At 33.6% G+C, this 69,041-nt stretch overlaps 7 protein-coding genes across 10 annotated transcripts; 4 read left to right on the forward strand and 3 right to left on the reverse strand.

Annotated features, from left to right (window-relative positions):
- Window positions 1–895: 895 nt before the first annotated feature.
- On the forward strand, window positions 896–11,724 carry LOC115971645 (DNA mismatch repair protein PMS1). Of its 2 annotated transcripts, XM_031091641.1 has the most exons (11): window positions 897–1,332; window positions 2,176–2,499; window positions 2,726–3,913; window positions 4,882–5,153; window positions 5,242–5,368; window positions 6,461–6,529; window positions 6,705–6,778; window positions 8,104–8,169; window positions 10,395–10,498; window positions 10,691–10,872; window positions 11,157–11,724. In XM_031091641.1, the coding sequence occupies exons 1-11, from the start codon at window positions 1,099–1,101 to the stop codon at window positions 11,280–11,282; spliced, it is 2,766 nt and encodes a 921-aa protein (XP_030947501.1). In that variant the 5' UTR covers window positions 897–1,098; the 3' UTR covers window positions 11,283–11,724. The 2 variants fall into 2 exon arrangements, with proteins under 2 accessions (XP_030947502.1, XP_030947501.1); XM_031091642.1 differs by lacking the exon at window positions 11,157–11,724 and having other exon boundaries at window positions 896–1,332; window positions 10,678–10,817.
- Window positions 11,725–13,305: 1,581 nt separating this feature from the next.
- Window positions 13,306–16,338, forward strand: LOC115970818 (probable U6 snRNA-associated Sm-like protein LSm4). Its single transcript, XM_031090437.1, has 8 exons — window positions 13,306–13,480; window positions 13,744–13,783; window positions 14,108–14,149; window positions 14,280–14,378; window positions 14,506–14,583; window positions 15,166–15,205; window positions 15,444–15,611; window positions 16,044–16,338. The coding sequence occupies exons 2-8, from the start codon at window positions 13,781–13,783 to the stop codon at window positions 16,064–16,066; spliced, it is 453 nt and encodes a 150-aa protein (XP_030946297.1). The 5' UTR covers window positions 13,306–13,480; window positions 13,744–13,780; the 3' UTR covers window positions 16,067–16,338.
- A 623-nt stretch (window positions 16,339–16,961) lies between these two features.
- LOC115969866 (WD repeat-containing protein GTS1) lies at window positions 16,962–21,489 on the reverse strand. 2 transcript variants are annotated; one of them, XM_031089502.1, is made up of 8 exons: window positions 21,224–21,489; window positions 20,754–20,961; window positions 20,501–20,596; window positions 20,139–20,213; window positions 19,556–19,666; window positions 19,095–19,186; window positions 18,733–18,817; window positions 16,962–17,603 (listed from the first exon to the last, which is right to left on the reverse strand). In XM_031089502.1, exons 1-8 carry the CDS (start codon window positions 21,373–21,375, stop codon window positions 17,235–17,237), a joined length of 1,188 nt encoding a protein of 395 aa, XP_030945362.1. In that variant the 5' UTR covers window positions 21,376–21,489; the 3' UTR covers window positions 16,962–17,234. The 2 variants fall into 2 exon arrangements, with proteins under 2 accessions (XP_030945362.1, XP_030945363.1); XM_031089503.1 differs by lacking the exon at window positions 21,224–21,489 and adding an exon at window positions 21,091–21,197 and having other exon boundaries at window positions 17,091–17,603.
- Window positions 21,490–24,038: 2,549 nt separating this feature from the next.
- LOC115972549 (uncharacterized protein OsI_027940) lies at window positions 24,039–27,044 on the reverse strand. The gene is made up of 6 exons (XM_031092874.1): window positions 26,898–27,044; window positions 25,712–25,898; window positions 25,182–25,335; window positions 25,011–25,051; window positions 24,787–24,928; window positions 24,039–24,410 (listed from the first exon to the last, which is right to left on the reverse strand). The coding sequence occupies exons 1-6, from the start codon at window positions 26,900–26,902 to the stop codon at window positions 24,289–24,291; spliced, it is 651 nt and encodes a 216-aa protein (XP_030948734.1). The 5' UTR covers window positions 26,903–27,044; the 3' UTR covers window positions 24,039–24,288.
- A 10,809-nt stretch (window positions 27,045–37,853) lies between these two features.
- On the reverse strand, window positions 37,854–56,134 carry LOC115970469 (acidic leucine-rich nuclear phosphoprotein 32-related protein 1-like). Its single transcript, XM_031090099.1, has 3 exons — window positions 56,114–56,134; window positions 48,913–49,158; window positions 37,854–38,090 (listed from the first exon to the last, which is right to left on the reverse strand). The coding sequence occupies exons 1-3, from the start codon at window positions 56,132–56,134 to the stop codon at window positions 37,854–37,856; spliced, it is 504 nt and encodes a 167-aa protein (XP_030945959.1).
- LOC115972143 (ABC transporter C family member 14-like) lies at window positions 54,039–64,952 on the forward strand. Of its 2 annotated transcripts, XM_031092316.1 has the most exons (12): window positions 54,039–54,545; window positions 56,305–58,493; window positions 58,791–59,111; window positions 59,547–59,633; window positions 60,496–61,116; window positions 61,310–61,474; window positions 61,945–62,239; window positions 62,685–62,899; window positions 63,273–63,560; window positions 63,820–63,883; window positions 63,980–64,219; window positions 64,537–64,952. In XM_031092316.1, exons 2-9 carry the CDS (start codon window positions 56,385–56,387, stop codon window positions 63,390–63,392), a joined length of 3,933 nt encoding a protein of 1,310 aa, XP_030948176.1. In that variant the 5' UTR covers window positions 54,039–54,545; window positions 56,305–56,384; the 3' UTR covers window positions 63,393–63,560; window positions 63,820–63,883; window positions 63,980–64,219; window positions 64,537–64,952. The 2 variants fall into 2 exon arrangements, with proteins under 2 accessions (XP_030948176.1, XP_030948177.1); XM_031092317.1 differs by lacking the exon at window positions 54,039–54,545 and having other exon boundaries at window positions 56,202–58,493.
- LOC115970470 (ABC transporter C family member 4-like) lies at window positions 63,435–64,637 on the forward strand. Its single transcript, XM_031090100.1, has 4 exons — window positions 63,435–63,560; window positions 63,820–63,883; window positions 63,980–64,219; window positions 64,537–64,637. The coding sequence occupies exons 1-4, from the start codon at window positions 63,435–63,437 to the stop codon at window positions 64,635–64,637; spliced, it is 531 nt and encodes a 176-aa protein (XP_030945960.1).
- Window positions 64,953–69,041: the final 4,089 nt, after the last annotated feature.

The raw sequence follows: 69,041 nt of genomic DNA on the forward strand, positions 1-69,041 counted from the left end.
CATAGTATTTATTTTTGTTATATTCCTGTTAAGCCACATAAATGTATCATTTACTTCAATTAATCTTCGATCTAGTTTGGTCCATTTTAGTGCACTTACTTAAAAATAGGGAAAACAATTTTGAGTTGAAAATAACTATTTTAAATCCAAAGTTATTGAAAAATTAGCTAATAAGAGGGTGTTTGGTTTGAGAAAATAAGTAGGTGTTTTCTATATTAATTTTCAGTCTTTTGTAAGACTTACAACATAAAAAATTGGTTTGGTTTGAAAATCTATATTCAGTTTTCATTTTTAATATTCTAAATTTGAATTTGAATACAAAAAAATAAATATGCATTTCCAATGAAAACAAGTAGAATGACATTTTTGTTAATTTTTTAAAAACTAGTGGGACCCACCAACTATTAAGTCCCCTCAACTCAGACTTAAGTAATTGAAGTGACCTATGCAAGTGAAAAAAAAAAAAAAAAAAAAAAAAAATTCTTCCTAAAATAAGGAACATTAGTCAATCCGGAGAAGTAAGCATTTTATAGGTAAATTATGTAGGGTCATGCTAAGAGTGTCCTCGTTAACAATTTATTTTAGAAAAGTTTTGACATTATTTTTATGAAAAATGAAAAAAGTTGTCAAAACATTAATTTTTTTTTTTTCATAAAAATTTTATTTAATTGGATTATTAACCAGTACTCTAAGAGTACTCATTAGCATTTCATAATTAAATATTCAAAACAAGTTCCCATATAAGTCAAATCTGTAAATAAGTTTTTTTTTTCTACATTCAAAATTAAAGAAAAAAAAAACCAAAAAGTGAAAATGAAGAGTAACCAAACATTAATTAAGCCTTCATAAATTTAAGCCAACGGATTTCTATATAACCGGTTCATTTCAGCATACCCTTTATATACCGACTCACTTTCCCTTCAGTTTTGGCGGCAAAATTCGTACATTACAATCCTGCTAGGGTTTCTCTCTCTCTCTCTCTCTATCACTCTCTGTGTGACAAAAGTACAAATTGAGACCCATGGTTTTGCTGCCCAGTAACTTTGAATTCACAGTCCCCAAACCAATGTGAAAGTTGGTCCGAAACAAGGGGCTTCAATGGAAGCAGCTGATTCTCCATCTCCAACCGCTATCAAACCCATAAACAAAGGTGTGGTTCACAGAATCTGTGCCGGCCAAGTGATCATTGACCTCTCGTCGGCCGTGAAGGAACTCGTCGAGAACAGCCTCGACGCCGGCGCCACCAGCATCGAGATCTCTCTCAAAGACTACGGCCAGGACTACTTCCAGGTCATCGACAATGGCTGCGGCATTTCCCCCAGCAACTTCAAGGTAACGTAACCCTAATTTTCTTCGCTAATAAATGCATGATTTCTCATTATATATGTGAATTGAAATACTGACTGATGCGATTGTGGCTCTGTTGTGTCGTTTTGGATTAGGGTTATGTTCACTGCGTTTTCTGATTTACAGTTCGCGAATTCAGAGTGTTTGGGAGGGAGTTTAGGAGACTACTACGCTATATTAGTGGAAACTATTTTCATTTGATGGAAATGAATATATCTTAACTATAAGAGATTTTGTTTGCAATTTCAAGTGCTAATGAGCTTTAACTAAAATGACATTTCCTTTTTTTTGTAAGAGTAAGATTGAGGGTGAGGTTGTGTTTTGAAAACCCGATTTCAACAAATAAAATCGAGTTTTAAAAACAAAAATTTCAACATGCTTTGAAAACACAATTTAGAAAGGGAAAAAATGCTAGATTCCCAAATAGTTTTAAAACAGTACCAATTTAAATAGTTATTTGTAAAATATTAATATTTTGCAAATCTTACCTTGTAACTTATATTCAATGTAGCTTGCTTTAGTTCAAAATAGCTTACTTTACTTGAGTTTGATATGTACATACTGTGAAGTATAGAGTGTTGGAGTTGGATGTAATTATAGATTTTCATACTTCAATTGTTACTGGGTTCGTTATGTCCTTTATAAAATTGTGTAGTATTAGTTGTTGAACTTTGTGCTTGACTGCTTGTTCTCATTAAATCAATTTGAAGGAAAAGTATTCATTATGTCCTTTTTTAATTTTGATACTGCTTATTGTATCTGTCATTAGTTCATTGCATGAGGTAGCATATAATTATTGATTTATTATAAAAAAAAAATTTGTTGCAGGTTCTTGCACTTAAGCATCATACGTCGAAATTATTGGATTTTCCTGATCTCCAGTCACTGACCACGTTTGGCTTCAGAGGGGAGGCATTGAGTTCACTTTGTGCTTTGGGGAATCTGACTGTTGAGACTAGGACAAAGAATGAGTCAGTTGCTACACATTTAACTTATGACCATTCAGGTTTACTGGTAGCTGAAAAGAAAACAGCACGCCAAATTGGTACCACGGTCACTGTTAAGAAGTTGTTCTCCAATTTACCTGTGAGAAGCAAAGAATTTAGTCGCAACATTCGCAAGGAATATGGAAAGCTTATTTCATTATTGAATGTGAGCTTCTCTTTTCTGTGTCATAACTTCAATTATTTGGGTGTTGTATAATCCTTTGAGTGCAATCTTAATGTTAACCTGCCAGTGAACTAATTAGTTATTTGAATTTGGCTAAAAGATCTATATGCTATATGTGTGTGTGTGTGTATGGAAAGCCGAAAAACTCAGATTTTCTTCAGTTTTTATTTTCATTATCATCATCATTTTTTCTTCTTTAAATTTTCAGGCCTACGCCTTAATTGCAAAAGGAGTTCGGTTAGTCTGCACCAACACAACTGGGAAAAATGCGAAGTCTGTGGTACTTAAAACACAAGGAACTGGTTCTCTTAAAGATAACATCATTACAGTGTTTGGCATGAACATCTTCAACTGCTTAGAGCCTATGAATATATTTATATCAGACAGTTGCAAAGTTGATGGCTTCCTTTCCAGGTTTGGACATGGTAGTGGACGCAACTTGGGAGACAGACAATTCTTTTTTGTTAATGGTCGACCAGTGGATATGCCTAAAGTCGGTAAGCTGGTGAATGAATTATATAAAGGTGCAAACTCCCGGCAGTATCCAATTGCAATCATGAACTTCACTATTCCAACAAGAGAATGCGATGTTAATGTAACTCCTGATAAAAGGAAAATATTTCTTTCTGATGAAAGCTCCATATTGTCTGCCCTAAGGGAGGGTTTACAGAAGATATATTCCCCAAGTTATGCTTTTTATCCTGTTAATAAAGTTGAGGAGTGCACTAAGGAAGCAGATTCCTCTGAATTGTGCTCTCCACATGAGAAATCTCATATGTTGAAACAATTATCTCCAGATGGCAGTGATCTAGAAGTTATTGAGGAGCATGTTACAGAGGATGGAATTCCTCTCAAAACAGTTGAAAATGCTCAGCAGCTAGTGCATGATCAAGAAGGATCAATCCACACCAATAATGGCAAATTCATGGAGAAAGATTTCACTCTTAGAGTACATGGCACTAAAAAGGCCGATAGCAGTAGGAAATTTACTGGTCACCTCAACAGTGTTGCAACTGATCAAATTGCTTCGTCCCCTTCACGAGGGGATGAGAATGGAATTGCTGCTAATACAGATTCATGTGGTCGTTCAAGCTATGTCCAATCATCACTTAAAAAATTTGTAACTGTCAATAAAAGAAAGCATGAAAGCATTAGTACAACATTATCTGAACTGCCTATCCTTAGAAATGAAACCCTTTCTTGTCATTTGAAGAATGATGATTCTGAAAGGCATGCTGCTGTTTCAAGATCCCCAGCGAGTCATGACCTGGTTGATAATTCTGCTGTGGTGAACAAGAATGAGCCTTCCAAGTATCTTAGAGCAGATACGATTTTAAATAAATTTAGAATTCCACTTTCTTCTAGAGGCAATCGTAAAGATGGAGAACCTGGAAAGGTGTGTATGTCTATGCTCTATACATGCTCTTATATTTTTTATTTCAATCTTGCCAATGAGATCTAGCTCAAATGGTAGCTCCTTCCCTTGTAAGAGCAAGATAGAGGATGAAGTTGTGGGTTCAATACCCACTAGGTGTGCTTGTAATTTACCGATTTATATATATATATATATATATATCAATATTGTATCCTTTCAGCAGCCAGTATGAGGATAGAAATATTCTTTATTTCAAAATTAAAAATCTACAGTAATGTAAGTGTACAATTTTTTTGCTATAACTTGTGACATAATGGGCTTTATTTATAATATGTTGATAACTTTTGAGTGATTTTACAACTGTGTATGAGGTATTTGAAAACATTATCCATAAGTTTGAGAAGCTTGTCTGTAGAAATGATGAACAAAGATGTTAAAGAACAAAAAGAAGGAATATAAAAAAAAGAAGTTGAAATGTCTTTAAAGGCTAAAGTTGCTCTCACCATTGAAAACCTTGAATGGTGAAACTCAGTCAGTTTTTTAATAAGCTTGGCTTGTAATGTTTTTGATGGATAGATAATCAGCATAAGACGTTTGATCATAACCTCTTGACCAAGAATCTTGAAATTTTGTTGGGTATTCTTTTGTCAAACAATTAAATGTAACAGAATTGAAGAGGTTATATATTAGCGTTAATTGTAACCACTAAAACATGGATGTCGTGATAACTGTTTACACTTTGCTACCAATGCATGTTAAACGTTTCCCCCAAAATTAAGCTAAGCCCACAGCTTTCATTTTCTCTCTCACTGCTATGAATAAGAATGCATGCTGTTTTTAAAACATTCTTCCTAAGAGCTTGATTATTTACTTCTCAGCTTTTATATAGATCCATTTTACAAATTTAAAGTTGGCAGTATTGTAAGCATCAGATGACCTGACCAACCATTGACAAGATTTTCTGCTTCTGAGTAACTAGTTCATTTCAGGAACCAGAGGGTCAAGAGAAAACAGTGCCTTCTTCTACCATGGCACCAATTGCGTCATCTAGCAAGGATCTCGAAAATAAATTACAAGATCCTTCTGTTGCGTCTCCGTCACGTTCTTCTATATCCATATTAGATGCTCCAAAGTCACCTGCTGATCTAGAGTTGTGTTCCACCTTGCAATTTAGTTTTCAAGGGTTGAAGACAAAGCGGCAGCAGAGGCTGTCTATTTTACAATCTAGTGGTCATAAAGATGGAAGAGCAAAGATGAAAAGGTTTATATCACAGTAAATTCCATTTGAAGAAGGAAAAGATATGACTGTGCTATGTTTTAACTGGATTATTTTGTTATGATCACTATAGGTGCTATGACGCTGCAACTCTGGACCTTGCTCAACCTGATAATGAGGAACGAAAGGCAAAGGCTTTAGCTGCAGCTACTACAGAGTTGGAAAAACTATTCAGAAAGGAGGACTTTGGTAGAATGAAGGTTGCCATATTCGTTATTCACTATGTTAGACTGTGAGCTGTGCCATTTCACCTCAAAACCAATTGGTGATGAGGAAGACACACTCAAATCTTTTATGGGCTTCGATATCACATCACGCAAGCCTGTTGCAGGCTTGTTTTTAGAGTGGTTGTAGGGAGTCAAATTGTGGTCCTCCCAATAATCCCTCCCTTACAATGATACTCCTGTGACTCGAACCCATGACCTTGACTCTGATACCATTTGTCAAACTGTAAGCTGTGTCATTCCATCTCAAAACCAATTGATGATGAGGAAGACACACTCAAATCTTTTATGGGTTTTGACATCATACTACGCGAGCTTGTTTTTAGAGTGATTGTAGGGAGTCAAATTGTGGTCCCCCAACACATTGTTTATAATTAGAATAAAATGTAAAACTGACCCTCTAAGTTTCTTCAAATTTCATTTTAGTTCTCTAGCTTTGTTTTTGTTTATTTCAGTTCTCTAACTTTTAAGTTTATTCAATTAAGGATTTTCCATCAACTTTTGTTATATGTTGTGGTTAAGTTTTCAATTTTATAAATTTTTCTTCAAATTTTTAAAATTAAAAAAATTCAATTAATGATTGAAAAATATTTCCCAGATTTTTTTTTTCAAATTTTTTTAATAAAAGTTAATGAAAAAACCTTAATTGAATAAATTTGAAACTTAGAGGGCTAAAATGAATGAAAGTAAAGTTAGAGGACTGAAATGAAATCTAAAGAAAGTTAGAAGGTCAGTTTTGCATTTTAGCCTTATAATTATTTACACATTCATAAATTAGATTAATTTTACTAATACAAGTGGACCGAAAAAACAAAAACAAAAAATCACTTGAATAGATACATGTTCTGATTCACCTGAAATAGACACATTAGGTTTGGTTTTGGTTTCTTTGCTTATCCAACCTAGTATCAGTGATGAATTATTTTTAAGTTTTTCAAAAATCAATTTTTGTCCCTTATTAGTGGATCCATATCAGGCTGGGCTGTTTTTAACCCATCCCTACCCAACCTTATGTACATTCTGATTATGATTAATTAGTACTGACCAACCTTTGCTTCTATTTTATAGGTGATTGGGCAATTCAACCTTGGTTTTATAATTGGGAAGTTGGATCAAGATTTATTTATCGTGGATCAGGTAATATTATATATTCTTGTGAATCTTTTTCCCTTAATATCTAAAAGGTTTTTTTTTTCCCTTTTTTATTGAACAATAAATTCTTCTAAATGATTCTTTACTTCAATTTCTGTGTTCCAGTTGCAGACATTTTCAATTGATTTTTTTTTTTTAATAAAATTTTCTGAATTTTCAGCATGCTGCTGATGAGAAATACAATTTTGAGCGTCTTTCTCAATCAACCATTTTTAACCAACAGCCTTTGCTCCGGTGAGAAGTTGGATTTCATTATTTTGTTCTTATTTGATTTGCTTCTACTCAGAATGTATAATGATTTATGTAAACAGTGATAACAAATAGAGGATAAGCACTCTGTACATGTTTGCTAAAAGCGTGTTGAGAACTTCTCTTCTAAGATACAGTATTTTTTGTGACATTTGGAGTGCTTTATCTGATTCAATAGATGGGTCTTTTTCTTTAGAGGTTGCTTTTCTATTATTTTTCTTTTCTTATCTATCTGAGTTTAGAATTTTTTATTGCACGTCTACTTTTATTGTGCTACATGCAGAATTCAATATTAATTATAGTACCTATTTTTTAGTTTCAAGTTAAATTTTCATTGTTTGATGCTAAAGCAGAAGTTATGATTGTATTACAAATTGATTTTTGAAGACAATTATCTTAGCCTTCTATGCATGCTTGTGCACACCTGCACACAAAAGATTTTTTTAATTTTTATGACATGGAACCTCACCAAGGTAGGGCCCTTTGGACCCACCCCTAGGGAGTAAACCACGGATATACGACCCCATCTACCAAAATTGTGTATTGGGTAATCCAAGATATCTAGGTCTACAGCTCCTCCCAAGCCTCCAACTACTAGCATACACCCTAATGGGTATGCACACACACTAGCACTTATGCTTTTATGTGTCTAGATTGCTGGGTTTGTCATAAGTAATCAACATAGGGTATGAACATGGTGTGCAAGATTAGGATCATCTATAGGAAAAATTTACCGATTAAATCAGATGTATTGCTAACTAGAGGATTGGATGTTCAGGGTCAAAGTTATCACAATTTGGTAATGCCAACCACCTTGTACTCTTTTCCTCTGGGTGTAGCTTCTCCAGATAGCTGAGCTGTACTTTGACGTGTATGTCAAACCCTTTTATGGAATGCCATTGTCTGAACTGTACTTCGACAAATATGTCAGCTACTGGAGACTTTTCCATCCATTCTCTGAAGTTGTTGGCATAGGATAAGAATCTCTTCTGCTTCTGTAGTTGCGGAATTTAGATATGAATAGATTTTATACATTTGGGAGCTGCTAGAGCCTTAGGAATTCAAATGACATTCAAATATATCTGCCACTCAGCTCTGCATTTAGCTTCTCTGTCATGGGGGCTGGGTTGGGTTATGGTCATTTTAGTATTCTCCAAGTGAGGTTTGAACTTTTGAGTAAGCTTTTTAATTTAAATTGGTTGTGTTTAGTGGTTGTCTAGGCATTTTGTTATTATTGATATGCTTACACTATTTCTGCATCTGCTAGAGATTGAATTATAAACCTTTGCTTCCAAATATTATATGGACAGGCCATTGAGGTTGGAGTTATCTACTGAAGAAGAGGTGGTTGCTTCAATGCACATTGACGTAATTAGGTACTACCTCATCTGCTTCTGTTTTGTTTGTTATATTTGTCTATTCATTATTTATATTTTGGTCATTTCTGAAGCTGTTAATTTACAGGTGAATTACCAAAAGTAAATAACTTTGTTTGACTTCGTTTGAACCTCTGGGCATCACACCACATAACAATTATGTTTACCAAACATGCTATGAGTGCATGTTAGAATTAGAACAAACTTAGCTGTTGGAGTGCGATTGAATTGCCGAGGAAGAATGGTTGCTCATGGGGAAGTGACCATCAAAAATAGGGTTAAATGGGAGGTTGATGTCGTTGACTTTGCAGGACCTTGGGTTCAGTCAAATTCAAGCTCTAAATAAATTTTGGGGTAAAATATCATTTTCGTCCCTAAACTTTCACAAAAGTTTGTTTTCTGTCCCGAAATTTTCAAATTTTCATATTTCTTCCTTAAAACTTTACAAAATGTTCTACTTTACATCCTTCAGTCTGTCCATTAGTTTATATCCTCAGTGGCCTAACGGAATGTTGACATGACATTTGACTTAGACCAAACCATTTTGTTTGAAAAAATTATGGACACATGGCATGCATTTATTGGCACACATGGAAAACAATAATACCCACTCATCTCACTTTTAGTTCTTCGTTGCTAAATATCACCATTGCTCACTTTCTCTTTTTACCCATTAGCTGTTCTATGATGCTTACTCTCTCTCTCTCTCTCTCTCTCTCTCTCTCTTTATAAAGACTAAAGTCTGTTCACTAACCCCAGAAATCCCTTTTATAGAAATCGAAGAAAAAGTCAAAAATAAGGAAAAAAAAAAAATCAAAACAAGTGGGTATTTGGGGTATATCTGTAGAGATTGAAGGCACAAAAGCACACATCTTGAAATCTGGTGGAGAAAACGTTGAAAGCGGTAGAGAGAGAGAGAGAGAGAGAGAGAGTAGGGGTTGGGTTGGTGATGGAGTTTTGTTTGTGTTGTGAGTGAATAAATTCCTCAACCAAATCACACATGACATTTTAAATTACATTGTTTACTTTGAAGATTTTCATTATTAAACTTCAGAATTGAAAGTCCCCAATCCGAACCTGGCTCTCTCTCCTCTCAGTTGGTTATTTTGTTGAAATCTAGCAAATCTGAAAGATTTCTGGCATACAAATTGTTGAAATATGGCCAGATTCTCCACCTTCACTGTTATTCAGATTTTAAGTTTTTGTGAACTTGAAAATTCTTAACATTCTGTTTGGTTGCCTAGAAAAGTTAAAGGAAAATGAAAGGAAATAAAGTAAACTCATGAAACTTAAACGTTTCACAGTGAAGTGCTTTGGATTTCAAACTGTGGAAGAACTCAACTGAACCTGAAATAACTTACTATACATTATTTTCTTTCATTTTCTCATCTGCCAAATGAGAACTGAAAAACACTCATCTCCCTGGCAAACCCAGTTGGCATCAATACGTAGCTGTTTTTCACACGTGCCAATAAATGCATGCCACCTGTCCATAATTTTTATAACAAAATGGTTTGATCTAAGTCAAATACCATGTTAGCATTCCATTAGGCAACACATAAATGTAAAGTAGAACGATTTGCAAAGTTTGGGGACGAAAAAAGAACTCTTGAAAGTTTAGGGACGAAAAATAAACTTTTGTGAAAGTTTAGGGACGAAAATGATATTTTACCCTAATTTAGACGCATTAGTTTTTTAATTTGTAAGCCTTTTTTCATTTGTTTGTTGTTGTTGTTGTTGTGTGTGTGTGTGTGTGTGTGTGTTTTTTTTTTCTTAAATTTTTTTTTTTTTTTTTTTAATGTTGATCTCAACCTCTTTGCATTCTCAGATTTACTTTCTTTTAGAAATATCCTTCTTTAAGCATACCTCATACACGCACACACGTAGTCATACCCAAATTTAGACGTTCCCAGATGAGCAAAGCCTACATAAGCACACATGCTGAACACTTTCACCCTATTCATTGTAACAAAAAAAGTTATGACCCTAAATTATTGCATGATATTATAATTGTTAATGAATCACAAATCAGTGTTCAAGTTTACAATGATGATACATAGAGATTCTGCTGGTGGAATCACTAGAATTTGTTCATTTTTAATCTTTTTTCCCGGAGTCTTGCATTGTCCTCATCCATTTACATATTTGGGTGTGTGTGTGTATATATATATATAATTTCTTAATACTCTTTTTTTTTCTGATGGTAATATGAGTTCCAATTTCAGGAAAAATGGCTTCACTCTGGAAGAGGATCCACATGCTCCACCTGGGCAGCATTTTAAATTGAAAGCTGTCCCATTCAGTAAAAACATTACTTTTGGAGTCGAAGGTAGTTGTTGCTTTCAGATTTTTTCCCCCTGATATTCTACTGTATAGACCGTATTTTGAATGTAATGACCATATAGGAATATGTTGCTATGCCTTGTGCAACACTATCACAAATATGTCTTTGTTAAAAGTTCTTGCATTTTGATGAAACAGAGTGCAAAAGACATTTACCATTTACAGTTTCTTTGAGCAGATGTCAAGGACCTGATTTCTACTCTAGCTGATAGTGAAGGGGAATGCTCAATGATTGGGAGTTACAAAATGGATACTTTTGACTCTGTTTGCCCAAGCAGAGTTCGTGCAATGCTGGCATCACGTGCATGCAGATCATCTATTATGATTGGAGATGCGCTTGACAGAAATGAGATGCAGAAGGTAATAACCCAAGATTACTTTGAATTGCCCTTGACCCTTTCCATGTCCATGCGTGAAGCATGACCCTTTTACTGCTGAATTTCTTACACAACGAGAATCTATGCATTTCGTTGCTTTCAAACTTCATAATTTCCTGAGCTTATGAGTCCTATTTTGCAGTTAGTTCTTGTAATTTTTCTGACATCATTCTCTGCACTTTCAATTATATTGGATAAAGAATATATCATTATACATATTAGAGAGAAGCATAAGTGTTACATTACTGATTTACTTGATGGCTTCAGATACTCAAGCATTTGGCAGACCTGAAATCTCCTTGGAATTGCCCGCATGGTAGGCCAACCATGCGTCATTTGACTGACCTGACATCCATTCACAAAAGATCAGAAGGAAAAAATGTGGACTGTTAACAGATCTTTACATGACTATAAACGGGCCTGTGGTTTATCTAACTTATTTTGTATGAACTAAGAAATCCATGTAAAAAGTCCCCATTCAACTATGTGGCTATGTACAGGTACTTAATGTGTGTGTGTGTGTGTGTATTGGTGTAGGCTTCTGGTTCTGGGTCTTCTCTCTGTCTCTCAAACTACATGGACTTTTGGTCCTTGATTTTGGCATTTGATTTTATGCTGTGTGTAAGGGATAGTTCCTTCCATCATCGAAATGGTGCAGCAGTTACTCGGACAGCTTAATAGCTGTAAAACTTGATAAAAACTTTCTAGTGGGTTTAAGGGCTTGTATATGTACTGATTTTTTATTTTATTTTTTATTTATTTTATTTTTTTGAGAATCATGTACTGATTTAATTCTAATGGATGGAATAGAAAGAGAACTGCAAATGGTAGAGTAGGTTCGGACAGGCTCGGTTTCTGCATGAGGGTTTACATTCTTGATCTCGTGTGTAAGAATTTATTAAGAATATATTGCTCCAGCTTAAATTTTAACCATTTCAAACTGAGTAAGTTAAATGCTTATCCTCTTAATGGTTTCAATTCTTACTAAATAAATTTGTTCTTTTGTTGTATAAAGGATGTAAGAATATGATGTTTTTAAATTCCTACGGTTACATTACTGCCGAGAGCTTTGTAGGCTGTAGTTCAATTAGCACCTTTTGGTGTGCCTTTCTTCCTCCTCTACTGTAATTATTGAATAATAATAATAATAATAATAATAAGGGTTTTACTAACATATATTTTTAGGGCATACATTAGTAAAATTATTTTAGAAAATTTTTTATGAAAAAATTATTGAATTTTTTGATAGCCTTTTTCGATTTTTCATAAAAAAAAGAAAAAAGAAAAAAAAAAGTTTCTTAAAATTGGTGATTTATGTGTATCTTAAAAGCATACATTAACCGAATCTTAATAATAATAAAAAAGTACTATGTAATTCTTATTTACAATTTTTTAAGTAAAAACAATTATCAAGTTTTACACAGTCAAGCACATCATGCTGTTTCTAGTAAAATCAATACCATAATGGATCATGCCAAAAGTCTTGTGGTGTAATAGTGTTGTTCAGTTCTTGTCATGGGAAAAAAAAAAAGAGTAATAAATAAATAAATTCACATCACGACACTAAAAGGAAACGAGACCATTGGACGTCTACTGGTTACCAATTTCTATATCCATTAGCTACTTAAATAATTTTCATATCAATTACCCAATTAGTGTTAGTTATTACATGAGCCATTATTTTCACTAGTCTAAGACTTTATTAAAGACGTCTTTACATTTTTTTTTTAAAAGTATTTATTGTGATACATGATGTAGATTTATTAACTATGTATCATTAAAAAAAAGTTATGTCCAAAACTAAAACGAAAATAAATTTATGATCAAGAAACCTAATTTTCTTTGCCCAATACACTAATTACTCTTTTGTAAGTGCAATGTTACAGTTATAAACTATTTTACAACATTTTTACAAATTATTGATGTGACAAATTCTTATTAGTTTTAATATGGATCAACCACTAACATTATATTTATGTTTATTAGTGATTATTTGAAAATTATTAAAATCACATCAGCAGTTTGTAAAAATGTTATAAAATAATTTCTGTCTATAGCATTACTCATTCTGTAACTCGATTGCAATAATGTGTTTCTTTAAAAAAAAAAATATGACCTCAATTTTCAGGTTATTTATTTTTCTTTATTAAAAAAAAGTATAAACACGCCAGAAATAAAATAAATAAATAAATAAATAAAACAGTGAGAGAGAGAGAACTTATAAAGATTGATATTTTTTCATTAAAAAAAAAAAGATTGATATTTAATTTTATAGTTCAATTTAATCGGACAACCTAAAAAAACAGGGTACCACGTCAGTATTTAAAAACAACCTCGCAATTACTTATCAAAAAAAAAAAAAAAACTCCTAGTCCTAGTAGTCCTAGTCGTAGTTTTGTTTTACAGTTAGATACAGAGAGAGAGAGAGAGAGAGAGAGAGAGAGAGAGAGGTAGCAAACAAAAACCCGGTGGATCACTATATATATATATATTATTATCATTCACATTCACATTCGCAATCAAAATTCATTGATATACGATTTTCTTGTTTCAAGTCGAAATCGAAGCCTCTTCTTAATCTTAAACAACAGGTAATCTCCGTTTCGCTTAGCTTATAGCCTGAATTCAAACCTATATTGTTTTATTTACGATTTCCTTCTTCTTTACCAACTCTCTCTCTCTCTCTCTCTCTCTCTATGCACGTTAAAGATTTTATTATTTTTAATTTAAATCCTATTTCTTTAGCATAGCTTGCTCGATCTAATAAAAATTCTTAAATTTGTTCAGTTACTTTTGGTGTTTTTTCCCCCCCTTGGAGGGTTTTCCTTAGATTTTGACTAAGACTTTGTTGCAGGTTCTTTGTGTTGTCTTGAGTTTCTGTGCCCCAAAATATGGTACGTTACTTTCTGAACCTCAAAAATTTTACTTCCAGTTTGGTTGCCGAGAAAACGAACGAAAACCCCAAATACTAGAAAAGATTTGATTTTTTTTTTTCCATTGTTTTTATGGGGTTTTTATTTTATTTTTATAGCTAGCTTAACCAAAAAAAAAAAAACAATATTTGAAAATTCTGAACTGAAATAAGCTAAATACTTGTACTGATTTCGACTAAGTAATGCAACATATTAGAATTAATGCTCCTAGTTGTATTTTTCCACTATTTTTTTAATTTTAATTTTTGCTAATCACTTTTTTTTTTTTTCTTTTTTGGGTTACAGCTTCCGCTTTCTCTACTTAAGAGTGCCCAAGGGCACCCAATGGTAAGAGTTTCATCTCTATATTGAAAATATTATTCATTGTGAATGGACATGGATTTATACTTTGTAATGCTTTTAGATATTTTGTTATGGTTAGTGATTCGTAACTTGAAGTTATTGTGCGTTTTAACAGTTGGTCGAACTGAAAAATGGTGAGACCTACAACGGGCATTTGGTCAATTGTGATACTTGGATGAACATTCATCTCCGGGAAGTCATCTGCACCTCTAAAGTAATAATTTTTTCCTTTCTTTTGACCCTTTTTTTTTTGTTTAATTCACTTCGCTTTTGTTCTTTGAAGTGTGTTTTTTCTTACTTACTAATTTTTTGATTGAATGTGATTGGGAATTGTGATGTAGGATGGAGATAGGTTTTGGCGAATGCCTGAATGCTACATCCGTGGGAATACAATCAAGTATCTTAGAGTTCCTGATGAGGTATGGTTAGAAGAATTCTTAATAATCTGCTCATATTAAAGTGATGTACTCATCTATGTATTTTTTGTGTCATGCTCTTTTCATATATTCATGCATCTCTAGTCCATCAAGAGACTTAATTTGATCTATTGTCTATGATATTTGTATTGTTAGTTAGTCATGTTGTCTGGTAGCATTAATTAAGGAATAGAGTTTTGCATTATGCTTTTTGGAAGGTGCTATCATTGCTTTGTAGTGTTCTAAAGCCCCCCCTCCCCCCATATTTTTCTTTAAAGCTAATTGCATTTGATAAGTTCTTCTACTTACTGAAAATAAAGATGCATGCCTTTCTAATTTGGCTTCATAGTCACTTTTATTGATGCATTGGTACTTTTGTCTTTAAAAAATCTTTTCTGATTAGATCAAGATCTGCATGCAACACATTGTTTTGAAATTGAACTGATGTAACAGTCAGTTGGATGACATTTTTTAAAATCCGAATGCCATAGTTTCTATCACCATATGCCTTTGTTCTTTTTTTATTTACTTTCATTGTTTTAGTGGCATATTTCATTAATCTATATTGGTTCCTTTGTATTTCAGGTGATCGATAAGGTTCAAGAAGAAACTAAGAGCCGTTCAGGTATTCTTAACTCTTTCATCAAATAAGACTAGGTTATTTATTTTGAAACTCGCTTCTAAGAATGAGGAGATTAGTTTTAGGTCAATATTTTTTTTTCCAAAGAATTCAGCAAAAAAAAATATGTTTTGAAAGAAGCACCTGAATTTCTAAAAACGTGGGTAAAATAAAGCTTTGTTAATTCAGAAAAGTGAAAATTGCTTTTAATATAGGTTCTTATTTGGTCAATTGCGTTTTGCAGATAGGAAGCCACCTGGTGTTGGTCGTGGACGAGGACGAGGTAGGGAGGATGGTCCTGGTGGACGCCAACCGAAAGGAATTGGGCGTGGCTTGGATGATGGAGGTGCTAAGGGTATGGGTGGAGGCCGAGGTAGAGGTGGATCTGGAGGAAAGGCTGGCGGAAGCAGAGGTAAACTTTTCTAAGAAAAATATATATATATATTGCTTGGTGATTTCTATACCTGTTACATGGAAAGAAAATTTGCATATGATGGATTCTATCCTATTAAGTATGGCCAGAAGAATGGTAGATTACAAGTGTTTGTTGTCACCTAGTAAAAGAACTTAGATATTGATTGCACTTGCCCTTTCTGTAGCATTGCAATCTCTGGTTAGAACTATCAAAGTAAAAGAACTTAGATATTAAATGTACGTGCTCTTTCTGAAGCATTTCCATCCCTGGTTAGAACTTTCAATACTATTAAATAAAAATTGCTATGTATTGTTGGAAGCAGCATGTGCTATCATTTTTTTTTGGGTTTGTTCATGGTATATGTTCAACTTAATGCTGGTGAATTTATACACCATAAGAAGTCATTAATGTTTTTCCTTTTGGTGACAGGTGCAGGGCGCGGTCGTGGCTGATTCATTTTATGGTGTGAAACATTCATCTAATGGCGGCTTTGCTACTTTTAAAGGCATCGGTGTCCAAACTTTATATTTGCGTTGTTTGAGTGGTTAGCCACTGTTTCCCTGTTAGGTTTATTCAGTTGGAATAGTAAATGTTGAGTAGCTATTGCATAGTGTCGCAAAACATAATGAGAAGCTTGTACTGTATGTTTTTTCTTTTTCTTTTATTGAAAATCTCAATGATTCAAGTTATAATATTAAATACAGGTGAGATTGTTATATTCCCTTGGACCTATCTTGGTGGTTGTAATTCATGTGTTTTCCTTGTTGTTAGGGTTGAATTCAATCAGAGCATGATTGATTTTGATTACCTAATGAAGGCAGGGATATGGAAATTGATGATGTTGGTTTGCAGGTTCCGTAATCTGGATATTATATATGTATTCTGTCTTCTCTATTTGTCTCGGAGACAACGGATCTGCGTGATGTGATTGGAGAATGAAAGGTTACTTTTGCCTGCTAAATAAGAGGGGATTAATTTCGGTTTTTACCGAGAGAAATATATTGTAAAAACTAAATCAGCAACGTTTAGGATTGACCCTTAGCTTATGCTTCATTCTCCAGTCAAAACAACAACGTATTCTCTTCTTTTTTTTTAAGCTGATTTTTCTGTTTATAAATGAGCTAAAGATTAAATTTTTATTGACCTGTATTGTTAAATATGATATGGTGTATATCAAATGGCCCAACTATAAAGATTGCAAGCTTATTTAGCTTTTACCATTCGTATAAATAATTAACGAGCATACACAGAAGAACAAGATTACAAATGTTTTTAACTTCAAGTACCAAAACGAAAATGGAATCGGACTTAGAAGGTGTGATTTGTATGTCTTAGAAATTATGTTCGTTAACAGGATTTATATAAACATGGCCGATTAATAGTTTAATACAAAGTTACAAACTCCATATGTTTCCCAATGCTCTGTACACCCACATACTGAAAACCCAAAAAAACGAAAAAAAAAAAAGAAAAAAAAGAAAAAGAAAAAAGAGAGAGATTATATTAATGGTACAGTAAGTTCACAGCAAGCAGTACTGAAAACCCAAAATAAAAAAATAAAAAATAAAAAATAAAATGATGAAGAAAAAGATACAAAAGGCCAATAAAAAAAATGGCTTGCTAGTAGGGATTATGCCTATTTTTCTTGCGAGTACTGGGTGACTTCATTATCAATGCGGTTGAAATCCATGATCTATTTATCTGAGGAGATTCATCAGACAACCAGCAGCATAAGCGGCCATCTTCAGCACCTGTCCATCCAAAAATGCCTTGGTTTTGGGCTAGCCCACCCTGCTGCATACTTGCCATAGGCAACACACTCCTCACAATACCTGTATGCCCACCCGCAAGAACTGCTTCTGGAGATCCTATGACTCCCACTCCATTATAATTTACTGGAAAGTAGCCTATAGTGCCAGAGTTACTGCCGCCAATCACCCATAGTCGTTCATCTTCTTTTGAGTAGTGACAATCGACAAAATAATCTACCTGCCAAAAGAGAAGGGTTACTAATTATGTGGCTCAATGCCAGCAGTATTTGGAAGGGAATTGGTTTGCATTCTTTAAACTTTAGTGCAGTACATTAGGTTCTCCAATTAAATTCAAAACACCTGGTTACATTCAATTGTCCTTAGAAATGATAACAATATTTGTACTTTATTGGCGTCAATGCAACTAGATGTTTGAATTTAATTGAAGAACCTAATGTACTACACCTAAAGTGCCCAGAACTATAAATTCCCATTAAAAAATGTTAAAAATTCATAGCTTTCTGCCTAAATGGATATCATGTCATTCTCAAATGTTCAGGGTGACAAAATTGTTGCATAGTTGTATCTAAATAGAGTCCTATGGCAATAATTCCTGCCAATTAGGAAAAATGACCCCTGGTGATTGGCCAAAAAAAGCACTTAAATAAGTTTCCAATTGACTTAAAGTTAAGCACCACATTTTCAGTGATCATGCTGTCTAATGAACCATTAGCTTGGCTACAAGAAAAGGCGTGGTTGATATACAAAAGTTGTGAGTTGGTTAGTAATGCTGCAAAACCATGGTTTATTACATATTTGACAACTCATCAGAGTGGTGTTGCTGGTCATCTTACTTGTATCTTTATTTATTACAAGGAACATAGCTAAATCGGGCATTGCTTATGCTTCCCAAGGTAAAGTTGTTGCTACAACTCAACTATGCTAGTACAGATACTTGATTTGGCCTATTTTTATTTTCTTTTTTATTCTTTTTCTTTTTTTAATAAATGTTAAAGTAACACATGCACCCAGTGATTTGAACCCACAACATCATTCTCCACCCATTATTGTGGGAGGTGAAAGTGCAATCTAAGTTAGAGCCTATTGGCAAGAAGTTCTACAATATTCCGGCCTGCCTCAAGGAGTTCTTGACGACCATGGGATAAACTCCAGGCTTAATCTTAAGAGGGTTTTTTAGCTATTATATTATCTGCCTATGGTGGGGATGCATCTCATTTATTTATTTATAATAATAATAAAATTATAATAAGCAATCAAAAAATTCAACCATGTATGTAAACATAAAACATAGGGCTTCTACTAATTGACAAAAATGAGTAGATTCTATATAAAAATGAAAAACTTACATGATCTAATGTCCAACTATCAGAAGCTAATGAACGGGCATCTTGGAAGCTTGCTTCACTTTTTGCATCTCTCCAGTCCCAAACACTGAAAGAAATCCAAATAAGCTATCAGCATTTAACATATATTGTGGCAGCCAATCAGAGTAAAAATATGAGTGTTAAGTAGAAATCTAAATATCTAACACGGGACATATTAGAAAGGTGGAACAAGAAATCTGGTTTATAGCATAGATTGTAATTTCAGGTATAACAAATATTAAAACTACATTTTAGTCTCATGATTCCCACAGGAAGATGGAGTAAAGATTAAGAATATTTTAACAATAATGTCCTTAACAGCAGTTCATGGGAAAAGACAATACCTTAAGGTCTCAATATGGGTCAAACACCAGAGCTTTTGATACCTCTCTCCAAGAAACCCCACTTTACCAATTGAAGTTCCCACATTAATTACCTACATAATTGTAACCATAAACCTGATCATATTTATAAAGGATCATCTATCCAATACCTCCAAGAAAATAGAAACCTGTAACAAACCATTCATTTGTCAAGCTAAAGCTCAAGCGCTTGAGGTCATATTATGACACTAAGTGCATTGATACTAGGTTTTCATGAGACACCTTGCAGTTGACAAGAATTATCCTTTTTATTTGTTGTTTCACGCCGGGGGGGGGGGGGGGAGAATTATACACACACACACACCTTAGATACTGAAAAGCAATTATTTTGACACAAGTTTCTCTGATCAACCCTACTTTCCATAATATACGTAACTGGCCATTTCATCTGTAAAACAATACTGATACTGGTATGCACTTACTGATTCAAGATTATCGTCATCATTTATATCTCCATCAGTATCAAATATACATATCAACCCATCTACAGATGCAGAAAGAAGTTTGCTTTGATGGCCAGGGACAAAGTGAACCTATCAAAAATCACAAAGTTATCAAAAACTCAGAAAATACACAAGTTCCAAAAGCTAGCTAAAATCAAGTAACAATATACCATCACCACCCTATTATATCAACAGATCACATAAACAAACCAGATGCACTAGTGTTGATGAATCTTTACAAGTAAGTCTGTGAAAAAAACTAGTACTACTTCAGCTTAGCTAAGAAGTATCAAAATATAATTATAATGCAAGCTTGACTGACATAGAGTAACATAGCCTTCCATATAAATGCATAACAAAAGCATTTAGGATTTCAATATGTGACCCCACCCCAGTCAACTGATAACCCCGACCATATGTAAAGTTTTTGCATTCTAGCCACATTTCAAGTACTTGATAAGGACAACTTAAAAACTAAGTTGTGTCGCTATTTTCCTAAATTAGTGAACATGATTCGACCTGAAAGTATTGACATTTTACAGGCATAGGCATCAGAACAAACCTGCGTAACATCTTCCACATGAGCGTCCTCCAAACAAGCAACTTGCTTCTTGTTCCTCCAATCCCAGAAGAGTATCTGAGTAAATTGATTATCACACAAGAAAAGATAATCATAAGTGCATGAACTGGCAAATAGTTATCCTACTTATTTGACTGTCTAATACAGGAACAAAAAAGAAATATTGAACACATTTTATTCTTGAAACACCACCGAACATATACAACCTATATATGTGAACGTGCAGAAATAAATCACCCTTCAAATACTATAATGAACACCAAAACTAGCAAATAACAATTTAAACCGAAAACTAACATTTCACAACACTCAATATGATTTATTTCCTAACATAGACATTGAACCTGAGATTTACATCCTGCAGCAAGAAGATTATCAGTTGATCCTCCAAATGAGAAGCTGAAGACCTCTTGTGAATCGCCAGCACTTATACACAAAACCTGCAGTGTTAATAATCAAATAAAATAAACAAAAATCAGAAACCAACATACTTTAAAGAATTAAACAAGAAAACCACTAAAAATATTTTGCACCACAACATGATGTAAATAAAACTTATGAATGTGTATGCAAACAGATAGAGACTAAAGGAGCTACCTGCTGGAATGTCCTGGTATCCCAAGCTCTAATGGTTCCATCAGAAGAGGAAGAGTGCAACACATGTGGAGTTGATGCACCCGGGAAAGAGATATGATTTATGGTATCAGAGTGACCCCTACACTCTCCATAGTACTGACCAGTCACTGGTGAGTAAAGCTTCACTGCATTTGTTGATAATGACACCGCCATTGCCGTCCAATCCTCCCTGCCATCCAAAACCCACATTACAAATTAACCCCTCAAAATAAAATTTTAAAAAAACAAATACACAAAACCCATTTAACAACTACTTGTTTGATTCCCAAACTAATAAGCATAGCAAAAACCCACTAACCAAGTTAAAAACTTTGACAAAATATCTCACATATTGAGATGTTGTATAAGACCCAGAATCAAATTTTGCTCCTTTTTCCTAAATTTGATCAGAAAACAAAGAAAAATTAGGTTCAAGAGGAAAAGTAGCGTACCTGGGGACAATTTGGAAAACGTAGTCATCACCGAAGTTGGTTTGGATTGAGTTTTTAAGACCGAACCGCTTGTAAGAATTTGGGTTGGAACTGGAATTGGGATTGGGATTGTTTTGAGGTTGTTCTTCAACATCCATGTCCGTAGCCTCCATCTCTATCCTTGTTGCTGTAGACGATTCAGGAAAGACAACCTTGTTATCAGGGTTTTAGGGTTATGATCCTCTCAGGTGAAGATCACTGTAGTGACTTTTGTCAACAAATCAGCTCTTGCCATGTCATATGCTGTCTCTAAGCGACACCCATTTATGGACCACAACATGATATCTACAGTATTAAAATTGTTCAAACAGAATCATCAATTTCAATATAATTTTTAGATTCTCAAAAAAAAAAATTTCAATATAATTTTTCTTCTAAACAAAAATTCACTTAAATTTTTCCATACCTTATTATTATTATTATTATATTTTTTTGAAATTATATTTTACCATCCTAAACCATATCTTATTTTATACTTTGCATTATAAATTTTTCAAATGCACCCTTGTTATACTTTGCACTCCAATAATAAGTTTGCTATTAACCTTTTTTTTTTTTTTTTTGAGAATGAAGTTTGCTATTAACTTAGATGGAAAAATATGACAACATGTGAAAAGACCTAATTGGCCCTCTTCTCAATGCTTTAAAAACAAAAGATAAATTATACTTTACCTATACTCCTTTTCAAATGCACACTTATTATACTTTGCACTCCAATAATAAGTTTGCTGTTAACTTTTTTTTTTTTTTGAGAATGAAGTTTGCTGTTGACTTAGATGGAAAAATATGACAACACGTGAAAAGACCTAATTGGCCATCTTCTCAATACTTTAAAAACAAAAGATAAATTACACTTTACCATTTTAACCTATACTCCTTATTACATTTTGCATCCTAAATTTTGAATTTTCATTCAAGTTAACAACAACCTTAATAGCATGATGCAAAATGTAATATGAGTCATAGTTTAGGGTGCAAAACGTGCATTCAAAAAGTTTAGAGAGTAAAGTGTAAAATGAGGTATAATTTAGAATGATAAAATGTAATTTTCCTTTTTTTTTTTTTTTCCAGGTTGAGTATCATCATACATTTGAGAATTATTGATATAATAATACATTTATGTTTGGAAGGAGAAATTAATATTTGCATTAAAATCTAAAATGATGGGATGGCTGTTATTTAGAATCTTGTCAAATTAATTTTACTAGTTGGATATTATTTAAATTGACAAGGAACCCTCTTAAGGACCTAAGGTACAAAAATTCTAACAACATTATTTAAAATATATAGGTGAATACCAATCTTTATGACGTGATCATCTACCATCAAACCCTATTTTGACATATTAACACAATTATACATTCAATACCTCACATTGTGAAATTAAATAAAAATAAATAAATAAATACATAGTATTATACAAATAAAATTGATGACAGTAAAATGATCAAAAAATTAGTAATCATGAATATATTTACTCAATTTGTTTACAAAGAATTTCTACTCAATTTATATTTCACTGTTTTTTTTTTTAATAATTAGTTTTGAATTTTAACAAAAACACGTATTGGGTTTAGTGCCATATGCACTAGACTCAATACGATACAACCATACATCCAATACTTACCATATGTCTGCACTATATCAAGTTTAATGTATGGAATACACAGGACCTAAGTATTACCTAACAATTATTTGGGTGAACTTTGCTTATTAGCCTGCTTGTCTTTACACTTTCGACCTTACCATTGCCTTTGATTGATTAGATTGATCAATACTCACCTTGGTATTGATATTTTAACACTGGTAGAGTAGTTGACCATGCTAATCAAAGTTCATCTGAGTTCATTTAAAAAGGTGAACACCTACCTCTCGGTTGCTTTGCTTTTTCTAGTTTCATCTTTCATGGTTACAGAGAGTGACACCATAAAACACCGAATCCAAGTTGAGTATCCTATGATGATTGCTCATCTTCACTGAAGATCAATGTAATCAACGAAGAGTGAGTTGAGTAATTTAACACAAATGAGGACTTAATTTGAACCCCTTGCTGTGTTGAAGTTTGCTTGAGTTCAATTCAGAAGATTGATGCCAATGACTTGTAGGCCGATTGAAACTACCCCTTGTACCAGAGTTTTATCCCCATTAATAACCAAAAATATTTAAGATGACTGATAAGCCATAAAAGTTCTAGAGATTTGGTCGGTTGAGCACATAGACAGAGGTGAGGTTTGGATAAGGGGAACAAAAATATGTATTTGACAAAAACTAGTATGTTATGGTGACCTAGACTCAACCTGTAAATTCCATATCCAAGCACACTTTTATTGCACACTCACATGACCACTTACTAATCTCATGGGACATGGTACAATCACAGCTGGAAAAATCATAATCATGTTTTGGGTGTAAAATTTTTTTTGAGTCTCACGGCAAAAGAACATCCCATTTAAAATGATTCATGCCAGAAATTTGGTCATTGCATGGATTGGTTATTACATAAAAATAAGTCTTTAAAATGATTGTAATAATTATTCCTTTATGCATATAATAAATTTTAAAATAAGTATATTTTCAAAAATATAAATTTTACTCGGATATCTTTTACAAACTTTCCATTAAGTAACAATCAAACTTATGGGTTGTAGTACTTATTCCATTACAACATATTATATTCCTAATAATAATGATTATTATTCCTAATGAATATCCATTCATTGTACCAATCGTACACTTAATTAAAGAACTCCAATGTTAGGCCTGCGCTGTCTAACCATGAAGTCCACCATGAATTTAGCCATGATGCCACTAAGGATTATCATTTGTGAAACATAGTAGTAAACATCCTAGTTCAAGTAAAAATATAGTATTTTGCCCGTCTATAAGATAGAAATCAAATTCGAACATCACCACCATCAACTCTGTTAGAATAAATGACACGCATTGATACAGTCATAAAGACCGAAAATTTCACCCCACGAATTTAAATCAAAGCCATAGTTAAGAATTTTTAAACCATCATAAGACTATGTGCTTGGAGCAGCTTCTTTTTTCTCTTCTGGAGCATCACCCTCACTCTTAGCAGCATCATGTCCTGCTTTTGCCCCTTCTTCTAATTTGTCGAAGTCTGGCTTGGAAACTTCTTGGTCTAACATAACAGAAAAGCATATTTCGTTGTTAATAAACAGGAGACAAAATACAACTACACCATAGAGTGAGCTTGAAAAACTCAATTTTTTCTTTAACACAAACAAGGCAATGCCTTTTGAAACAACTAGAAATCTTCAAACAAATAGATTTCTTTCCTTCTTCATACATTAATTATTTTCTGCACTCTCTCTCTCTTTCTAAGTGATCTAAGCATACAACAGCAAAATTAACAATATTTTACCAATTTCAAAATCTTTAAGACAAAAGTGATCCCTCATATTTTATAGCATAACAAGTACAAATGTACAATTCATATACAATTTTTTGCACTACACCATGTATAAACTAGAAGCACTTCTGGCTTAGTTTGTTACCTTCATCATCACTGTCAGCAAAGTCATCACCCATAGCATCATCACCCATGCCCATGCCTCCCATGCCCATACCTCCCATGTCCATGCCTCCCATGCCACCCATGCCACCCATGCCACCCATGCCTCCCATGTCACCAAATTTCTGCAAAATACAGCAATGATTTAGTCAACAAGCCCATAACCAAAACTTAAGGTTCAAATCTCATAAGCTAATATTCCCCTACCGAGAAGTCCATTCCTCCCAAATCCAAGTCAGCACCAGGACCTAATCAAAATGAAAAGTAAATTAATTCCCAACTAAGAGCATATCAGCATTTGTCAATTTAAACAAAATCAATTTAAATAAACAAAACAAAATTACACACACAAAAAAATAAAAATTTAAAAAACAGTACCGGTCTCTTCATCTTCATCCACCCATTTGTCCCAATCTACTTTGATATTATGTGGGGCCTTGCCATCTCCACGCAATAGTTTTTTCCACCATCCGTTCTCTGCCTTCTCCAAGATGCAGAATATGGTCCTTACTCCTATGTTTATTTTGCTTTCCTAAATCAAGGAGGAAACAGATAACAAACACGTCAAAACAAAATTTAATTAAAAGAAAAGTGATAAAATATGACTTTCCTAACCAACTAGCATATTAAAAATGCATACTTTAGCACCAATAGGTCTAACAAAGTGCAAATTGACCCTAGTAAGTGTCCTACAGAACATTAGCATAACACTCTTAACTTTTCTACATGGAAATGTTGTTAAATGACCATAAACATAATGGAACTCATATTCAATTGCTGATTTGGACAACTAAGGAAACAAGAAACTTATCATAATTCCCAGCCAAAATGGTAGCATAGGCTACACAGATGTTAATTCCTGGTGAAAAAATAAAAGCTATCAATAATTTGGAAGACTAGCTTCTTACCTCTACATTAACCTTATCAAAAAGATCCAACTTCAGCTCATAAAGGTGGTCTTCCGCTCCCGCACTGGCAGAGAAGGTAAAAACACCTTCTGGCTCTAGATTAACCTTAGCATTTTTGGCATCTGGCAATTGCACTGTAATAAAAACCTTGTCTGCCCTCTGGGCCCACTTCACCTCAGGATGACGACTACAACAGGAAATGCATTCGTTTATAAACAGGACATAACAATAACAAATGTAGAAACATGGAAATCTCATTCACCAATGTACATAGCAAATGTCATTTACAAGCATTCAAAGTATTACACTAGTTATAATGAAAACACCAGCTTTGCCCGTCCTCAGCTAACAAATAGAAAGACTAGTATGATTAAAGCAATGCAAAAATCAATTATAGTCATAACAGACCCAGCACACAACCTAAAACAGTGTTAGTTCCACCACGTAATTTAACAGTTTACAGTAACAAGTATCACAGGCCAACATCTATATCATGAAACCATTACTTCCTACGGTTCCGTGTCTATAAGGTACCAGCCTAACAATTGGTTTGTAATCCCATGTCCAACACACAGACAGACAGACTAAAACAACAACTAAGCCCTAATCCCAAAACCTTTGGATCGGCTATAGATCCTCAACAGACCAATCAGGGTCCGTTGGTTGCACGCTCTTAACCCTTAACACGCTTAGCCACTCATCCTAAACCCTTTGTCTTAATTTTGTTTGATAGCATACAATCACTAGTTACATCAACTTCTCAGCAAAAAAATATTTCTTCAACAAATTATTTACTAATTCCCAGATAACAAATACAAATATAAATACCATTCCAATCAACCACATTTCACACAAAGATGCCATTTTTCCTCTACAAATTAGTTAAAAATGAACAAAAAAAAAAAATTAAAACCCAAAAAAAGAAAACAATCGAAAACACCACATCGTTAGAGAAAAACGAAAAAAGATTCCAACTTTACTCCCCCCAAAAAGACATATTATCAAAACAAAAACAAATAACATTCAAAACCCTATTTTTTTTTTCTCAGAAACTAAACAAAGTCTAAGAAACGAACACTACAAATAACAGATCAAAGAACAGGTAAAGTAAACGAAAGCGGCAATAGCATAAAATAAGCAAATCAACGTGTGAAAAAACAAAGAAAACAGAGCAGAGTGGTCTTACCTCATGTTTGTTAAGGAAGAGGAGATGAGAGAAAGAGAGAGAGAGAGTATAAAACCCTAGAATTGAAGCAAAACCAAAGTGTGTGACTTTGTTATATTCTTTCTTTCTAGGACTTTCTCTTTTCTTTTATAGGGAGAAGATATTTCAAGTGATAGAGAGAGAAAAAGCCTCGTCATTTCTAGCACTTTCTTTATTAAAGAAAAAGATTTGTATTCTTGCCGTTTGATTGCTCGGGCCCTTAAGCCACAAGCTTTGCCATTGGGTACTCACTTTATCAAATATTAGTGTGATTAGATCCAACGGTTTTTAATTTGTGATGAGATGAGAATCATTGGCTCTTGTGTGCGAGAAGTGAGACTCAATAGGAATGATAATCTTCTTCTTTTTTTAATCCAATAATTGTGAAGGATAATTTCCAAACCTATATCTCTTTATTTGAAATACTAGAGAGTGTCTTTTCTTTCTAGAATAAATTAAGTGTCAATTGAGTTACACATCTCTTGATATAAGTATTTTTCTCTCATGTGAAAGTATTTTATATATTAAATAAAATATATACATTTTCTCTATCACACACATGTGAATTTCACGTAAATATGATTATGAAGTTTACATTCTTTTAAAATAATGATGATGTATTCATCGTATCATTTCCATTTCCATGTAAAATAGGTCAATTCATCTTTTCATCTAATTTTTTTTTTTCCCTTACCACATTATTTCTTATTTAATGGAATGAAGTTTTAAATAGCATAAAGTATCTTTTTTTTAGGAACTAAATAGAATAAAGTATCTAATGCAACAAATATGCACTATTTCCATTTATACTCGACTAAGCATGTGTATGAGTTGGTTGGTTCATTTTGGGGTATATTTCAACTCAACTTAATATACTTGTACTTTATAATACAAGTTTAAATTATAAAGTACCAAATTAAATCCATGTAGGATCCACCATGAGTCTAAATTATATAAATCTTATAATTCAATAATTCACTAAAATTGTGCACTCATATATTGTGAGTGCACCCAATAATTATTCTTTAACTTTTAAGGATCAAGTTGGGACCATTTTGTTAGGAATAAATAACATAATTAGACCTTAGAATGAGATAAGGGCAAGAAAAAAATGAATGGTTATATTGTAGGGTGTGGTTTGTGAGATACAATAAAAATAAATAAACAAATATATATATGTATAACTATTAATAACCTGGATTCCTGGGTTTGAACCCTACCTACATTTTTAAGTCATAGGTTGAAATTCTAACTTATCTAAATCCAAAAAAAGAATATCGTTACATCATATGATTCATGTTAGTGTAGAAAGAGAAACTAAACATAAACGTGTTGCATAAGATTTAAACTCTTTAAAAATATGGGATAGCTCAATCTATTGTACATAAGTAGGCTAGGCCTTATAGAAAAGTCCACCCTCCTGCTGATGATGACTACTTGGGCTTTAAGCCCATCTCAGCCTCACTCAAGGACAATTATCTCTTCCGTTAAATTTTTTTTAAGGACTTTTCAGCCAATAAAGGAAGCTAAAATCAAACCCAACTGAGCTAATTTTGCAGAAAAAAGGCCCACTGGGTTAGATTTACTATTAGGCTGTGATGGTTTTTATACTGGTTTTCAGGCCCGCAAGTTCGAAAACCCAAGCCCACACTAAGAAAACGCTTGGACGCACACACAAATGTTAATGCCAGACCTTTCAAGTAAACCAATATTCTAAACTTGGGTTTGGGCCTAAGATGGCCATTACAATGGCCTATGCTTTTCAGCATGATAATATAACTACAACTATGACAATGTCCTTGCTACCTGTGCTAGTTTTTGTGAGTACACAAGCCATGAAAATATTCTGAGATTCAAAGATGATAGAGTAATCATTCACCCAGGTCCAGGCCAGCTGTCCCGCTTACACGTCACATGGAAGATCAGGATTTACAGGTTCAATTCAATCAATAGTATTAGTATGCTTGGCAATGTTTCATATCTGTGCTTCAAACTGTGACTACCTAAAACAAAGCCTCTATTATTTGATGAAAATGGATCATTCATTCATTTGCGTTGGACCTACAAATGACTTCCTTGTCTCTAATAATAGAGTGCATCAAATGATCAAACAAAAAAACAAATAATGTGGTTGATGATATTGGCTGAAGTATCTGCAAGAAATTTTTTTTTTTTTTTTTTTTTTTAAATGTCCTTTCTCTAAGAGACAATGGAAGAATTTTCAACTCAGAAATGTGACTGTAATATAATGAAAGGCAAATGTTCACGTGGAATACTTTTCTTTTGGTAGGTTTGGTTGGTGGAAAAGTGAGAAGAATAAAAATGGAAGAAAGAAAATGAGAGTTTTCAACTTATTTGGTTTGGTGGGAAGGATGGAAAAAGGAGCCAGTGAAGTTTCCACTTGAATCACCAAAAGGCAAAAGCCATCCTCCCAAATTGGAAGGAAAAGTATGTGAGAAAATGTTTATTACAGAAAATTTACTATTTTGTCCATTTTGGCTACAACATTTCCTCTTCTCAAAAAAAGAAAAAAAAGAAAAAGAAAAAAAAGTTACAACATTTCTATTGTCATTAATTATTGTAATAAGAATATACCACTTTTTTGGAAGGAAGATTTTCACCTGGGCATTGAAACTTTCTCTCATAACCATATTAACACCACTATCAATAAAAATAAGGACAACGAATGGATGTTCACCAGCTTCTATGGTGAACTCGATACACAGAAACGGCATGAAGCTTAAGCTAAACTTAGAACTTTGAAGAACCGAAGTGTTTCTCCTTGGCTGTGCGCGGGGGACTTCAATGAAATAACGCGACAATCAAAAAAAGAAAGAGGCAGAGATAGGCCACACACTCAAATGCAATTCTTTAGAGACATGTTGGATGAGTGTGGCTTCATGGACTTGGGTTTTGTGGGCTTCCCTTTCACTTGGCACAAGCACTATACATGGTACACGGTGGAGAAGAGGTTGGATAGGGCTGTGGCGACCAATGAATGGTTGTTGAGAGCCATTTGTGGAAACTCAGGCAGACAGAAAGGAAGCCCAATAATGAGGGCAACAAAGAATTGACAAAATAGATAGCAAAAACCCATTAGGCCCAAGTGGCAAGAATAATGGATCACAGGCCCAACAAATAAATAAATGGGTCTTGAAGAGGCAAGCGGGCCCAAAGAAGCCAGGAAAGAAAGAAATAGCATCCCATGGGCAGTGTATGAGGTAGAAAAGTGAGAAAAGGTTACCGTAGGCCCAAGGTAATGCAAACTAAGAGAGTAAGGGGTTTATGGCAGGCCCATGAACCCCAAAGATAAGAATAAGGTTATTGGGCCGGGGAAGCCCAATGAAGTTAGTAAAAAGCCCATGGGAGTGTGGAATTAGCAAACGGGCCGAGGAAGCCTAAAGAAAGCAATCGAGCCGTGGATGCCCAAAGGAAAGCCCAAAGGGACATAGGAGCCCATGAGTAAAAGCAAAACAGTGCCCATGACAGGCCACTGAGAAAAGGGATAAACGGCTGGCCCAAAAAGAGGTATAGCAAAATTAAGTTATTACGGCAGGAATAACAGTTCGATGTTGCAGGAAATAAAGAAAATCAAGAGTGAGCCAAAGAAACGTAAGGCCCATCATCATACAAAGCCCAGCTCCTGAATGGAGCGGGAAACCAAAGAAAAGCCCACATGAAAAGTAAGAAAACACAGACAGAGAGTCTCCAGATCACGGTAAATGCATGAGCGGCAGGCAGAATCTTGGACATATCTGAAAGGGAAGCACGTGCAAGGCCTAGGCACCACCAGCCTGTACCCAGCCAATATAGGACGTGGTGGGGCTATGGGCTAGAGGTAAGAGGTAAATGGGGTATGGTTTGGTGGTGGGGAGAGGGGAAAAGATCTATTTTGCGGCTCCTGCACAAGCCCTTTTGGGAGGTACGTCCTGCTGGGATGATAGACCACCCAAAAGAGGCAAGTTTGAGGGGTAACCGTTGGGTGCATGCCTTGAGAGTGGAGAGAGAAAACATTTATACCGTGGCAGGAAGAAGTGTTATGGTATACAGAGGAACAAAACAAACCTGCCTCTGTCTGGTAAGGGTGGATGTCGCACAGACCTGGTGGTCGGCAAGTACGCCCAGACCAGACAAAGGCGGTTAAGGGGCAAAACGGTAAAATATTGGTCACGGCAGGCACTATAAAAGAGCCCTTGCTGTGCCCTGAAAAGGGGATCGAAAAATAGAGCACTTGCGGAGTAAAAAGAAAAAAACAGAGTAAAAAGAAGAGAAAAAAGATAAGAAAGAAAAACAGAGAAGAAAAGAGAGAAAAAAATTAAGGAAGAATGAGAGATAATACAGTGGGCATGCACCGGTAGATCGTTTTCCCTTTCTCTCCCTTCAAATCTTGTTTTCTTCCAAAACGTAAACAAGGACTCCTTTTTTGGGCAATAACCATTCAGGTTCGACTCCCTCAAAGGCATTAATCCCCACAGCAGGATCCTTTTCTGGGAGATTATTTGCATTGAGAAAAGGCGTTCTCTCCTCTTTGGCTTTGCTTCGGCAGACTGAACTTAAAACTTGATTTATGCCCATTTGATTAGTTCGTATTATTTTCTTCACTTTCTCTGTGATTGACATTATCATGACTGTAATCATGCTTTTTAAGTAGGGATTACATAGCCATTTATTTAAATAAGTCAGAATATTCTGTTTTGGTTATTATTATTATATCTGTCTGCCGTAACTTGTCTGCAACAGTGCTGCTTGCCGTAAGTTTACTCCTGGCAGACAAGGCATAAGTTTGTGCACAAACCGGCCCAAGTTGAGTTACAATTGGGCCGCCCCCAACTCCCTTACTCAGAAATATTCGGGCCCATCACCGCAAGAGGCAGCACAGCCCAATACACTATACACAACAAAAAAGGCCCCTACAATGGTTTTCTATGTTCCTTGGCAATCAAATCCACCATTTGGATGTCACAAGTTTTGATCACAAAGCACTCTAGATTACACCTGCAAGTATGGATTCTAACTTTCAAAAACCGTTTCGCTTTGAACATATGTGGTTGACTGACAAAGGTTGTAGTGATATGGTGGAGGCGGTTTGGAAGGAACCTATAACAGACCCGTGGGAGACAAGGGTGCCAACAAAGATTGACAAGTGTGGACAAAAACTAACTCAGTGGAGTAGAAAGAGCTTCGGTAATGTGAAACATGAACTAGAAAAAGAAAAAAGAAGAAGCAATTGCAGTAAGCCAAGAGGGAGATAGTCAAAACTGGAAATTCCAATTGCATGAGAATCCTAGAATCTGAAGTCAATCTATTGCTAGATAAAGAGGTGAAAATGTGGGCACAGAGACCACGGATTATGTGGCTTAAGGATGGTGACCGTAATACACAGTTTTTTTTCACAGCAAAGCCTTTAACAACGTCGCTGAAATTACATTAGAAATCTGTATGACCACACGGGCAAATGGTGCACTTGGCCAACACAGATGACAGCCACAATCCTTAAATTCTATACGAACCTCTTACCTCAGCAAACCTAGACAGCTTTGAAGAAGTGGTGGAGGTTATTCCTTGTGGTCTCTTGGTTTGGATGTATCACATTCAATTTTACATTACCTTAATACTGGGGTGTTACCTCCATCACTTGGACATTCATTTATCACCCTAATTCCTAAGGTAAAAAATCCAGAATAATTGCACCAATTTAGACCTATCAATTTAAGTAATTTTTTGTATAGAATATTCTCTAAGGTACTAGCAAACAGATTGCGAGATATTATGCCACTACTTATCTCTGAGCACCAAAGTGCATTTATGTCAGATTGCCTAACTTCTAATAATATTCTAGTAGCCTTTGAAACATTACACTATATGAGAAATCACACCAAAGGGAAGACGGGGTTTATGGTTTTGAAACTTGATATGAGTAAAGCATATGACAGGGTTGAATGGGCTTATATGGAAAAAGTGTTGGAAAAAATGGGTTTTCATGAGAGGTGGGTGAAGCTTATGATGGTATGTATTACAACGGCATCCTACTCCTTTTTGATAAATGGAGAACGTTATGGTGAGATCACCCCCACATGGGGACTTCGCCAAGGTGACCTCCTCTCCCCCTACCTTTTTCTCATGTGCACTGAGGGGTTGCATGTCTTGATAAGTGAAGTAGCCACTGATGGAGATATTAAGGGGGTTTCCATTTGCTGTAATGGGCCTAAACTAACCCACCTTCTTTTTGCAGATGATAGTCTCATTTACAGATCTAGTGAAAGTGAATGCCAAAGCTTGCTTAATATCCTTGCACAATATGAGAGAGCCTTTGGTCAACAAATCAATAGAACAAAGACCACTTTGTTTTTTAGCAAGTCCACAGATGATATGAGGCAAACAATGATCAAGGATTTGCTTGGAGTTCCAATCATCCACCACTATGAGAAATACCTTGGCCTACCATCACTTGTAAGTCGAAACAAGAGGGAGAGCTTCACCCATATTAAACAACAGATTTGGAAGAAGTTGCAAGGATGGGAGGGAAAGCTTTTATCACAAGTGGGGAGAGAGATTTTGATCAAAGTAGTGGCTTAAGCTCTCCCCACATATACTATGACATGTTTCAAATTGTCAGCCACATTATGCCATGAAATTGAGTCGTTGATTTGTCGATTTTTTTGGGGCCAAAGAGGAGATAGTAGGAAGATACATTGGGTGAAGTGGCAAGATTTATATAGACAAAAGTCACAAGGAGGTATGAGCTTTAAAGATCTCTTATTTTTCAATGATACTCTTTTAGCAAAACAAACTTGGCGACTCCTTCATGATTCTCAATCCTTATTCTATCGAGTTTTCAAAGCGAAATTCTTCCCAAACTCTCAATTATGGAAGCAAAGAATTTGGGCAATGCATCATATGCTTGGAAGAGCATCCTCAAAGGTAGGGAAGTGATTAAAAGGGGCGCGACATGGAGAATTGGGAGGGGAGATTCGGTCCATGTTTGGGGTGATAATTGGCTCTCTATTAAAAGCTGTCCAAAGGTTATTTCACCAAGGCTTGATGGTGGAGAAGCTGTCATGGTAAGGGACTTGATGGACCCGGTTTACAGAAAATGGAAGGAGGATGTCATTGATGGGATGTTTTATGAGTTTGAAGCCTCCATTATAAAAAATGTCCCTCTATGCCGATCCATTCAGGATGATGTATTGATCTAGCCCTTTAACCCAAATGGAGAATACTTGGTAAAGTCCTGGATACAAGCTCTTATAGGATGCGCAATTGATGCAACAACAAGGCTCGTCCAACTTTGAACCCATGAAACCGTTATGGAGAAAAATTTGGAACTTAAGAGTGCCAAACAAAGTAAAACATTTAGTATGGCAAGCTTGCAAGGATTCCATTCCTACTAAAGCAAACTTGGTCAAGCGTAAAATACTGTATGATAACTTATGTGAAGCCTGTAAACAGCACAAAAAGGATACGATGCATGCATTATAGGGATGCCCACTACTTGAACCTCTCTGGCGTCGCACACCCATGTGGAACCACGATGCTCTCAAGAGGAGCATCTCTTTCACTGACATTATTGAGTTTGTTTTTACAGGTGATAAAGATCTAGAGCTCTTTACCTCAGTGATATGGAACCTATGGAATCGTCGAAACAATCTTTGACCAGGCAAACCATCTCTACCCTTGGACAAAATTCTGGATGTAGCTTGTGAAAAATGGTTCGAGACCCTTCCAGCCAAAGTACCAACGTTACCTTAAGGACAACAACAGCCAGCCATCTGGTCCCTCCTGGAGAAAACAACTACAAAATTAATTTTGATGGCTCTACCTTCGCTGACACAGGTATAGCGGGAATGGGAATCATTATCCGAAACAATGAAGGCCTTCTTATGGCTTCTTTATCACAGAAAATACCACTCCCAACCACGGTGATTGAAGTCGAGATCCTTGCAGCACGATGAGCACTTAAGTTTGCCTTGGAATTGGGCTTCGATAATGTGGTACTTGAAGGAGATTCTGAGACCCTGATGAAAGCTCTAAAACTGGGCAGCAGTAGTTTGGCACACTAGAGGCACCTTCTATAGGACATTTTACTTCTTAGCGAGGAAAGCAAATTCTCTCAGACATATGACGGTCTAGATAGAAGATGTACCACCAAACCTCCTTATTGTAATACTGGCTGATTCAAATGGCCCCCCTTAACAAAGTAATTTGATGTCTTCTTTCTCAAAAAAAAGAATATACCACAAAATTTATTCAAATCACCTTTTCTATTTTTCCAACTTTCCATCCTATCTACCAAATACACTCGGGGGATAACTAAAACATTTTCTATCATTCTACTTTTTTATGCTTCATACATTTTCTATTATATCTCACTTTGCCATCCTTGATTAGTGTCAATTGTCCATCTCAACATGCTTGGTGTGATCAAGTTCTCGAGATAGTCTACAATGAGTACTAACAAGGGCGGAACTAGAAATTAATGTGTGGGGGGCCAAGATGCTAAGTCTTTTTTCTTTTTCTTTTTCAAATATTATTATATGATACTTTTGCAAACATGTAACTTTTGTGTGTGTGTGCATGTATGTGTATATATATATAAATGAAAAATTGAAAGAATTTTGTACCTATCAAGATTTTAAAGTCATTTTCACTTAATTTTTTTTTTTTTTTTTGAGAATACTAAGTAATATATATATGTTAAGGAAGATAGACACTATACATATGGTCCATTAATTATATAGAGTCTTCATACTACTAAACAAAGATAATGTGAGAGCACTTACTAAACAAAGCCAATTATAGATTGCCTTCATTAGAGGGTATTTTAAGCCAAAGATAGATCTAATTGAAGGGAGTTAAACTTAAAAGTAAGCATGAGAACACTGATTCTAATTAGAGACTTGAGTGGCTAGCTAGAAAGGAAGTGAACAGTGTAAAACATTTTGGGAAAAATGTGAATGATACTTTTAAAGAAAAATGAGCTAAAATTAAATGCCAATAGAACTTTTGGCAAATGTGTTAGGACTTGGGAGGGGGCAAAAGTTAAAAAGAATAGGTGTTTTGGTCCTTTTGGGAGAGGGAGAGAAGGGGAAGAGGGGGTAGGGGGGGTGCATGGCCCCCTTAGTCACACATAATTCCGCCCGTAAGTGTTGGCAATGGTGCTGTGCTAAGTGCATTCGATGAGCGATCAAATAGTTTTGTCATCGGACTTGTGGTTGATGATGGGCTAATATTTTGCTTGGATAGGCTAGCTCTTGGAATATAGAATTGATATCTAATTTTTACCTCTTGGTCACACATAATGATAGCAAATTGCATTTGATCTCAAATAGTTTTGTCATTGGACTTGTGGTTGATGATCACGCCAATTAATTGATTAAAGTAGCATTTTGGAGGCGATAGTACAGGGACAAAGCCATAACTCTATTATTTGAGGGGTAGACCTCTAAGATCAAAATAAAATTTAAAATATTTACACCTACAACAAAAATGACAGATTACAAGTTTTAGTTTGAGAATTGATTACTTTAGTAAATTTGGGGTATGATTGCATTATTAAAATATATATAACAATCACTGACACAAAAAATGACAAATTACAAGTTTGAGTCTGAGAATTGACTTCTTTAGTAAATCAGGGGTAAGGTTGAGTTATTAAAATATATACAGCAATCACCTACACCAAAAATGACAGATTACAAGTTTAAGCTCGAGAATTGACTTCTTTAATAAATTAGGGGTAAGGTTGCGTTATTAAAATATATTTAACAATTACCTACACCGAAAACAATTAGCAAAAAAGAAAAAAAAGAAAAAAAGGAAAAAAAGAAGAAGACAGATTACAAGTTTGAACTTGAGAATCATTTAAAGAGGTCAAAAACCTCAAAACATGACACTATTGGGATGTTATTTTTTTTTTGGGTCTAACTGACACTCTCTACATTGAAATAGCAAAATTTGGTTTATTGGGATGTTATTTTTCATTTAGGTCCAACTAAGCTTTCTGTCAAGTTAAAAAGACTACAAGAAACCAGGATCATTTGGGATCGTCAGAATCATACGATCCTACTAATCCTGAATAATTGCAAAGATCCTTGAAAGATCTGGATTGTTTTGGATAGGTGAGATCGTAAAATTGTAGGATCTAGATCAGAATTTTGACAACCACGGATGATGCAGCGTGGGCATATAGAAGCAGAATCTATAATACACAAATACTACAACGCTTCCACTATACCTAAGTTCTATAAGAACACTAGGCTAATAGGCAAAATAATAGAGAAAACCTCTCTAGCAAACTTTTATTCAAAAACACACATAACATCAATAATCAACCCCTCTATAAAGAGTATTTATAAGAATAGAATTTCTCCTACTCATTTTAGGAAAAGAAATAATAAACCTACTACTACTTGAGAAAGGAAAAACAATTTAACTAGGAGAAGAAAAACAATTAAAATCCTAATTCAACAAGGAAAAAGAAAACAATATAAAATATTAAAATATTTTATTCTTCCTTAACCAATCTGCATCATTCTCTCGGGGTTGGGGAAAACCCGTCCTCGAGTTTTGTGGCAATCTTCCACGATTAATTGGAACCCCGAATAATCCTCTCCATCCTATTCTTTTGTGCAAGACAAGACGAATCAATATGCTACTTATCAATCTTTTCTCACTCATAATAAATCTTGATGTACGAATTTTTATTCTTGACCTCTTTTGCCACGACGGGATATATGATGCAAGTACTAAAAAAGAATCCATGCACATATCAAAAAACTTCATATTTCCTCCTCGACAAAGATTACTTAGAATCATTCATTCACGCCTCTTTTTGACCTCTATCAATTCTTGTTCAATAAAATCCTCCCAAAAGGGATTAATAACCTTTTGTTTTTGAATGTTGAAAGTCTCATCAACGATGTGAGTTATGGGTTCATCTCATATGTATATGACTTTATTTTTATCAAGCTCAATCTTTTCTCCTTGACTAAAATCTTCAGGATAGTCATCATAAATTGGAGAATCCCAATCTACTAGACAAACTCTTTCAATATATTCATCATCCTCTTTGATATCGCAGCCCTCTTGCTCGATATCAAGATCCTTCTCCTCCTCCACAAAACATGGATTTGGATGGTAGTTTTGAGGTTGACTTCCAACAGCTAAGGCGGTGAGCTGCTTTGAAAGCGCATCAAACTACTCCTCTATTCGTTGAAAGAACGCCTCTAATTGCGCATCGCGTGCAACCTCATCGCATTCATACACGTCACCTCTGGCAACAGGTTTTCCCCCATGTACTCCTCTTTGCGCCATAGTAAGAACCTAGCCTGGCTCTGATACCAACTGATGCAGCGTGGACGTGTAGAAGCAGAATCTATAACACACAAATACTACAAATCTTCCACTATATCTAAGTTCTATAAGAACACTAGGCTAATAGGCAAAATAATAGAGAAAACCTCTCTAGCAAACTTTTATTCAGAAACACACATAACATCAATAATCAACCCCTCTATAAAGAGTATTTATAGGAATAGAATTTCTTTTACTTCTTTTAGGAAAAGAAATAATAAACCTACTAGTACTTGAGAAAGAAAAAACAATTTAATTAGGAGAAGAAAAACAATTAAAATCCTAATTCAACAAGGAAAAAGAAAACAATATAAAATATTAAAATATTTTATTCATCCTTAACCAATCTGCATCAATGGGTTTAAGTGACCTAGGTAAAATTCTGAAATTTGAGGTGTCTCATGGACAAAACCATAATAAAAACAGAAAAGGTTTCTGTCCAAACTAATTTGGAGAGAAATCCTTTCAATTCTTCCTATATTTTTTTTACTAGATGTAAATTTTGAAAATCTAACCATTGGATTGCATATTTTTATTATATCCTCCATGCTTGCTAAACTTCAAGAATATTAAAAATCAATAGTTATCTCATCAATCAAATGTTTAAATTTCAAGTGGTCCCTAATGTTTCAAATGTTTAAATTTCTCTTTAAACTAATTTGGAGAGAAACCTTATTCATAATAAATAAATAAATAATTTAAACTAATTTGGAGAGAAACCTTATTCATAATAAATATAAATAAATGTGAAATTACACCATTGGTCCTTGATATTTATCCTGTAAGTGCAATTACTCTTTTAAGTTTCAAGTAAATATTATTAGTTCACTCAAGTTTCAAAAATGAGCAAGATTAGTAATTTTGTTAACTGTTGTTAGTGTTATTGTGTATGCGATTAATAGAAAAGTGATGTGGCATTTTTTAACTGTGACATTTTTTATATTAAAATATTACAAAATTAGTACTCTCTTTCTACCTATTCATTCTCCCTGATTTGCAACCATAGAGATTCAGTATTTTCACATTTTTATCTCACTTCTTTGACAAAATGACCTCGCTGAATAGAAATATAAACCAAATTGATTTCACGGGTCACACATTTATATAGGCACACCCATTTCACCAAAACAATATTATATTATTATTATTATTATTATTTTCCTTATGGGTTCTCCATGTTATGCTCTTTCACATTGAAACTCATGAAATTCTCTAACTTTCCCCAGCATTCGAATTGTCAATCATTTTGTATAACACAATTCAATTCCAAAAAAAAATAGATTTCCTCATCTGAGTCATCTCTATTTAACTCATTCACGTTGAAAAGTTTATCAAATCTTCTTCATTATTTTTAGCTTTTAAGAGGGTCAAATTTTTTAATTTATTATTATATGTATTTTGGTGGCACAGGACAAGACCAGGATATCAAGGTCGTGTAGCTTTTCTATCTCTCAGGTTTAGAGGAAAAGTTCAGTTTCAGTGAGTGGTAGCTTTGAGCTTAAAAGGTCGTACTAGATACGCTGCCGTAGTGGTAGAGAAGAATAAGTTGAAGGAAATGAGAGGCCGGTAAGAGAGTAAGGGGTAGAGATTTCTTTTCAATTTTGTAATACTCTAATAAAAAGAAACGTAAAAAAAAAAAAAAAAAAAAAAAAAAACGTCGGCTACAGGTAACAAAAAATACTAATGATACTTAATTTTGAATTATAAAAACCTCTTTCCACTGCAATCATCCGAACTCAATCAATCAGATTATAGTGTCTTATATGGCCTCGATTTTCTAAGTTGTGGCACTACTTTGTATCATTCTATGCCATGAGTAGTCATGACTTTTCCTGCAGACAGACTTTACTTGTTTCGACTTTCGAGTAGAAAAAACATGATAGTATATACTCACTTTAAAGAAAATTCGATTGGTGCAATGGACGTACCATATAGGACAACTGGATATTTTAGTTTCGATGGCTCAGTGTGTGATTCCGATATAACAAATTAACAAAAGAATCACGTTCATGTCTGGTTTCTGTAGTTTGTTTGACTGGTTGTTGTTCACTGGTTGTTGTTGAAGATGAACATGAGTGGACTCCACTCTTCCAAGCAAGACAACAAAACTTGTTTGATACTGTGTCTTCTTCTGCTTCTTTCATGTGATTGATGCCAAAAATCAATGTTAAATCTTTGAATTTGTTTCCTTTCGGGACCATGTGTTTCGTATCCTATGATGTCAGGTATGACGAAATTATATGATAAGACAATACGAATTAAATAAATAATTATTATTGTTAATTGATATCACAACAATGTCTGACATTAGATTATAAACTCAGTTTTTAGTTTTTAGTTTTTTTTTTTTTGTGTAAATTTTTTTAAAATCTCATATTTTCAAAATATAAATATATTTTAACACGCTTTCAATAAAAAACTAGATAAATTGTTCTTAAGAAGATACAAGCCTCCATGATTTGTAGCAAGGTTGTAAGTAAGATTGTGAGAAGGATAATGGGCTAGCTAAAGAAATGAAATTGATATATTTTGTCATATTTTTTATTTGTTGAGAAGAATGTGTTATCATAATAATACATCAAAATAAAAATGGTGTTATTCAAATAGAAATCATTACTCTCAAATAAAATGTTGCAATAAATAATTATGTAATGTGAACAATTTCATTATTATATTGTTGTTTTTGTTTTTATTCTTCTCTTTTTAATGATGATTCCACTTGTAGGGTTGAAGGACCCAAATAAGGATATTGAGTCGTGGGCCGCACTCGAGGATGTCAAAGACCTTGAGGATAGATAAGTACTAGCGAAGGTAGGTAAATTATTAGGTCGAGGAAGAGGTCTGGTCATAATGAACAGGTGACGTTGTCCGAGGAGCTACCCATCAAGTATTGAGTAGTGGGCAACCATGCTTGGAAGGATAAGTTTCAGAGAGGGTTGAGTCAACAAAGAATTGAGAAATATTTGAGAAGAAAACTGCTACCACCGCATTGAATGCTCTGCACCAAATCAACTAACCACATTAATGCGGAGGTCATACCTGAACAGTGACTTTTAGCCTTATAGCTGCCCCCAAATACTTCAGGCAGGTGCTGACGGGACAAGTATCAAGGAAATTAACAATCTGATCTACACGTGGATGGCTAAGATGAAAGAATGGAAGGGGGTATAAAAGGAGGATGATTTCATTACTGAGAGGTTCATCAGAAAACCAGAAAAGAAATCACTATGTAACAAAGAACTTGAATATTTGTATAAGTTTAAGAGAAATATATAAGAACATACCATTCTCGAACCTAACCGAGGAGTATTTTTCTTTTCAAACTGTTTGTTTTACTCATTCTAACACCAACTAGCCTATTGTGATTTACATTCTAACTTATTAAACGTTCAGTAACTGCCCCACTCTCTAACAAATTTATTGTTTTGGGCTCATTGGACTATTGTCCTAATCTCCTGGGCTATGAATCAAAACGTGTCCTTACACCACCACTAAGGTGTGTTGATTCATGATTTTCATGGTGAGATTGGTCAGTGTTTTCATTTTCCTTCTAGTTCATTGGTCCAGCCAGTGGCAGAGTCAGAAATTTTGAGTTGAGAGGATCGAACTATTGTGTTAAGATAAACTCAAATCACAAGTAGACACTACCCTAAAAAAATCCACATAATATATGTGTGTGTATGAAAAAATAAATTTTAATTTTCTTATTCTAAAGTAAGTTATATTTATATACACAAAATTATCAACTTTAATATGTATATATACACACCTAGACACAAGATCTTCTTTATAAGAAAAACTTATAATCTTTTTAAACTATGATAAGTATACAAACATGGTATAATTGGGTATACAACATACAAATATACAGAACCAAAAAAAAAAAAAATATATATATATATATATATTGTATCTTCCATCAAGGTCATGCTCAACAATAATATTTCACGTAATAAATTTCATCAATTATTATTATTTTTATAGCAAAATGATTCATAATTTCCTTTTTAATGTATAATTTTTTTGCAAAACTTCGTCCATGTTTGACAAATCAAAACCGTAATGTTATAATTGAAGTCTTATATGAGTTTTTTTATTTTTTTATTTTTTTATTTTTTTAAAATCTTGAGAATAGAAAATTTCAACCAAATTGCATATATTATCAATGTTGAATGATTTGAATGCATTAATAGGATTTGAAATTGAAATAAAAATTAGAGGTTCTACTATTTACTTACAAAACTTACTACCTAATTATTTCATTCTATTGCAATTGTATATCAACATTAAACTCTCCTTTTTCTTGGAAACGATTACTAGATTACTTGATCAATGCTTTCTTTTGAGGGGGGCTGCCTCCTATTTTTTTTTTTCCATATAAACTTTAAATATTTATAAAATATACCTATATTGTAAAAAAAAAAAAAAAAAAATTGGATGGGCTACAAGCATGCATGTGGCTCCGCCACTGGGCCCAGCAGCATCATTTGCACTTAGGAGTCTCTGCAAGTAATGACAAATCCTAAGACTCCGAGGGAATTAAAATTCCAAAGGTTCTATATAAAACCTTTGCGGTTAATCACATCAGTCTTCTGGTCTTTCCTATCTATATATATATATATATATATATATATATACACACACACACACACCCCTTAATCAACAAGTTCTTTCTTTTTCACCACGACTTGTGTTTTATTTTATTTTAATTTGATTGAGACTTCTCCAATGTCTGATGCATATGTTTAAATTTTCTGTACAACCAAATGTTATTCTTTGAATAAAAGTAAAAGGTTTTGTTTGTATTATCTCACTGTGTTTTACATCAAATAGGAATGTTTTGCAAGAATACAATTTCACCTCAAAATAAAAAAATAAAAAAAAATTGGGTCATATTTTCTCATTGTGTTTTAAAATATGACATTAAAACCTTACTTTTTATTTATCATTATTCCATATGATTGAGACTTGAGAGTGACTAAATTGAGATATAAACTATGTTGCACTCTTGAGATTATACAAGACATCTATAAGAGATTTTCTCAACCGATGCAAAATATATATAAATATATATATATATATATATATATATATTTGCCATGCCATTCTTAAGAGAGGACATGGATGCCCCACATTAGATATTTAAGTGGCATAATGACATGGACTTTATAAACAAGCACAAGAAATCTTAATTGTGACTAAATTAGTCATTTAAGGTATAACGCATATATAATTGTCCTTTTTGATGAATTTTTATAGATGGTATATTTGCCATGCCATGCTTAAGAGAGAACATGGATGCTCAACATTTATTGGATATTTATGTGAGAGTGTGTGAGTGCCCTATTGACATGGCTTTTATAAATAAATATAAAAAGTCTTGATTGCGAATAAACTAGTCATTTTGGGTTTAGCGTATATATGATTGTCCTTTTCATGGATGATTCTAAATGGTACCAATCTATCAGAGCTAGTCTAATAACCCTGTTTAAGTTGGAGAGGATGTATAATCTCAATTTTGACTAAACTAGTCATTTTGAGTATAACACAAATGTGATTACAGGATACAAGTTAACCACCATTGCCATCAAAGTACTAGTTTGTTCCGTCAAGTAATAAACTAACAACGAAAGGCACTCCAAAATATACTAAATAGTAACACCCTCCTTCAACAAGAAACAAGCATAAAGACAATACTAGTTTTGAAAGCAATTGGCCGACCATGGCCCTCGTAACTTTTTGAATTGGTCACTTATATAGTTATCTTAACACTAATTACTAAATTATAAAATATATGTATATATATACACTATTATTCATTTAAAAGGTGTATATATATACACACTATTATTCATTTAAAACCCTTCGTTTCACTTTCATATATAATTTTTTTTGGTACGAATTTGGATTCACTCGGACACAATTTTGGCTCCTCCTGTACACCTTTTTCATGTCTGTTTCATATTCACGAAGGACCCATCAGCTGCTGGATGGCCAAAATAATGAACGTGCAACCAGAATAAAGAAGTACTCTTTAAATCATTATCTCTTAAATCCTACGCGCCTAGGGTGTCGTGTCCTATATGGTTAGGGTTACGTGGGATTGTGATTTAGCTTCCCTCGAATATTTTTTTAATTAAGATATTTTTTATTTTAATGAGAAACTATCATATCACTTATTAATTAAATAAAATGTGGAGATTAAAATTTACAATAACTTGTCAATGTATATTTAAGAAAATAAAAAATGTACAATTAAAAAGTATTGGAGGTAAGTCAAACTCGTACATCAAAATTACAAAAAGAGACTTTTGCAATGAATACTGAGACCAAAATGGTCAAATACCACTCTTTTTGAAAATATTTTGCAATCTGCCACTGTTTCTGAAATATGTAGGAATCTATTACTAACTAGAAACTTGAGTTTGGGGAACTCGAGTTTTCCAAAAATTTTGAAATTTTTTTATGTAACTCGAGTTTCAAGAACTTGAGTTCCATAAAAAATAGCATGGCAAATTTAAAAACTATTTTTTCAAAGAACTCGAGCAACTCGAGTTATACGATAAATTCGAGTTAAAAAAAATGTAATAAATTGCTAAATATTTCACAAATAATAATATATTCATACATATTTTCCCAATGGTACATGACCATTTGGGCCGAATACTGATTCATTTCTGTGAGCTTATCTTGGATCCCGAGGTTAAGGTTCATGCTCCACAACCTTTCACTTTTAAATCAATAAGTTCTCATTGTCTTTTGGCTGTCTCTCGAAAATGTTGGAATTGTTGCTCATCTTTCATTATGAATCATGGTACGTCCTTATAATACCACGTGCTGATAGAACCGAAAGTTTATTGAGTGTTCTAGAACACGATAGAACAGTAGTCCCTACAAACATGAAGAGTCAATCAAAGTGGTAGGAGCGATTCATGATGAATGACCTGCAAACACAGCATGGCCTTACCATCCACACTATTTTTGTTCCTAAACTCATCTTATGTAATGTGTTAGATTTAGAGGGTGGTAGTGTATTTTGAACAATAGTTTTCAATGTTTAATCAACATTATATGTATTTTTACACAGTTTTCACCTATACGTATTTTCAAAAAATACAAACAACATTACGAGAACAATATTACCAAATGGGCCCTTACTTCTTTAGCTACTAAAGCTCCAATCCACTCCACCATTACTGGGCAGGTTCAGTGGTTATGTAATTTCTTCTCCCCTTGTTTTAATGACATGTTAATCTTTGGTATTAAAAAAAGAAAAAGAAAAAAGAAGTATAATTAAGCTCTTAAAAAATATGTATATAATTATATAAACCATCGAAAGGTTTGAAAGCATATCCAAACATAATTTAAAAACAATTATAGATAACAATGAAATGCATTGATACTCATAGAATGGTGTTTACAGTAAAAATTAACCTTTTTTTTTGGATGAGGAAATTGATACTTACTTAAAAATTTTCAATAAACAATTTAATTTATTGTACAACCAGCTCTGGTAGGGTTTGATTGTCAAGCAGTAAACCTTTGCTTTCTCGGCTTGAAGATTATTATCACTAAGGTTCTACATTGATGATGTTCTACGAGTTTGTTTCATCCCCGTCAATGTTGGGCATGGATCATCGATCTGGTGAGGCGTTTTACTAGTACGTAGACATTTCATTGGAAGAAATTTGAAAATAATGCCTCACTGTATGAATTTTGTCTAACAATATTTAAAACTCTATTATGTGATCAAAACCTACCTAAACATTCTTTATACAAACAAACGATAATAATGTAAATAACCTAGATGAGATCAATATTAAAACTAAGAACAAATAAACATCTTTTTGTTAAGTTTTTCTTGATAATAATTTTATAGTAAAAACGGAATCTAAGGCCATAATAACATAACAAAGAATAAAACACCATTTAAATAGTAAGGAATATTTTAGTGTTAAAAAAAATCTCTATATATATAAACTATATATCATTCCATCGTATTGTGTTTATTTCTTCGAAGTCATATCACAGTTTCTCATAATCAAAATTTCACTTATAATACTATCATAAAATGATCTTGGTAACTAGATTACATGACCGTATTGTTAAACCCACATAAAATAATCAAATTATAACAAGCTTAAAACCAAATTGTAAAAATCTATTTAAATAAAATTATAGAGTTTAACTTAAAAACAATATCAAATTTTGGAGTTTATTATATAATTATTTTTCTCTTTTTCCTTATACAATACTTTTTTAATGAAGAATAATAGAATATTTTATTAAAAAAAAATTAGATCTCCTATCATCATGTTTTTATCACTTGTAAAGAGAATGTTTCTAAAAATATACATATATATATAAAATATGAAAGAAATATATCAATAAAAAATAGATAAATAAAGTAAGAAATATATAAAATAAAAAAGGAAACTTAAAAAGGCAAAGATAAATGATTTTTTTTTTTTTTGGTTTGAAGTTGAATTCTATTTGATTTGGTGCTAAACCCAACACTGCAATCATTCACCCTCACATGCTTGTTCTAGTCTTCAAGGCTCGTAAAAGTGCAAAGTAATCATGATTTAAAAAATGCGAAACATGCCGGTATAGTTGTATTTCACTCTTTCTTACCAAAAGTTTCTAATTTATATACTATTTGGTAAAGCTAGGTGTCTAAAAGATTCTAATATACACTCTTTAATATATATATATTGGGGCCCAATAATTTGTGGCCCTGGTCCTGACCCACTTTTACATTGGGACCTAAGGCTCGAGCCAAGGAGGGATACAGTCGAGGACATATAATAAAAGTCCAAGTAACCTTGAGACATAGCCGATGACGAATCTGTCCTCGGCATCCCCGAGGCCCTCCTGAAAGAAAAGATAAGAACGATATAGGAATAGTTTTGGGAAAAACCTAAAATATCTGCGTTGATAGAAAAAGGACCCTTGGACAGTATGATGACAAATGACAAAGGGAAAGCTGCCATTGAATACTCTGCACCTGACAGAACCATGCTCTTCAGCTTTTACAACCACCCCCAACCACTTTGAGTATGGGCTGATGGGACAAGTATCAGTCTTGAAAAGTCGAACCTACACGTGGACATAGGACGAGAGAAACAGACTAATATAAAAGGAGAAGCAAGCAGTCCGGAAAGAGGGGCTGGGAAAAAAGGCCAAGAATCAGAGCCTCTCAGACCGTCTCGAGGAGAAAGACTCCTCGAGCGAACATGGTTTAATTCTGTATGAACACCACGACTAACCACCGTTCGGTGACCAAGACCTAACCTTTCAAACCCACGCTCTACAAATTATATTGTTTGGGCCCTTAACGTGCGAACCCAATACTATTTTGGGGCCGTCACAAATTGAGTCCTTATATATATATATATATATATAAATTTTTTTTTTTTTACTTAGTGTGGTAAATGAAATTAGAGGTGATGGTCAATTGGTCACCTACATTTTGTTTTTTATTTTTATTTTTTTGTTTTTTTGTTTTTGTTTTTTGTAATTCACACTTAGCAATCAATTGTATTCCTGTTATCTTCTATATTTATTTTCTTGAGAATATATCATCTTCTAAACTTAATAATAGGAAATACATCTTTAAAAAAAAGAAGAAGAAGAAAGAAAGAAATACTAGTGGTTTCATGGTTCATCAATGCAATTATATTTGTGCTTCCCTTTGGCAATATTACACTTAATGCATCGTCAATACTCAATATCACCTTCTATTTTAATAGTGTTAAAAAATACATAATATTCTAAAAAAAAGAAGAAAAAACCTTCTATTTTAATAATCAAGTTCCCTAGAACCCTATTCCCCATTCTATTTTAATAACTAATAGTGTGTGTTTGTTTCTAAAAGAACAAAAAGAATAGTTCACCTCTTTAATGGCAATTAGATTACAGTTGTATCATGTATGTATGAGTATCATGTTAACATGTGAATATATGAGGTGACTTGACACTTACAAGTACTTAAATCTATCTTTTTTTTCTTTTTCTTTTTTTGAAGATTAAATCTATCTTATATATTTACAAACTTTTCTATAATTCTAAAATCATCCTTGTTGTCTAATTGAAAGTGACGCAATAATATGACAAATTAAGGATATAAAAGTAAATTGAAACTTTTAAATTCCCGTCAAGTTCTACTCCCACTATAAACTCCACACATACTCACACTAAAAAGGCACATATTCAAGATTAAAAATTAAATAAAAAAGGTAAAAGACTAAAAGAAAAATTTTAAATCCTATTAAATCAGGAAACACGTTTATATCTATATCCTACTATTTATAAGAGTCTTTAAACTGGACTTTAATGAGATTTAAAAATACTCTTATTAATAAAGGGTAACTTTATTTAGAAATAGGGTTATAAATGTCAAGGTAAAAATGTAAAACTGACCCTCTAACTTTCACATTTTTTCATTTTAGTCCTCTAACTTTCAGTTTTGTCAATTCAGTCCTTTAACTTTCAATTTTTGTCAATGCAGGGCTCCGTTACATGGCTGTTAGTGGCTGTTGTTAGAACCACTGAAACGACGCCGTTTTGCACCTCTTTTTTATTTATTTATTTATTTATATTTTTAATATGGAATTAAAAGAAAATAAGAAAAATCTGAAAAAACCAAGCAGAGGCCCAAATTGGATGGTCTCTCGTCATCCTCTCCACCATCATCATCGTCATCTGAATCATCTTTATCCGACCTCTTCCTCTTTGCCGGAACATCAACCTTCCCACCATCTTCGTCTTCATCCTCCTCATCGATTTCTTCCTCCTTGCCGCCATTCTCCTTTGGCTCAAAATCACTAGCATCTTCCTCATCCTCGACACGGGCTACTGGCCTGACAAGGTACTCGGTTCCCAGATCCTCCTATAGATTAGTTCATAAATGTCATAGAAAGTTTACACAGAAGAAGTCAGAACATAGGAAATATAAACCAAGAATTGAACAAAAGGGAAAGACAGAAAACATATATCAGAGCAGAGGTGGATAGCAACACAAACCAACCAACATATAAACAGACAACTGAGGAAAATTGATCGTCCTTGCCAAATAACAATAAATATAAAAAAATTTAGTTAGTTGTCACGATTCAAAACAATGTTGAAAACTAGCATCTCGAGTGTCTAAAACTTGAGTTCCATGATAAAACTCGAGTTTTTAAGTCTCGATTTGTAAGAGGATAGATATGATCTGGAAAAAAATCTACGTGCAAATCGAGTTTTAAAGACTCGATTTTCATAAATTGCAGAAAAACGCCGCTATAGGGCTTAAAAACGCCACTATAGGGCTCCCAGACCTGGTACTTATAAAATTTTTCAGGAAAACGCCGCTATAGGGTTTTAAAATGTCACTGTAAGGCTTAAAAACGCCACTATAGGTGAAATTTTTTTTGCATAAAACTCGAGTCTTAAAGACTCGAGATCTATGTGGCATTTTCACATTTGCAAAGCGAGCCTTTCGGACTCAATTTTTACTATGGATCCCGAGTTTCTAAAACTCGAGATGCTACTTTCCATTATTCTTTTAAAAGTTGTCTAACTTACTACATAGAAAAGCTACACAATGCTAATTTGCTCATATCATCGAGGAAAATTACATTAAGGTTCTTAAATTTCTTCAACAAACTACCCAGTACAGTGCGTGCGTGGTTTTCTTTTTAATGGGTTCTTCAGAGATGTGAGATTTTAAAGGTCAAAGATTCTTAATCCCTTCAACCAAGTCAGTAAAGTAAGGATTGTGTTTCTTCAAGAAGAAAACTTCCAGATCCAACAGCTAAGAGAAAATTTCATATGAAAATGGAAGTACCAATAAGAAAATACCAACTTTTGAGCAGCTGGTGATTTCAGTCCTCAACTCAGTCTCTCCCTCTCTCACAAACCGGCTCACTCTCTCTCTCTCTCCCAAAGTTCCCCTTAATGTTTTCTTCTTCTTTTTTTCTTTTTTTTTTCCCCAGATTTTTCTTATTTTCTTTTAGTGTGGGTTTGGATCCAGCTAAAAGCCACGTTTTGCGTTTTACCTTTTTTTTTTTCCTGCACACGTTTTTGCTTTAGGGGACAAGAGCACTGTTCACACACTGTTAAGCACTGTTCATACACTGTTTAGTACTGTTCACAGATTAAAAAATATTAAAAATAATCTTACGGTACTATTCACATATTTAAAAATAATTTTGCTACAGTATTTTCAGTTTTCAGTTTCAGCAAAAATAAGTTGTGTCTAAACGAACCCTTAATTCCGAATTAAAAAAAAAAAAAGTGCAAAACGGCAGCCACTGATAGTCATGTAACGAAACCTTGCATTGACAAAAATTGAAAGTTAGATGACTGAAATAAAAAAAAAAGATGAAAGTTAGAGAGTTAGTTTTGCATTTTTGCCAAATATCAAATAAAAATTTTCATTTTGAATTCAAAAAGAAGATTCCTAAAATTTAGGATTTTTTTTATTTTTTTTTTACATTTATCTTTTTATTCCCTTAAGTTTAGCATTTATTATTCATTTTTCATTCTAATAAAAGTAAAACACCCCCAATTAAAAAAATAAAAAACTAAGAAAACTCCTAAAATTTAACATTCTTTCACCTCACGTTCATCGTATTTTTCCTATCCAATTTTTTCTCTATATCACTACACCACTTTCAAATACACGTTCAAAAAAGAAATTATAGCTACTGCTTATCTCTAAAATTTATCATTTTTATTTGTTTGAAAAAAAAATTCAAATTATAATAAATGTAAATTATTAACTTTTACAAAAAATAAATAAATAATAAAAGAGGCTGTTGTGCATGCTTAGAGGCTAGTCTAACTACTACTTGTAATTAAAACTTAAAAATGTTATATCTTTTAAGGATAAATTACATAAAAAGTCTTCGAGTTTAACCATCTTTCAGATTAGGTCCTAGATTTTTATTTTTTTTTTAATGAAACTCCTAACTTTATGAAACAATTTCAAGTTGAACCATTCGTCTGTTTTTGTTATTTATTTTCGTTATTATTTAAAGAGTAGTACCAGAGCATAGATAAAAAGAAAACTATTGATGAAATTTCGTATGTCACCTCAGTAACCAACTTCAAATTTTCAATTATCACGTTTTAAGCATGATCGAAGCTTTCTCTCTCTGTACCATATTTTATCACTCTACCTTCTTTAGTCAATACCTATTAAATTGATTTTATTTTTTATTTTATTTAGAAAGTTTCAATCAATGAAAGAGTCAGGACTTGAAGTTAGTGGGTAAAAGTATAAACAATTTTTTAATTTTGAAACTCCAAATAAGCATTATTCATTTTTTTTTTTGGAGTGTCTTGCTCTTTACTCTTTAGCCGCTTACACCCTCTCTCTCTCTCTCTCTCTCTCTCTTTTGGTGTTTCTCGTGTTGTCAGATGTGTGTGGGTGTTCACTTAAAAGAAGGTATTTGGTATCAAATGATACTATGTTAGCAGTATCAAAATCCAATAAGTGTGAGACATATCGGCAAAAAATAACTACCCCACTAACAAATGAAAGACATGTATTAGTGGGTAGTTATTTTTACACACATGTCATTCATTTATTGAGTTTTGATACGGATGACGTGGTATCATTCGATACAAAATACTTTTCGTTCACTTTGACTAGTTAGAATTGGCTTAGGAATTTTTTATTTTATTTTATTTTTTGTTTGTGTCTTGTGTGGGTTTGTTTTGGATTGTTGATTGGGCTTACGTTGCTATTGGTAAATTTTGTTGTTGGTCTTGTTAAATTTATTTTATAATTTAGATCAATAAAATTTTTTATAGCCTTTAAAAAGATCAATAATATTGTTGAAGGGGCAAAGTGCAAATTTATTGAAACAGATTGCTAAAACTAATATTATATATATATATATATATACACACACACACACTAAAAAAAAAAATTTGGGGCCCATGTCAAACTATAGCTTTGTCACTAGTTTTAACGTATAGCATCCACTCCTGATGATTATTTATCAGGAGACCAAGATACTAATCGGTTTTTAATGTAGACAGAAATTGAACCCAAGATATCTTATTTAACTATCAGAGACTTTATCAGTTGAATTAACTGGAACCCACCTATCAAATTGATTTCCAAACAAACTCTAAATGAAACACAAAGTTTAATAATTGATTTTTATTTGGTACGTGCTTCGTTAATTTCTAAAATAATATAATAGAATTGAATAATATAGATGAGTAGATGTTTCAAATTAAAAAAAAAAATTGATAGCTTAATTGACAAAATTTCATTGTAACTATTGAATTATTAAGAAAAAGAAGATGATGTTTTCATTTAAATTATGAATAATTTTTTTTTTGTTGCGATATTAAAACCAGTTTGGATTTTTGTAATATTGCAACATATATTAAAAATAAAGATTAACATCATATTTTAATATATTTAAAAAATAAATATGAATTAAATAAAATACTTGTATCTTGTTTAATATAATTTCTTAATCCTTCAGAGAACTTTTCTTCATCTTTTTCTTTATTTGATATTGGGTAAAATGAAGAAAAAAAAAAAGAATTTGATATTAAATAAAACGAAAAAAACGAAATGTAAAAATATTGATAAATTGAGATTTAGTGGAAAATAAAATGCGAAAGGAAAGGAAATCATGCCTATTTTATGTTATGTAGGTCCCAATCCCATATAAATCATTATTGTCTCATGGGAGCATTTAACATTTCCTTATTTTTAATTAAAAGAAAGAAGAAAAGGAGCATTTGAAGTATCCTACCTTTTTACCAAAAAAAAAAAAAGAGGAAGAATATAATAGGTAATCTCACAATTGGGTTGGGTGCTCAAAAAAAAAAAAAGGGTTGGGTGCTCAAAAAACATTATTCGCAGAATCAAATACCGAATAATACTTAAAAAAAAAAAAAAATGGCAACGGTTCTTGCTTCTTTATCAATATCAATCAATGCATGGCATTCATTGGTATATTATTCGAAAACAGTCATTTGTTACACGACAACTGTTTGTGACTTTCTTCCCCAAAGAAACAAAAAAAAAAACCAAAAACAGTACAAAATCACTTCCCTTTTTTGCCTTTTCCTTTTTAAGAACGTAACCCCCACGCGCTCTCCGTGTTTCTCCCTTAAATTTAGGCTGCTCTGCAGCTTATTACACGCCTCGGATTTTGCCAACAATTGCCAACAAGACTTTAGGATTTGTTTAGTTAGGGTATAGAAAATTGTGAGGAAATAAAATGAGAAGGGGATAAAAAATTGGAGAATAGAAAAAATTGGAGTTTTTTCTCGTATTGCTTGATTGGAGAAGTGAAAAAGTGAAATGATAAAAAACTATTTTATTTGGTTGAAAAGAAAAATAAGAAGATAAATTATATAAATTTACTTTCATATTCTTAATAAATAATATATTTTTTTTATAAAATAACATCTTATTAGAAAAAAAAACCAAAATTGAGGTAAAAAGAATAAAGGCAAACATTTAACTTAAAATGGAAAAAGAAAAAGAGAAATCAAGGTAATGTACTAATATAACGTGGTGGAGGACAGGGACTGGATGGATAATTTCATCGGCACTTATCTTTTTCTCCATTTTGGGGTGTTAGATTTTGGTAGGTTTGTAGAGAAAACGATTGGGTCCTATTATTTTGCCCTTTTTTCTCTCCCAACTAAACATACTTTTTAGTTTACTCTCCCACATTTTCAATCTACCTGGTTTATCACCCCCTACCAAACCAGCCCCCGTACACAATCCATAGAATTGAAAAATAATGCATTATTATCGTGTTCTCTCTAGTGTTCAAAATAAGTAGAGGAAAGCCAAACCCTCCTTACCATATTTGTGCATTCGTAAATGGCAGATCTTTTACTGTCAAGCGAGTGGTGCCACGCACTATCATGACAAGTGAGTTATGAACTGTCATTAATAGGAATCGGCCAAGCTTAATGACGGAGCCAGAGATATAGAGCACACAAAGACGGTAGTAGTTGATAAAACCATCTCTCTCGCTCTCTCAATCCCGTGGAGAATATCAGAATACCAGTTCATCACGACGACTAGGACTAGTCTCCAAAGCCACTTGATTTTGGTCCAAGCATTTTTGTTTTTTGTTTTTTTGTATATTAATAATGCTGGTAGAGATAGCCTACATATCACTATATCAGAGACCGAATGGCTGCAAAATAACCACAAACAATTCTCTCTCTCTCTCGCGTCCCAATGAACACATTTCTAGGGAAGTGGAGGATGGCTCTCTGCATTAAGTTGAGTCACTCGAGGTAGGTAAGCTAACAAAAATGAATGGCTCTGCTTGTTTGGTCTTGGGAACGAAGGGTAGCCATTGGGTTTTGCATGGCTTGGTTTTGTGAACATAAATGTCTTGTTCTTTTTGATAATCACATGAATGTGTTTTTCTCTAGTAACCCTTATTGTCTTCTTCAAATCAAAAGTTCCCAACATCTAACTGTCACTTCATTTTTATGAGCTTGATTTAATTTCTCATCTTAATTCCATTTTTAATGATTTGTAAACAAGTTCCAGATTTTTATTTATTTATTTTATTTTTGGGTTAAACGGATATTGAATAAAACAAACTAGCTGGTCCTCAGGACCACAGTTGCGGCTGAAAGCCTACAATAATACAGTCCATTAACATCACACAGCTAAGTAAATCATACAACAAAATCTTCCTGTAAGGAACATCCTCTCTTGGCAAGGGCATCGACGCATTTATTTGCTTCTCTGAACACATGAGCCACTCTGACTTGAGGAAATCTGCTGAGGAGCAATCTGCAATCATGAAGCAAAGGGTCTACCAGAATTTTAATTAGTTGTTGCTGTTTCTTTTGTTATATATATAAAATTTGCTTAATGTAAAATGAATGAATTATACAGCCATAATTATTGTTAATGGCCTTGATCAGATCAGGACGTTTTAACTTTTTTGACCATTATCTAATTATTGTTTCGCTATTCTTTGTTTTTCATCAGAATTAAGTATTCTTTGTTCTATTTTATAATATACGTGTGCCCTTTTACTGAAAATAAAAAATAAAAACTCAACTTGTACCTTTTGGTGTTGTCTAAAAAAGACACTCAACTTCACACCTCCCCTCTCCAACAATGGAATTAAAAAAAAAAAAAAAAATCTTGATACTCACATGTTATCTCTGAGTTTCTTTCACAACTTTACGGCCAATGACCGCAGAATAAAGACAAACCAATTTCTCTCTGTAGTTGCTGTTTGCACAGACTTTTTTTTTTTTTTCATTTACTGTGGGATTTTTTTGTTAGTGTAACATTTTTTTTTTTATGTGGAATGAATCCTTGCCAATTTTACTGTCATCATTGCTGACGGACTTTTATTACTATACTATCTAAATATTGTTGTTTTTTTCCTTGTAAGGTTAAAATTTATCTTATATCCATATTTATATATTATTATGTTGTTGTTAAATTATTATGTTGTTGTTAAATAATCTTAAAGAAAGAAACGTGAAAATGAGATTCATAAATAATTTTATTAAAAAAAGACTTTATAATTAAAAAAATGGGCTATAGAGTTTAATTTATTGGTATGTTTGAAAATGGCAAAGATGTTGAATATTCAAAATTGTCTGCAACTCACCAAAAAGAAGAAAAAATGTCTGCAACTTTGAGTAGCTATTATGCACCACAGAATTGCTTCCTTTTATTATTGCTACTCAGCCAACTCTTTTTGCCTTCTTGTTCTCTCTCAATCAGCTTTCAGAAAGTCAAAGTACTATTGTATTCCAGTGAGGCTGTAGGTGTTTTGGCGGGATTCTGCCTCCACAAATTTTCTTCCTTATGTCATCATTATCACTACCTTGTTTTTTCTCTGTTCCATTTCGTAGCTGTAATCATATATTTGTGTCTTCTGTCTCAGATTTTGAACATCATTTTGGTTAGGATCTAGTGGTGATTTTATTTTTTTTAGTTTAGGAAATCATGGTACAAGTCTTGGTCAATATTTCATTATTTTGTAGTATACTTACTGTTTTTCCTGTTCTGTTTCAGGGAGTGAGAGCAAGAAGATTGATTAAAATCCACCATAAAAGAGTCATCTTGTAGTCTTTTTTCACTTGAAGTTTGTCAACATGTCCTCTGCAACTTGGATCACATCTGTCTCATGCTTAAGTCCTGTGATTCAATCCTCAGAGGACACCACTACTTCACTCATTGTCCAATGGATAAGATTCATTTTCCTCTCTCCATGTCCTCAAAGAACTCTGTTATCTTCAGTTGAACTTCTGTTCTTGGTCACCCTCCTGCTATTTGCAGTAAAAAAGCTCTATTCAAAGTTCACCTCCAATGGCCACCCCAACTCCGATCTTAACAAGTCATTACTTGGAAGCAACAGGGCCTCTCTTAGAACTAACCTGTGGTTTAAGGTCTCTCTGATTGTTAGTGTTGTGTTAGCCATTGGATACACTGTTATTTGCATTTTAGCAATTAGTGCAAGTACCCAATTGCCATGGAAGATAGTTGATGGATTATTTTGGTTAGTCCAAGCCATAACTCATGCAGTGATCACAGTCTTAATCATCCATGAAAAAAGATTTCAATCTGTTACTCATCCTTTGTCACTTAGAATTTATTGGGTTTTAAACTTCTTCATCATTTCCTTGTTTATGGCGTCTGGGATTATTCGTTTGGTCTCTTTAGAAGAGTCCCAGCCCCAAGACCCCAACTTGACATTGGATGATATAGTTTCTATAGTTTCTTTTCCATTCTCCATGGTTCTCCTTTTTGTTGCATTTAAAGGATCTACTGGGATTACAGTTAGTAGAGAAAGTGAACCAGTTATGAATGTAGAAACCAATTTATATGAACCACTATTGAGCAAATCAAATGTGACTGGCTTTGCTTCAGCTTCTATAATATCTAAGGCCTTTTGGCTTTGGATGAATCCCCTGCTGAGTAAAGGTTACAAATCCCCTCTCAAGATTGATGAAATCCCATCCCTTTCACCGGGACATAGAGCTGAAAGATTGTCAGCGTTGTTTGAAATGAATTGGCCAAAATCTCATGAAAAATCAAATCACCCAGTTCGTACAACATTGTTCCGGTGCTTTTGGAAGGAATTTGCCTTCACTGCCTCCCTTGCAATTGTGCGGCTCTGTGTCATGTATGTAGGGCCTATTCTTATACAAAGTTTCGTCGATTTCACTGCCGGGAAGAGAAGCTCACCCTTTGAAGGATACTACCTTGTATTGACTCTCCTCTGTGCAAAATTTGTTGAAGTTTTAACCACTCATCAATTTAACTTCAACTCCCAAAAGCTTGGAATGCTTATTCGATGTACTCTGATCACTTCTTTGTATAAGAAGGGATTGAAGTTGACATGTTCTGCTCGGCAGGCTCATGGGGTTGGGCAGATAGTGAATTACATGGCTGTTGATGCTCAGCAACTCTCTGATATGATGCTACAGCTACATAATATATGGTTGACACCATTGCAAGTTTCTGTGGCCTTAGTCCTCCTATATAACTATCTTGGCCCCTCAGTGCTCACAGCAATTGCAGGACTGTTTGGAATTTTAGTATTCATTATAATGGGTGCTCGGAGGAACAACAGGTTCCAGTTCAATGTGATGAAAAATCGTGATGCAAGAATGAAGGCGACAAATGAGATGCTTAATTACATGCGAGTGATAAAGTTCCAGGCATGGGAGGAACAATTCAACAAGAGAATTCAAGCTTGTCGTGAATCAGAGTTTGGATGGCTTACCAAGTTCATGTACTCAGTTTCTGCCAATATTGTTGTGATGTGGTCCACCCCTTTATTGATATCAACTCTCACATTTGCTACTGCAGCATTCTTGGGAGTTGCACTTGATGCGGGAACAGTGTTCACAGCCACAACAATCTTTAAAATCTTGCAGGAACCAATCAGGACCTTTCCACAATCAATGATCTCACTTTCACAAGCAATGATTTCACTTGGAAGGTTGGATAAGTACATGTCAAGTAGGGAATTGTTGGGCGATTCAGTGGAAAGAGAGGAGGAATGTGATGGTAGAATTGCTGTAGAGGTTAAAGATGGGGTGTTTAGCTGGGATGATGAAAATGGAGAGGAGGCATTGAAAAATATAAATTTGGAGATCAACAAAGGTGAAATTACCGCTATTGTTGGGACTGTGGGATCTGGAAAGTCTTCCCTACTAGCCGCAATTCTTGGCGAGATGCACAAAATAACAGGACAGGTATGGATTCTAATGAAGAAATTGTGGGAGTTATCTTTTAAATTTTACCATGAATGAAGGCTTTGTGCTTGAGTTTCTTTGAAGGAAATCTTTTGGTTATCATAATTGCTAATCTATGTTATGTGTATGCATTGTATCTTGTAAACATGATCTGCATATTGCATTAAGGATTTAAAACAATTTTGCAGCTTTTTGAGATATTTACATGGCAGAAGCATTATACAACTAATTGAGACCTTCAAATTGGTGAATTGATAGGATTTAATGAGTAACAAACCTTTCTGTTTTTCCTAACAGGTCAGAGTTTGTGGAACAACTGCCTATGTTGCTCAAACATCATGGATTCAAAATGGCACCATTCAAGAGAACATCCTATTTGGTTTGCCAATGGACAGGGAGAGATACAGGGAAGTCATTAGGGTTTGTTGCTTGGAAAAAGACTTGGAAATGATGGAGTATGGAGATCAAACTGAGATTGGAGAGCGTGGAATCAATTTAAGTGGTGGGCAGAAGCAGCGGATACAACTTGCAAGGGCTGTATATCAGGATTGTGATATTTATCTTCTTGATGATGTCTTTAGTGCGGTTGATGCACATACTGGCTCAGAAATATTTAAGGTCACATTATTTTTTACTTTCTCTGTAGTTTGGACATGCCATGGAAACAAAATAATTCATCTTTTACTCCATCATGATTGGACAAAATAGTTTGTCAATTGTCATTTGATTCAGAGTTAGCACATTGTAAAACATAACTTTTGATGGTAGTTTAATTTTATTTTACATAGAATGCCAAACAATCTGTTTAATTTTGTCAGAACAGCCCTTTCATGTTTAGGTTATATAATGCTGCTGCATGTTACTGTCTATAAACACACTACTGCTTGTTTAACTGGTGCTATTGTATAGAAAATGAATTTGCTTCTGCATTTTACTTAACACTTCACAAGCTACTAATTTGACTTTCATGTAGACATGGCTCTTTTGATCTCCCAAAGACCAATGTATCAGAAAGTTATTGTTTTTTACCAACTTATTTATGCCTTTTTACAGGAATGTGTGAGAGGAGCTCTTAGAGGCAAGACCATTATACTAGTAACTCACCAAGTTGATTTCTTGCATAATGTAGATCTTATCATGGTAAGTGTATTTTTCCCCCCTTGCCATTTCTTCAATTACTTTTCTCACTCTCATGAACAAACACATACATGTGTCTTAAAATATAAATATGAAAAACACATGTATGTGTTTGTTCATGAGAGTGAGAAAAGTAATTGAAGAAATGGCAAGGGGGGAAAAATACACTTACCATGATAAGATCTACATTATGCAAGAAATCAACTTGGTGAGTTACTAGTATAATGGTCTTGCCTCTAAGAGCTCCTCTCACACATTCCTGTAAAAAGGCATAAATAAGTTGGTAAAAAACAATAACTTTCTGATACAATGGTCTTGGGGAGATCAAAAGAGCCATGTCTACATGTAAGTCAAATTAGTAGCTTGTGAAGTGTAAGTAAAATGCAGAAGCAAATTCATTTTCTATACAATAGCACCAGTTAAACAAGCAGTACAGTGTGTTTATAGACAGTAACATGCAGCAGCATTATATAACCTAAACATGAAAGGGCTGTTCTGACAAAATTAGACAGATTGTTTGGCATTATATGTAAAATAAAATTAAACTACCATCAAAAGTTATGTTTTACAATGTGCTAACTCTGGCTCTTTTGATCTCCCCAAGACCATTGTATCAGAAAGTTATTGTTTTTTACCAACTTATTTATGCCTTTTTACAGGAATGTGTGAGAGGAGCTCTTAGAGGCAAGACCATTATACTAGTAACTCACCAAGTTGATTTCTTGCATAATGTAGATCTTATCATGGTAAGTGTATTTTTCCCCCCTTGCCATTTCTTCAATTACTTTTCTCACTCTCATGAACAAACACTACATGTGTTTTTCATATTTATATTTTAAGCACTTTATTACCTTTGTAATTCCAGGTTATGAAAGATGGGATGATAGTGCAATCGGGAAGGTACAATTATCTACTGGATACTGGCTTGGATTTCACAGCATTAGTAGCTGCCCATGACACATCCATGGAACTTGTAGAAATGGGCACCACCATGCCTAGAGAAAATTCCCCCATTTCACCTCAATCCTCTTCAAACCATGGGGAAGCCAATGGTGAAAACAACTCTTTAGACCAATCAAACAGTGATAAGGGAACTTCCAAGCTCATCAAAGAAGAGGAGAGAGAAACTGGCAAAGTGAGCTTGCATGTTTATAAACTTTATATCACTGAGGCTTTTGGGTGGTGGGGTGTCGCGGTAGTGCTGCTGCTGTCTGTTTTGTGGCAAGGGTGTATAATGGCGGGTGATTATTGGCTGGCTTATGAAACTTCAGAAGAGCGCGCTATGTCATTCAACCCTTCTTTGTTTATTTCAGTCTATGCAATTATTGCTGTTGTCTCATTTGTGTTGATACTGATTAGGTCCTTCTCGGTTACCATTGTGGGGCTTAAGACAGCCCAAATTTTCTTCTCACAAATTCTTCACTGTATCTTGCATGCCCCTATGTCATTTTTTGATACAACACCTTCGGGAAGAATTCTAAGTCGGGTAAGAACTTAAGGACCCATGTAAGGTGCTTCCTTTATGCATTTAAGTTTGAATTTTTGTATGATGGCAGATCCTACTCCTCTTGGGTGTAGATCACCAGTTCATTTAGGCAAAAAAGATTTGTGATCATGCTTTTCATATGAAGATGCTTAGACTGATGGAAATTTGTTTTATTTAATTTTCCCTTCTACAGGCATCAACTGATCAAACGAATGTTGACCTCTTTCTCCCCTTTTTTATGAGCATGACCATTGCCATGTACATCACAGTGATCAGCATCTTCACTATCACTTGTCAGTATTCTTGGCCCACGGTATTCTTGTTGATTCCACTTGTGTGGCTGAATATCTGGTATCGGGTATGAGCTCTTGTTGTCTCTTGTTCTTAACATTTATTGCTGTTGCTATTGTAATCTTATATTAAAGAGATAAAGTATACTTCCCATATGTTTCCATAGGTGGTCACTTGATATAATTCCTTTAGCCAGAATCATCAAACTGAGTGGATGACCCAGGCAATGCATGCTATTTTCTATTCTGAAGGGTCTATATAACGCCCACAACATTCTATATTTGGAATCATTGTGAAAGTTGTAACTTCTGCTTTTTTCAACTGATCCAAATCAGAACAATAGGTCAAATTTTCAATATTTACCAAAATTTACAACTTTGAACCTTTGCATGGAAAATTTTAATGGGAATTCTTAAAACAATAACCATCAATTCAATTTTCTGACAGATAGTTTGAATGGTAATCAAAACCCAATATAGCTGACTGAAATGAGATCACATAAACTTACATGAATAATTCATATGTCTCGTGGTTCAGGGGTACTATCTTGCTACATCTCGTGAATTAACCCGCCTTGACTCGATCACAAAAGCTCCTGTTATCCATCATTTCTCAGAAAGCATCGCTGGAGTTATGACTATCCGCGCTTTTGGAAAGCAGGGTAGCTTTTCTCAGGAGAATGTTAGGCGTGTTAATGCTAATATACGTATGGATTTCCACAACTATGGATCCAATGAATGGTTGGGTTTCCGTTTAGAACTGCTTGGGAGCTTCATCCTCTGCATTTCTACTATGTTCATGATCGTACTGCCAAGCAGTATTATAAGGCCAGGTATGAAAATTAAAGACAGAACAATTATATAAGATTTTTTTTTGGTGTCAAACACTTAATCAATGATCATTTGATTATATGAGATGTCTGACAATATATGCAAAGGAACATTGGCAATAGATTTCTCAAATTCAATATCTTGACACCTGTGGGATAATCGATGCTCTATGTAACATTCTTCTAGTTTTTCTAAATAACGTTCTCATATGAACTCAAGATTCAAGGCCTGTGAATTGTCTCAATATTTTACGAGCTCTACATAACAAAAAAATTAATTTATGACCTCTTCTCAATGACGAATGACTTCTTGTATAATACCATAAAAATTTTACCCTTCTCTTCTTCCTATTGGCTAAGACAATCAATTTCTACATGTTTAAAGTACTTATAAAAAAAAAAATCCTTACTGCAGAAAAACTATTTAATTTATTCTTACTTCATGCAGAACATGTTGGTTTATCTCTCTCCTATGGATTGTCCTTGAACTCTGTGCTGTTCTGGGCCGTATATATGAGCTGCTTTGTGGAAAATCGAATGGTTTCTGTTGAGAGGATAAAACAATTTACAAATATTCCATCAGAAGCAGCTTGGGAAATTAAAGACCGCATTGCTCCTTCAAATTGGCCTGCCCATGGCAATATTGACCTTAGAGACTTGCAGGTAACTGGCCTTCAACTAATTCTGTTTAAATCTTCTGACAAATTAAATCAAACTTAGCCAAGGGCTTGGTGGCACTGTCCTGTCTTCCCATTGGGTGAACCTGAGTTCATATCTCTCCCCTCGCTCACTTGAAAAGAAAAAAAAAAAAAAAAAAAAAAATCGAACTTCATGTCTTCAACTTCCTAAACTATTAAACCATGGCTAGAGTTTGGGGGAAAGGCCAATTAGATGGTTTGATGCTGACATGGAAATCAAAATAAAAAAAGTTCACCAAATTTATTTCCTCTAATAAAACCAAACAGAACACTATGCCTGCAGCAATAGAGCAAGTTGATACTAGTGAATTACAACACCTTAAATTTTTGGTGTGCAGGTCAGATATCGTCCAAACACTCCTCTAGTTCTCAAAGGCATTACTCTAAGCATTCATGGGGGAGAGAAGATTGGGGTAGTTGGTCGAACAGGAAGTGGAAAAAATCCAGGTTTTATTTAGGCTGGTGGAAAGGGAGAAAAAATTGATGGCATTGACATTTGCATGTTAGGGCTTCATGATCTTAGGTCTCGATTTGGTATAATTCCTCAAGAGCCTGTTCTTTTTGAAGGAACAGTGAGAGCCAATGTTGATCCAACCGGACAGTATTCAGATGAAGAGATATGGAAGGTAAAGTTGCCAATCTTGTTTCCTGATTATAAACAAGAGTAACTTGTGCTAGCTTTAGACATGCCTATACCACCAAAACATAGTCATTTAGATATTAAAGGTAACTCATTATAAATTTATGATTGATAGAATAGTATCCTTGGAAGAAATACAATAAAACTATTGGTGTGTATGCTTTTTGGACGTCATTTATACATGTAGAAAATTTTGTTTAAAAATATATTTGTTTGAATTTGCTGAGAAATTATTATTTTTGTAGAGCCTTGAACGCTGCCAACTTAAGGATGTGGTGGCTGCAAAACCCGATAAACTTGATTCTTTAGGTATGTAGACCATTTTCTACAGTCTGCATTGGCAAAACTAATCTTAAACTTATCTTCTTGTCAACTGAATGTTTCCATAATTTTTTAAATTCATAGTGGTTGATAGCGGAGATAACTGGAGTGTGGGGCAAAGGCAGCTTCTCTGTTTGGGCAGGGTTATGCTAAAGCGCAGCAAAATTTTGTTCATGGATGAGGCCACTGCTTCTGTTGATTCACAGACTGATGCTGTTATTCAAAAGATCATCCGGGAGGACTTTGCAACCTGTACAATTATTAGCATTGCCCACAGAATACCCACTGTCATGGATTGTGATAGAGTTTTAGTTATAGATGCAGGTCTGTGCTTCTCTCTTGTTTTTCCATAAAATTCTTCATTTGCATTGCTGATGGGTGATTGTGACCTCATTTTAGTCTTAACACTACACAAGAAAAAACTTTCTGGGTACAAGAACATAACCACATCAAATTAGTATGGTCCAAGGCCAGAACTAAAATTTTTTAAACTTTTGGAAGGGTGAAAGTAAAGATGAGAATTTCATACTGTAAATAAAGTTTGATATTTTCTAGGATTTGCTTGATGATACTTTGACATTTCTTAGCAGTTAGCACATAATGTCTGTAGCTGATGTCCCTTTCTTTCCACTTTATTGCAGGACGGGCAAAAGAATTCGATAAACCATCTCGCTTGCTTGAGTGGCCATCACTCTTTGGGGCATTGGTTCAAGAGTATGCCAACCGCTCATCTGGACTATAAGACAACCTGTCTGCTTTCCTATCATCACATTTTCTATACCAACTGCAGCTGGCTGCCGTTGACTAATTATCTGAGTACGACCATCTATCAAATACCATGATAGAATTCCTTCCTGGGTGGCTGAAGAGTAGTACTTCTCATTAGCAAAATGGCAAATTAAAATAAGACTCTTGTCATTGATTCATTGGGTATTTGTATTGAGAGGCCCACTATTTGAATAATTGAATTACCTTCAAATGCTCGATTCTTGCATTTGAAAATTTGAAATTTAGAAACGTATTAGTGTTATGAATAGCCAATATTAGTGTTATACAAGATCCCTTTTGTCATAGAAATCTGCTGATATATGAAATTGAAGTTTACTGCTTTATAATTAATATAACTGCCTCAAAAGTGCTTCCAAAGTACAAGATGTTATTTTCTTAGGACACTTTCTTTTGTTTCTCCAAGCAAGGCCTAGAAGTGTCACTGACAATCCAAAGAATTGGTTATGTAGAAGCACTAGCTACAATTTTTGTTTAAAATCTAAATTACACCCTTTTAAGTTTGAATAAATTTAAAATTGCCATCAATATTTTTTTCCAAACTAACGCATGGCATGGTGATGAATGTATATCCAAAATTTTAAAATAATTTCCACTTAAAAGTCAGATTAAGAAATTTGATAGACAATAGATTACAAATATACTATATATAGGGAGCACAAAGATGCATGCATTTTTGCCATATTTAGTAATTTATGGGATGGAATATGTATGGTATGAAATATGTACGTTACGTGTTTCATTCAGCTCAAAATTTAAAATAAAATAAAATAAAAACTTTGTCAAAGTATGGTACGAAAACAGAAAAAATGCCATAAATATTAAATGTTTGTAGGGTATATTACGAATTTGAACGAAAAATCCGGGAATAAAATATAGTTATTTTTTAAAATTATATTTCAATTTAATATTGTATTTATATTATCTTAATATAATTTTATATTTTGTTTTTATAAAAAACAAAAAAATTATAAAATATTATTAAAAAACAACTGATTAAGCATTTAATAAATTTAAAATATATTTTCCTTCAAATTTTAGTTGCATTTATAAGGAAAATTTATAACAAGTAAATGAAAGATGTGATGTTTTATATATTCTTTCATGCACTTAGTCAAAAAAAGGAATATTTCTTATGTTATTACACTTTTAAATGATTTTTATTTTGTTTATTTTAAATCCATTATATAGATTATATATGGAAATAGGATCTAGAAATTCAAATTATAAAAAAAAAAAAAATTAATAAATGGAAAAAATTCAAGATTATAACAAAAGCGTGAAAATGCTGATGTTTAATTTAAATAATAAAACATAGAACTAAAATTATTAATTTTGATAATTTAATTATTATATATAATGAAATATCTTAACAAAATAACAAATTATACTATCAAGAAAAGTATTGAAGTTCAGCTTTAAAAAAACATGACTTTTTCAGAGTATTTTTATTTTGTACGATAAACGAGAGTTTTAAATTTTTTTTTTATTTAAAAAAAACACATACATACGTGTAATATAATAATACGTGGACTCTACAAAGTACAAGCTAAGATTTTTGCTTTGGTAGGAAAGTAAATTGCATTTTTTTTTTTTTTTTGAGAATCAAAAGAGAAGTAAATTGCATTTAAGTGTGCTATTTTTGGTACGTATATTTTTGGTGCGTGAATTAAATTGCGTTGATCATGAAATGGCATGTAAGGGATGTACAGAATGGGAATCAGAAGGCACCCTTTTGATATGGTAGCAGCAATGTGAAATAATCTGCCCTTACTTTTGTTACCAAATTGCAATGAATGCTCTTGGATGTGTTTTCAAAATTAATATTTGTAGGCATGTCACATTTTATTTCTGTCCATGTCATTTGAGGCATAAATACCCTTAATGTTTAGGCGTTTCTCATCACAGTATCTCATTGTTGATGCCATGTCTATATCCCCAGTTGCTCATATTCCCTCTGTCCAAACTTCTCTTGCCAACCCCATCCATCCTCTCTCTTTATCTTCCACTTCGAAAACCAAATATGAGTATAATCTCAAAAGATATTGCTAGATTATCAAATTGGATCAATGATTTACCAGAAGAAATTTGCATTCCGTGTAAAAATAAACCCACGATTGAATTGTAAGCGCAATTCATTTCTGAATAAATTAGTTTTTGGTAATGTTATTGGGCTAATTTTACCCAAAAAAAGAATAACTTGGTAACTTTTTGAATTTGTTTTCCTCCATGCATGGTTTCTCTAAATGGCCTTGGGCTTTCTTTGCCCGCATGATCATATGGTTTTTGAGTTTAGACTAGAGTTGTTTTTTTTTAACAAAATCATGATGGACCATAGCAATGGAAAATGATGGCATTGTTTTAATTTGTTTTCGCTAGCAACACTTTTTTTTTTTTTTTTTTGAGAATCTCGCTAACAACACTTTGATTATGAGATAATCAATTACAAATTATTTGAACCCAATAATTGGTGTGCGATCATTTTGCAGTAATCGAGCGAAGAAAGACAGGCATCCGTCTAGAAGCAGAAAGTTGTTCAATGGACGAGATTGCTTGGAGTGGTATTTCCTGCTCCCTACTCTTTTTATTTGTGGTTTCTTTAATTATTATTTGAGAGGTGCCACGTAGGATTTTTTTGTCTCGTGTTACTCGTTGTGGTTTATATTTATATGTGATTATTTATATTCAAATAGTTCAAAAATATGATATTTCTATCAATACACCAGTGTCAGTTTTTTTAAGATTTTCTCTCCTCTCTCCGTATGTGTTAAAATAATTAATATTCTAAAAAAAAAAAAAAAAAGAGGTAAAGCCTGGTCTAATACTGGCCACAATACACAGTTAATTAATGTTAAGACCCAATTTGGAAGTGAAAAAGAAACAACATTTCTTAATTTCAATATATATGTATGGTGCCCTCTGAAGTCTGAACATATTTTGTCCCCAAAAAAAAAAAAAAAAAGATTTGAATTTGGCTTAATCAGCTTGTTTTCCTCAAACTTTTAATATGGAATGGAAGATTTTCTTATAATTTAGTTTGTAGATGTAGTAATTGTCTCTCTTAGGAAAAGAGGGCATTTATATCTGAATTTCTTTAGGTTGCAATCTTTCTGAATAATATAGGCACTCTAATTGTGTAATTGTACAATAGCAAATTCTTTTTTTGAAGTTCAATCGTTTTAAGATATCTCTCTCTCTCTCTCTATATATCTTCTGGCAATTTTGGTCATTCTATCGTGTGTTAGGCATTGCATTTTTATTTTTTTTTGGTTAAACAGAACAATTTTGTTGCCACATCTTGCTGTTAAGGCCATTATGTATGTGTGCCTTTAATTCAATTATAGATTTATTTCTGTTCATTTAAAAAATAAAGCAATTCTCAAATAAAATCAAGAAACATATAAGATAATTGAGAGGCTGTTTGGCCAACCAAATTTGATAACTCAATTCTCAGTTTCCATAACTTATAACTCAAAAATGGTAGGACCCATAGCAAAAAGGTTGTTTGGCCAAACGATAACTCTGTTTCCATCACTCAATTCTCTGATTTTTGAGTTATGAGTTATGGAAACTGAAAACAACCAAAGGCTGTTTTTAGTTTCCATAACTCATAACTCAATGACATTTTTGTAAATAAACACACATGGAGGGACCCACAGCCGCAACTTTTGACCACCTTTTGACTTTTTTTTTTTTTCCATAGAGTTTTTTTTTTTTTTTCTGGTTCGGTCTTCATTTATTTTTAATTTTTATTTTTAGCTTCAGAGTTTGGGTACTGGGAAAAAAAAAAAAAAGCTACACCGGCTAACAGGTATGGGCCCACAAATAGTGTGAAAAATATTGAGTGATGGAAATTGGGTGATGATGCCAAACGGGTGTGAAAAATTGAGTGATGAGTGATGAGCTATGAGTGATGAGTGATGAGTGATGGAAATTGAGTGATGAAAATTGAGTAATGAAAAATGGTTGGCCAAACAGGCTCTGATTCTTGGGCAGCATTACTATACTAGCGCATTCTTCTTCTCCATCGAATGCTATTTTTTAAATAAAAATAATATATCGCATGAAATAAATAATTATAGAATAAATGGGAGAGGATTGTTAGAGCACTAGTATCAGGTAACTTAGCATTTAGCATGCCAAACACCAAAAAATTACCTTCATTTAGATGTTCTATATTTCAAAAAAATTTGAAATAGGCTACAGGAATGTTCCAACTTGGCCAAGTATGCTATAATATTTAATATTATTTTATTCTCTTTTCCCCCTTTTCTCTCTCATACGCCTGCTATCCTTCTTTTTCCTTTTTTTTTCCCCTCTTCTCTTTGCACTCTTTTCTCACTCATGTGTCTATTTGTAT

Source organism: Quercus lobata, chromosome 12 (assembly GCF_001633185.2).
Source record: "Quercus lobata isolate SW786 chromosome 12, ValleyOak3.0 Primary Assembly, whole genome shotgun sequence".
Classification (NCBI taxonomy): Eukaryota; Viridiplantae; Streptophyta; class Magnoliopsida; order Fagales; family Fagaceae; genus Quercus; species Quercus lobata.

Coding starts and splice junctions, on each gene's coding strand:
- LOC115971645 (XM_031091641.1), top strand. CDS start 1,099: ATGGAAGCAGCTGATTCTCCATCTCCAACCGCTATCAAACCCATAAAC. Junction 5,154..5,241: donor GGAAGAGCAAAGATGAAAAG/GTTTATATCACA, acceptor TGATCACTATAG/GTGCTATGACGCTGCAACTC. Junction 8,170..10,394: donor ATGCACATTGACGTAATTAG/GTACTACCTCAT, acceptor TTCCAATTTCAG/GAAAAATGGCTTCACTCTGG.
- LOC115970818 (XM_031090437.1), top strand. Junction 14,379..14,505: donor AAGTCATCTGCACCTCTAAA/GTAATAATTTTT, acceptor ATTGTGATGTAG/GATGGAGATAGGTTTTGGCG. Junction 15,206..15,443: donor AGAAACTAAGAGCCGTTCAG/GTATTCTTAACT, acceptor TGCGTTTTGCAG/ATAGGAAGCCACCTGGTGTT.
- LOC115969866 (XM_031089502.1), bottom strand. CDS start 21,375: ATGGAGGCTACGGACATGGATGTTGAAGAACAACCTCAAAACAATCCC. Junction 19,667..20,138: donor ATGTGGAAGATGTTACGCAG/GTTTGTTCTGAT, acceptor GATTTTTGATAG/GTTCACTTTGTCCCTGGCCA. Junction 18,818..19,094: donor ACCCATATTGAGACCTTAAG/GTATTGTCTTTT, acceptor GATTTCTTTCAG/TGTTTGGGACTGGAGAGATG.
- LOC115972549 (XM_031092874.1), bottom strand. Junction 24,929..25,010: donor TGGGAGGAATGGACTTCTCG/GTAGGGGAATAT, acceptor TGTATTTTGCAG/AAATTTGGTGACATGGGAGG. Junction 24,411..24,786: donor TGCTGACAGTGATGATGAAG/GTAACAAACTAA, acceptor CTGTTATGTTAG/ACCAAGAAGTTTCCAAGCCA.
- LOC115970469 (XM_031090099.1), bottom strand. CDS start 56,134: ATGGAACAGAGAAAAAACAAG. Junction 49,159..56,113: donor TGGAACAGAGAAAAAACAAG/GTAGTGATAATG, acceptor ACTAATCTATAG/GAGGATCTGGGAACCGAGTA. Junction 38,091..48,912: donor CCAATTTGGGCCTCTGCTTG/GTTTTTTCAGAT, acceptor CTTTCAAAGCAG/CTCACCGCCTTAGCTGTTGG.
- LOC115972143 (XM_031092316.1), top strand. CDS start 56,385: ATGTCCTCTGCAACTTGGATCACATCTGTCTCATGCTTAAGTCCTGTG. Junction 59,634..60,495: donor ATAATGTAGATCTTATCATG/GTAAGTGTATTT, acceptor TTGTAATTCCAG/GTTATGAAAGATGGGATGAT. Junction 62,900..63,272: donor TTGACCTTAGAGACTTGCAG/GTAACTGGCCTT, acceptor TTTGGTGTGCAG/GTCAGATATCGTCCAAACAC.
- LOC115970470 (XM_031090100.1), top strand. CDS start 63,435: ATGTTAGGGCTTCATGATCTTAGGTCTCGATTTGGTATAATTCCTCAA. Junction 63,561..63,819: donor CAGATGAAGAGATATGGAAG/GTAAAGTTGCCA, acceptor TTATTTTTGTAG/AGCCTTGAACGCTGCCAACT. Junction 64,220..64,536: donor AGTTTTAGTTATAGATGCAG/GTCTGTGCTTCT, acceptor ACTTTATTGCAG/GACGGGCAAAAGAATTCGAT.